Here is a 70,903-nt window from a genome sequence, read left to right on the forward strand (position 1 = left end):
CATTCCAGTACTCTTGGGCTTCCCTGGTGGCTCGGCCGGTAAAGAATCCACCTGCAATGCGGAAGACTTGGGTTTGATCCCTGGGTTGGGAAGATCCCCTGGAAAAGGGAAGATCCCCTAGAGAAGGGAATGGCTACCCACTCCAGTATTCTGGCCTGGAGAATACTGGCCTATACCTTACAGCAAAGAGTCAGACACAACTGAGTGACTTTCACTTTCATGACGACTGAGAAGGTGATGGTCAAAGGAAGTAAAGGGGTGAGCCACGTGCATGTCTGAGGGGAAAGGCATCCAAGCAGAGGGAGCGGGCAGTGCAAAGGTCCTGAGGCAGGACCATGTCTAGCAATCTGAGGAATAGGGAGCTAAAGCAGAGTGAGTAGAGGGGAGAGTGATAGGAGGGTGGAATCACACAGGGCCATGTCAGCCGCAGTATGCACCTTGGCCTTGATTCTGAGGAGAAACGGGAACTGACTTCGTTGTCACAGCATCTCTCTGGTTGCTGGGCTGCGCACAGACTGTGGGGGGGCCAAGGACTGAAGCATAACTCAGCCACCCACTCCCTGCTCCCACCAGGGCGGCCCCCAGGCAGCGGGCCCTCCATGGTTCTGGAGCAGCTTCCCAGGACCTTGTCATAGAGAGGCGCCTCAGATCCCCTGCTGCCCGACCCCCTGCCTGCCCACAGGGCTCGGGTTTCCCCTTGTCAGCTGTACCCACCAGAGCCTGGGAAAGTCAGCTTTCCAGAAAGATTTCATCATTTTCCATTCGGAAAAGCTTGCTGCTCCCTCTGATCCCTCCCTTGTTCCTGGGGCTGAGTACAAGGGCTGAGACACTCAGGAGCTCAGAGGGGGCCTTCCAGCCCGCCCCACGGCCACCTGGGACCAGACTACCCCATCTCCCAGCTGGCAGGGCTTCCATCTGGGGCATCCTTCCCCCTGTCTCCCACTGGACTCTGCCAGTCATAGCCCTCTTGCCCTGGCACCTCCCCAGCCTGCTAAGTGGGGGTGGGGGCACTGGACAGAGGTACGGGCGAGGGCTGTGGAGGAGGGGAGATGAGTCGGGTGTCCCTCTCCAGGGCTCCCTCACAGAGGCTGAGCCACTGTCTGAAACCAAGCACCTGCCTTCGCCTCTAAGGCAAGTGGGCCTCAGCGTCTCTGGAGCCCAGAGTCTTCTCCTCCATAATGTTCCTCATTCCCATTGCTATTGTAGGGCCCCTCAACACAGAATTTGTCAGTGTTTGCAGATCCTGTCAGCATTTTCAGGACCTGTCGTGGTTTGCAGAGCCTGTCAGTGTTTGCAGAGCCTTCTTGGTCGTGGAGCCTGTTGCTATTTACTGAGATTGTTTCCTTTGTTCCTCCAGGCAGCCCCCACCCATTGCACAATGATGGCTTGTAAAGTTCCTTTTTTCTTCCTCCCCTGACGTGTCTCACATCCCTCCCTGTGGTCTCCCCAAGGATCCACAGGGCATTTCCCCAAAGGCTGCAAGGCTCAGACCTTCAGAAATTTCACAGCCAATCCACACACTCCCCAGTGGGGCCATATAAGCTGAGGGAAGGGTGGGTGGGGCTGGAAGTGAATGGAGGGGCTACCCACTTCCGAGCTGAAGTCCTGAAACAAGCATCAGTTTGAAGGCAAGCAGATCTGGCCCTCTGTCACTTCCTAAGAATGGGCTTTGGATATCCTCTCAAGATTCTGAGTCTCAGTTTTCTCATCCATAAAATGGGGCTGGGGACTTCCCAGGTGGTCCAGTGGGAATTCGCCTTCCAATGCAGGGCACGTGGGTTCAATCCGTAGTCAGGGAACTAAGATCCCACATGCCACCGGCCAGCTGAGCCCACACAGCAGCTACTGAGCCCAGGTGCCAAAACCTAAGACCCCACACAGCCAAAAATAAAGAAATATTTAAAAAATAAGATGGTGCTGAGTTAGACCATGTGGTGATATGAGATTCACCTGGTATAACGGGTGGGCGAAGTGTGTGAATGACAAGCGTCTGTGTGTACTGGGTGTGGGGCTTTACTCTTCCGCAGAACATCTCCAAGGGCTCAAGAGGCCCCGGGCATTCCTGTCATCAGCTCTGAGTGGTGAAATAAGCCCACAAGGGTCTAAAGTGGGAGCTGACCTCACCCAGGCCCTGTCTGTCAGGAACTTGGAGAGGGTCAACGTGGGAGCCCTTGGTCACTAGCCCTCCTCCTCCCCCAGCCTCAATGTTGCTTCGATAGTGAGTCGCACCTAAAGCCCCAGGTGTCCCCGAGGTAGGGGCTATGCACTCCCGTAGACTACGGCTCCCTGAGGCAGGGCTGCGTCCCCCCTCAGGAGCCTATCCCCTCTCAAACCCAGGACGGGAGTCTAAGCATCGGCCTCGCCTGCTGTACTCGCGCACCGCTGAGTGACCACCCAAGGGGACAGGGTGACGGGTCCTGACAGACAGAGGCACAGGGCAGGGCGGGGCCCTCCTGAGAAAGAATATGCAGATGAAGGGTCACTTCTCAGGGCACCCCTGGTGGCTCAGCAGTAAAGAATCCACCTGCCAGTGCAGGAGACACGGGGTCAACCCCTGACCTGGGAAGATCCCACAGGCCGCGGAGCATCTGAACCCAAGCACCACAATAGAGCCTGGGAGCCGCAACTGCTGAAGCCCGTGGGCCCTGGAGCCCTTGCTCTGCAGCGAGAGAGGCCACAGCAGTGAGAATCCCACGCACCGCAACTAGAGGGTAGCCCCCACTCACCACAAGTAGAGAGAAGCCTGCGCAGCCATGAAGACCCAGCACAGCCACAATAAATAAATAATTTTTTTTTAAAGGGGGTCACTTCTCTGAGCCCTTGGCTCAGGTCAGACTAGAGCTGTGATCAGCTTGGAGCCATCAGCCAGCTGACTCTATTTAAAGTGCCTGCTGTATGCAGGGCCCACGGGCAGGTGTTTTGGAAGAGACCAAGAGGATCAACCTGCAGTGTCCTGGCCCCTGGGAGACAGGCTGGGGCCCTGGGCGGGGAGCTGAGTGCTGGGTGGCAGTGCAGACACAGGGATCTGGGGAGAAGGGAGAAAGGACACTGCCGTCAGGCAGCCTCCTTAAGGAGACCCTCCTGGGACCAAGCTTTGAGGCCAGGGTGAAGAAGGCAGACCAATGGCCTTGGCTTTGGCCCACAGAGAACCCCTGAAGGCCCTCTCCTCATCCCACCCACCTCCTTTCCATCCCCACTGCTCTCCCCGACCCCTGCCCTCAACCTCGCTGGCAGTCTTGGTCCCTGCTTTCCCAGGAGCCTGTCCTCCCCCATCCCTTGAGCCCCCAAGGCTGAGCCCTTTCTCTCATCCTCCTTCGGCTCCAGCTCCTGCTCGGTCGTAGCTGGGCCAGGGGAAGCAGAGGAAGGAGCTCCCTCAAGAGCCTGCCAAGGAGACTTCCCTCGTGATCCAGTGGCTAAGACTCCATGCTCCCAGTCTAGGTGGCCCGGGTTCAATCCCTGCTCGGGGAGCTAGATACTGTACGCCACCACTGAGAGCCCACATGTGGCAGTGAAGATCCGGCATGCCATAGCTAAGACCTGGCGATGCCAATAACAAACAGAAAAAGAGCCTGCTGAGGGCCGCTTGGGATCCACCTACTGGCTCCTGAGCCCCCCACCCTGAAGCCAGCGTAGGCTGGGAATGTCTCACAAGAGGGGTAGTCGGGGTGCTCTAGAGAAGGAAGGAGCCCATGGGAGGCCTCTCCTAGATCCCCTGCCTCCACCTGGAGGAGCTATGCCCACAACCGGAAGAGGAAGCAGATTCTAGGGCTCACCAGGTAGTGGGCTCCACCCAGGCCATTCCACTTTCATTCCCTGCTAGCAAGTTGAGGCTAACTCATTCCTCTGCCTGGCTCGGGTTCCTGAGCAATGGGGCGCTGAGGGTCCTCAGAGGTGGCGTTGCTCTGGGCCCCTGGAGGTAACGATGACGACATCAGCATTGACCCAGCCTCAGGGACCTCATTCTGAGGAGGGAGACACAGCCCTGCCATCTGGAATACTCTACTCCAATGGGGGAAATAGAGCCCCTGTCCTCCGGCAGCCCCCAGACTGAGCAGAGAGACATGGCCCCTGTCCCCCTTCAGGGCGGTCTGACTGGGCCTTGAACACCTCCATCTGCATCCAGGGAGTGAAGGCCAAGAGGTCACCATCTCCTGCCTTAGGTCAGAGTCCTCCCCACCCACCCTCATGATGAAGGATAGGACCGGCATGGAGCAGGAAGGGAACTTAGAGACCTGTGTCCCCCCTGGTCACTGGCAGGCAGACCCCTTCATTGTCGCCTGTGGGGCCCAGTCTCTCCCAGAATTCCTGCTAAGAAGATTCCTCACCATATGCAGGAGAGGAGCCCGGGGGTGGCTTTGCCCTGTTCCACCAATTGCTTCCCTCACCACAGAGGCTGATATGCTCAGAGAGGCCCTAGGGGTGAGGGAGCAGGGGAGGCCGATAAGCCGACCTTCCTCCAGACCCTGTTTTGGCTGGAAGGCCGCTGGGCTGTTTGGTCTGTGGGCGCAGGATGGACAAGGGACCCTGTGTGGGAGGGGCTTCCAGGCCTGAGGCCCCAGTGGGTTGGGACGGCCCATCCCCCGGCAGGAGGGTGAGTGTGCCAGAGCCCCGGCTGAGGTTCACAGTTTCTCTTGGCTCCTCAGGACACCCACTTCACTCTGCAGTCCCCGCTCCAGGAGACACAGACAGAGGTCCCCTGAGCCTCCCCAAAGCTTCCACCAACGTCCCTCAGGCCCCTGTTATTCTCCTGTCTAGAAACCTTGCCCCCAGCAACAGGGAAAAGAGAAGGAAGGACCTGTGTCCCCAGTGAAACTATTGGGTAGAGCCTGGCCAAGCTCTGCCTAGACCCTGTCCCCCCACTGCTCAGCGGTGCTGCAGTTGAGTGATGAGATCCAGGGAAGGCCACATTCAATCTGGGGGAGCTGAACTTGACCTGCGTGCTAGATAATTATAGGAAATTGTCTGTTTTTTTCAGTATGAGAATGGCTTGCAGGTTCATATAGAAAATTGGGTTAATTTTTGAGAGATATGGGCTTCCCTGATAGCTCAGTTGAAAAAGAATCCTCCTGCAATGCAGGAGACCCCAGTTCAATTGCTGGGTCACGAAGATCCACTGGAGAAGGGATAGGCTACCCATTCCAGTATTCTTGGGCTTCCCTGGTGGCTCAGCTGGTAAAGAATCTGCCTGCAATTCAGGAGACCTGGGTTCGATCCCTGGGTTGGGATGATCCCCTGGAGAAGGGAAAGGCTACCCACTCCAGTATTCTGGCCTGGAGAATTCCATGAATAGTATATAGTCCATGGGGTCACAAAGAATCAGACAGGACTGAGCGACTTTCACTTCACTTCATTTGAGAGATGTATTCTAAAGTGATTAGAGGGGACATGTCATAATGTCAGTGATTTACTTTTAAATATTTCAGTTCCAAAAAAAGATGAAACAAATCTGGCAAAATGTCCACTGTTCTGTCTTGGTAATGGATACTTTTAGGGTCATTGTACTATTCTCTCTACTTGTTTAAATGTTTAAAGTTTCCCGCAATAAAATGTCCCCCCCCCACCACCAAAATTTTTTTTTTTTAAAAGAAACATTGTACCAACCTGAACTTGAATACCAACACTACTACTTCCTTGCTGTGTGACCTTTGGCAAATCGCCCAACCTCTCTGGGGCTCATCTCCTCTATAGTTAAATAGTATAACTATTGAGCTTCCCTTGTGGTTCAGCTAGTAACGAAGCTGCCTACAATGCAGGAGACCTGGGTTCCGTTCCTGGGTTGGGAAGATCCCCTGGAGAAGGGAAAGGCTACCCACTCCAGTATTCTGGCCTGAAGAATTCCATCCACTATATATAGTCCATAGGGTCACAAAGAGTCAGACACGACTGAGCAACTTTCACTACAACCTCTACATACTCCTCTTAGCAGGGTGTGGTGAGGATTAAACATAATAGCTAATGGGGAGCAGTGCCTGGGACATAGTAAGTGCTCAGTTAAAAATGGGTATTTGCAAAAAAAAAAAAAAAAGTTGTTTGCGGGACTTTCCTGGTGGCCCAGTGCTTAAAACTTCATCTTCCAGTTCAAGAGACTCAGGTTCAATCCCTGGTTAGGGAGCTAAGATCCAACATGCTTCCTGTTCAGAACATAAAACACACACAAGCCATATTATAACAAATTCAATAAAGGCTTCAAAAAAATACTCGACATTAAAAAAAAAAAAAGTCTTTTAAAAATATGGTTGTTTGCAAAATGAAAGAAGGGGAGGCTAATGAGAGGAGTCATTTTCTCAAATTCTGAACTTCAGTTTTTCAGCCCTCAATAAGCAGTAGTTAGTGATATTACTTGAGTCAATAACTGCCCCCCAGCCCACAAACCAGGCCAGGTTAGTGTTGGATGCTGGGGAGAAGAGAAGGCAGGGAGTTACTCTTAACAGGACCAGTAGACCCTGGTTCCATACAAGAAGCCCCTTCCCCATTTGGTACCCAGCTCAGGAACAGAACAACCTCCCACCCTTTGGCCATGCCCAGTCACTCAACATCGAGATCAGTCAGGGTTGGGAGGTCGACCCCCTCAATATCCTCCATGGAGAAGCAGGGCGGGGAGTGAGAGCCCCGTTCCGAGGACAAGGGCAGTGGGACATGCAACGGGTAACGGGAGAAGGCCAGCACTTTCCTATTTTGGGAGGCAGGAGGCAGCAGGTGGCTGGCTGGTGCTGAGACATGTGAACCCTCCTGTCAGCAGGCCATGTGGCCAGCAGCAGGGCAGCCTGGCACTGCTGGGCATAGCCTGGGCCCGGAGTGAGCCCCCCAGCCAGGAGTACTTGTGGCCACAGAGGGAGGGAGGTCTGGTTTCACCATCACAAGGGCATTCTCCCTAATTCAGCTCGGGAGAAAAGGCTGCCTAGAACCCTCCCACCCTCAAGTCCCCCAGGGAAGCAGACTCCAGGGTCTGGATATTCTGAGGTGCTCCCAGTCTGAGTGCTGTGCTTAGTTGCTCAGTCATGTCTGACTCTTTGCAAACTCATTGACTGCAGCCTGCCAGGTTCCTCTGTCCATGGGGATTCTCCAGGCAAGAATACTGAAGTAGGTTGCCATGCCCTCCTCCAGGGGATCTTCCCAACCCAGGAATCGAACTCAGGTCTCCTGCATTGCAGGCAGATTCTTTACCATCTGAGACACCAGAGAAGCCCAAGAATATTGGAGGGGGTAGCCTATCCCTTCTCCAGGGGATTTTCCTTACCCAGGAATCCATCCAGGGTCTCCTGCATTGCAGCTGAGCTACCAGGGAAGCTCAATGCAGCTGAGCTTTACCAGCTGAGCTACCAGGGAAGCCTCCCAGTCTGAATGGGGAAATGCAGTCTTTGCACTCCAGGAGCTCCTAGTCTGATGAGAGACATGGCCTCTGCCCTGGGGAAGCCCCCAGTCTGAGGGAGGAGATGGAGCCCCAGCAGGGGAGGGTTCCAACTGAGGGGGAAGGCTAGCCACCGTGGGGAGTGGGGGTGGAGTGCTCCACCAGGCTTGCAAGCAGCCCACGATGCCACAGTTTCCTTCGGCAGCCTGGTTATTTCGGGGTGGGCAGGAGGAGCAGGCAACTCTCCAGATTAAAATAGCCTTCGCTGGGTGTCATTCCTGAGACGTGCACAGCTCCCAGCTGAATGTTTGTCACATGGCTCTATTCCTCCTGCCCCTCCCAGGCGGGCTGGGCAGGGCTGGGATGGTAGTCCTACCCAGGGAGGGGGGCGGTGCGGGGAGCAGAGTTGAGCCTTGTTTCCTAATTGGGGCAGTGTGGGAATGCAGCTCTGGCCACCGAACGCTGCCTGTCACTTGCCCAACTCCTCCTTCCTAAAGGGGCCGCCAGCCCCCTCCCTCAGGAAGCCTTCCCACACTGACTCCGGCTGTATGAAGCCCTCTGGCTCCACCTGCCTCCCCAGTGCTGTGGCCAGTCAGTCATTTCCCATGGTCAGGGGCTTCCCTTATCACTGGGGATCCCTGGAATCAGGACTGGGGGTCCTGAGGCCAGGCTGTGTCCCCCCTGAGACCCGGGCTCTGTGAGAGTAGGGCTCTGTCTCCTCACCACCTGTTTCTGGTCCAGTGGGAAGAAAGTTGACCCAGGACTCAAGAGCTCTGGATTCCATGTGACTCTTGAGGGCATCTCTTTGCCCTTAAGGCCAGTGGCCGGCCACACATGGCTCTTAAAAGCAGAGATGCTCTGGTCACCAATCCAGGTTGCAACCCCAGCCTGGGCTGTTCCAGGCTGTTCATCACCTCCGGTCACTTACTTAGCCCTCTGACCCTCTGCAGGGTCAGGAGGGCAACAGTAGCTCCAGCCCCTGGGCAGGTGTTAAGGCTCAAATGAGATAACGCACCCAAGAGAACTGGCATGGTTCGTGGCAAAGGGTGGGGAAAAGGTGAACCAAAGAAAAGTGTAGCGGTCCAATTCTCAGGCTGGGTGTGGGTTGGGCAGAGCTCTAGGCTCCATGACCCTGGAGTCCGGGGCCAAGAATGGCCCTGGAAGACCACAGAGTGACCTAGGTCACCAGCCGGGCCAGGGCTGTGCTAGGATTCTGATCTGCAGTTCGAGGAAAAGGACATGACCTGACTCCGTGAAAGCTCTCTCTCGCCCTTCCCCCTCTTGAACTCTCCCTCTGGCCGCCCAATTCCAGCTGTCTCTGGTCCTTGTCGCTTGCTGCGCCCCTGACTTTCCCAGCCCCCCTCCCTCCTCATCCAGTTATCCTGTACGTGTGACGTGTCTGGTGTGGCGTGACCCCTCTGAGCTGGGCAGGGGGCTGGGGTTGGGCCCACACAACATAAATATGTCCTGGGAGTTTACATTGTGGGGGCCGGGAATACACACCAGTTGGCCGGCTGCTGCCCCTGTTTATTCCCTGGGGGTTCATGGCCAGGGCCAGGGCAATCCTCAGGTGGCTGCAGCTGTGTGGATGTCAGTGTGCCAGGGACCCCAGAAAACCCCAGGCCACCCTTGCCTGCCGTGTCCCAGCTGCCCCTCCCCACCCCCATGGACCACGCCATGATGCGTGTGGGCGTCCAAGCACTGAGTAGCCTTCCTGGACCTGTGGTTAGGGGCCTCTTGGCCCTCTGTCCCTTTGGCCCCCACCCTGCTCCAGGAACCCAGATCAGACCACAGTGTGTTGTTTCAGGTTGGGCCAAGCTGGGCCTCGCTCAAGTCAACCACTGTTAAGGTTTCCCCTGGAACTCTCCCGGGCTGTTTGGCTTTTCTGAACACTTGACGTCATCACTCGGCATCTTCTCCGACCTGCTCAGTGAAACAGGCTCTGCCAGGGTTGTCCATTGTCTACACGGGAAGGTTGAGGTCCCAGGGTATACAGGCCCTGAGTTCCATCCAGAGCAGTCTGTGGTGCTTGTATGCAAGGTAGACAGAGATGGGGACTTGCTGGGTGGTCCAGTGGCTAAGACCCCACAGTCCCAGTACAGGGGACCTGGGTTCGATCCCTGCTCAGGGAACTAGCTCCTGCAAGACACAACAAAGATCAAAGATCCTGCATGCCACAACTAAGACCCAGTGCAGCCAAATAAATATTTAAAAAAAAAATAAATAAAAATGATGGCCTCACAGTGGCCCTGCATGGTGATCCACTCCACCTGTGAGAAAAACTGAAGCCTGAGGCGAATAACTGACCACCTGCCATGGCTGGTGAAGTCAGGAGACAAAACCAACTCTGCCGGGCTTCCTGCATGGTCCTTCCCAACCCACTGCCCACACTTTACCCAGCGAGCTCAGGAACCTTCTGGTAGCAGGTGGGGGGACAGTTCTCAGAAAGGTGCAACTCTTCCTTCCCTCCCAAGATGTTCTTATTGGAAAGTCAGAAAGTATCCAGTAATATAGTTATTTTCACTGACAGCACAAAGTCCTGTGTTAAGCATTGGCAGGAAGAAGGACCAACAACAGCAGCAATAACTAGTGTTTATTGAAAACTTGCTGTGTGCCTGCTTCTCTGCTCTAAGTGCTGTATATACAGCATCTCAGAGACCCCTCACCACGGCTCTATGAGACATGGTATTATTACTTTTTTTTTTTTTTTTTTTTTTTGGCCACACTGTATGGCATATGGGATCTTAGCTCCCTAGCCAGGGATCAAACCCGCCCTTCCTGCTTTGGGAGCGTGGAGTCTTAACCACTGGACTGTCAGGGAAGTCTCGGAGACATGGTATTATTAAATGCAATTTACAGCTAGGAAGACAAAGAAACATAACTTGTCCCAGGTCCCACAGCTAGAAAGCGTCAGAGCCAGGAGTGAGACCCAGAGCTCTGTGTAGGTTATCTGAGTGGAGGCTGACTTCAGAAACCAGCTTAAGAAGTGCGGGTGTGAGAACGCAGACACACACACACATCAATTAGGAGGGGACAGGTGAGGCTGAGCCATGATGTACAGAAGTCATCGGAGTAATGCAGGACAGATTAAGGAACAGTTCCTGGCAGAGGTGGGTTCTGTGTCAAAGCTTGAAGGAAGTGAGAGATATAGGCTATTCCCAATGTGTGGGACCCTGGGCAGAACTAATCTCTAACATAGTATTGAAGAGTTGTTCCTGGAACGATGGGGTGGTGATAGCACGGTGGTGGAGATGGAGGTATTGGCGAGGAGAGCGGTGTGATGGGCGGCTGAAAATGACAGTGATATTTAAAATTAATTTATTTGGGGCTGTGATGGGTCTTAGGCGCTGCGCACGGGCTTTCTCTAGTTGCAGCGAGTGAGGACTACTCTCTAGCTGTGGTGCACAGGCTTCTCCTCACAGTGGCTTCTCTTGTTGTGGAGTGTGGGCTCTAGAATGCGTGGGCTTCAGCAGTTGAGGCTTTGGGGCTCTAGAGCGCACAGGGGCTGAGTAGTTACGGCACATGGACTCAGCTGCTCTGTGGCACGTGGGATCTTCCTGGGCCAGGATTGAATCCGTGTCTCCTGCACTGTTAGCTGGGTTCTTAGCCACTGGACCACCAGGGAAGCCCAGTGGAAGTGATTTTATAATAGAGGAAGTGATAGTGGGCAGGAGATGGAGGTGGTGGCGATGGAGGTGGGGATGGAAGTAGTGACTCAGCTGCTCTGTGGCACGTGGGATCTTCCTGGGCCAGGATTGAATCCGTGTCTCCTGCACTGTTAGCTGGGTTCTTAGCCACTGGACCACCAGGGAAGCCCAGTGGAAGTGATTTTATAATAGAGGAAGTGATAGTGGGCAGGAGATGGAGGTGGTGGCAATGGAGGTGGGGATGGAAGTAGTGATAGCAGCAAGGACATAAATCCACTTCCTTTACATGCCTGTACATCCCCCCACACACACAGCCCTCTCCACTCTCCACCAGCCCTCACACATTCCTTAGCCTCACAGTGACCTTTGGGAGGGCATTTTTGTCTTCATTTTAGAAATGATGATGATGAGCCACAGACAAGTCACACTCTGCTTGCCCAAGGTCACAAGGCCAGGAAGCTGGCGCCGGGCTCTCTGCCTTCAGGGCTCCTCCCCGCTCAGAATGGGGTACTAGAGCAGCACTGTGATGCCCTGAGTGGGTGGCAAGGCAGGGGCCCTCCTGCGCTCCCCACATAGAGGTCTTGCGGGCCTCGGTTTGGGGGAGCAGGGAGGAGCAGGACTGGGTGCAGAGGAAGCCATTCTAATCCCGGGCCCATCACCCACATGCTGTGACCTCCTCTGGTGGCAGCCAAGGCAGATGTCAGCTGCCAGGTGACAGAGGGCCGGCGAGGCAGAGCCAGGGGAGCCTGGCAAGAGCCCCACACACACCAAAAGGATGAAGTCAGGGCTGGGAAATAATCCTGGAGTCAGAGGAAGGCTTGCTTTGGGGTGGCATTCCTGGAAAGTTCTGTTCCAATTGGCTTGAGGCTGGGTCTCTGCACAGGCCTTCCCAGTCAGGAGCGAGTTTATTAATAATCCCTGCCCTGCCCTCTGCCCTCTGCCCTCTCCCTGGGCGGAAGTCAGAGCTTCTTGGGGCTTCTGGCCTCTTACTCCAGGAGTGGTGAGGCCCACTGTGGGTGCAGGCAGACCTAGGCTTTAGTCCTAGGCTTAGGGTACAAATGCCCTGCTCCCCCAGGCTGCATTCCCCACATCCCCACAGCCCCAGGGCTCCTCTGCTTCAGCCACAGACTCTCAGGGCTTCGGAGAAACGGTGAACAGGGGTGGGTGGTGCACACTTGAGCACACGGGACTGTAGGCACGCACGGGTGCCTACGTGCCTGGTTGGGTATGCAGACGTAAGCACCTGATTGGAGTTAGAAGAGTGGTAATGGGATCCCGGGGGTGCACACGTGCAAGGCTACATGTGGCTGGCCTGAAAGCGTATAAACCGTGTCTCACTGAGGAGGTTCTGTGTGTGCTCTTGTGTGCCCTGGGTGATGGGTGTGGGCGGCAGGGGCAGACGACTGAGTGTGAGGGTTGCTAAGGGCCTTGCGAACAGGCCGCCTCCCCCTAAGTGGATCCCGCCTACAGCTCATTAGCACTTAAGACCTAAATTTACTGCCTCCACTTCCCCACCCACTGGCAGTGACCTCATTAGGCTCCTGCCCCTTTCCCAGGTCAATGGGATGGAAGGGAGGGATGACTCCTTAATCTGCAACGCAGGATCTCTTGGGGAGGAGGGGAAGTCCTAGGGGCAGAGTAGAGGGGAAACCAGGTACAGACCTTAATATAGTCACAGGGCAAGCCAGGAGGATGTCGGCTCCTATTACACCTGCCTCCTCCTCACCATCATATGACCCAGCTCCTGCTGGCAAGGCGTGGGCGGGTGAGAAGCGCAGGTCCTGGGTGGTGCTGGAGGCCGCCCTGCATGCTGCCCTCCTGCACATCCTTAAATGACGCCCCTCTCCCAACTGGTCCTCCTGGCAAGGAGCAGGGTCCGGCTGGCCATTCTGCCTGGCTCTGACCCGGCTCAGCTGGGTGGTCCTGACTCCTCCCAGTGAGCCATGCCAGAAAGTGGGGGAGGGATGGGGAACTCTAGCGCTGACTCTGGGACAGTTGCCAAAGGAACAGGCTCTTCTGATCCATGCCCTCCCTTACTTCCTCCTTCACCCTCCTGATCCATGATCCCCAACTCTGGCACCCCTAAGGGCAGAGCTCTGAGCTGAGAGGTAAGAGCCAGGGTGAGGAGCAGCAGAAGGGCCGGGGCAGCAGCCCCTTCCCGCCACATCAGGAGAGCAGTGTGTGTGCTGTGAGTCAGGTTCAAAGCTAGATCCTCCCCTAAACCCCTCCTTCGTAGAGACCCCCGAGCCCACACAGATGGTGACACAGTTGCACCCCCAGGGAGCCCGAGTCTGACAGAGCTATCATGCCAAATCCCCACCGTTGAGCTTCCTGTGTGACCCTGGGAGAGTGCTCAACATCTCAGAGCTTCAGTTTTCTTGTCTGTGAAATGACAACAGTGGCACCCGCCCCAAAGATACTTTGTATGTGCCTGGCAGAGAGCAAAAGCTACATGAAAAGATAGCTCTTCTTCTTCAATGTGGGATTTTTGTAGAAGAAATCACAACATTTGGTCTTTAATCTGAGAAACAGATTGCAGTGGGATCTCTGCACACCCATTTCCACCCAGACATGGGTCAGCTACGGAGGGTCTGGGCTGTTGAGACACCCCAGAGCCTCCCCAGGCTCAAGGTTTATAGTCAAATATCCTGGTAAGTCAGCCACACAAGGGACCCCAGGCCCAAGGACAGCAGTGCAACAGGGGGACAAGGCAGGTTCTGCAGCCACCCGCCCCAGAAGATGCTATCCGATGCAGTGATGCTGGTCATTGACTTCCCGGAAACCCAGTTTAAAAAAAAAAATTATTTATTTGGCTGCACTGGGTCTTAGTTCCAGTATGCGAGGTCTTCAGTCTTCGTGTGGCATGTGGGTTCTTTAGCTGCGGTAGAAGGGATATTTTTCTTTTAGTTGCAGCCTGCAAACTCTTAGTTGCAGCATGTGGGATCTAGTTCCCTGACCTGACCTGACCTGGCCCCCTGCATTGGGAGTGTGGAGTCTTAGCCACTGGACCACCAGGGAAGTCCCAATCCAGTTTTTTTTTAATTTAGTTTTTTTTTAATTGAGGTGTAAGATTCATGCCTCAAATTAACAAATCTGAAGGGTATTGCTTGGTGAACATGTGCATGTGTGTGTATGCCCATGTCATTACCACCGAGACCTAGCACATAGCATTTCAGCCCCCCAGGAGGCTCCCTCAAGCCCCTCCCAGTCAGCACCGTCCTCCCAAGACAGAGGTGACCGCTCTGACTTGTTTCACCACAGATCAGCTTTGCCTGTTCTTGAACCTCATGCAGAAGGACTCCTGGGGCATTCGCTCTTTGTGTCTGGCCCAATTTATTGGACATGAGGTCTGTGGGGGTCACCCATGTTGTTTCAGCAACACGAGTTCTTTCTTTTTCATGGCTGAGTAGCCTCCCACTGACTAGCTATGCCGCGACTGATTGATCTGTTCTGTGGATGGACGTTTGGTTGTTTCCGATTTTTAATTCATAACATTAAAGCAGCCACAGCCTCCTTAGACATGTCTTTTGGGGCGCATAACCATGGCTGCCCATTCTTGAGAGCATATTTTAAAGGGAATGCCTTGTTAAGAACTCCAGGGAGGGAAGGAGGGAGGAAACATAATTGATCTCTTGCCTGGCGCCATGAACGTTTTTGCATCCACTGGACCAGTCACAGGGGAAGGAGAACAGAGACAGAGTAGCCTCCAAGAGGGATTCCACTCGCCTCGTCCCTGCGTCCAGAGCCACCGTGACTGTGTGAATGTATGATTGTGTTCATCTCCTAGGGCAGCCATAACAAACTACCACAGACTTGGTGGCTTAAAACAACACAGATTTATTCTCTCATAATTAAGAAGGCCGGGGGATTCCCTGGTGGCCCAGTGGTTAGGACTTGACACTCTCACTGCCAAGGGCCTGGGTTTAATCCTTCGTTGAGGAACGAAGATCCCCCCAACCTGCTCAGTGCAGCCAAAATAAAAAAATAAAAGAGGTCACAGTCCCAAATCACTGCGCTGGCGGGGCTGGTTGCTTCTGGAGACTCTAGGAAGAGCCTGTTCAGTGTCTCTCTCCCGGCTTCTGGTGGGTGTAGGCAGTCTTTGGTGTTCCTCGGCTTGGAGCCGCATCACTCCAATCTCTGCCTCCATCATCATGTGACCTTCTTCCCTGTGGGTCTCCTTATTTCTGTGTCTACAAATCTCTCCTAAGAGGACACCAGTCATTGGATTAGGGGCCTTATCCAGTCAAATCTCATCTTGATTACATCTACAAAGGCATTGTTTCCAACTAAAGTCACCTTTGAAGGGACTGGGGACTAAGATGTCAACATATCTTTTAGGAGGACAATTCAACCCACAATGGTGATTATGACTCTGCAAGTTTGTGTGTGGTGTACATGAGTTTGTGTGTGAAATTGCGTGTCAGTGTGGGTGTGCATAAGTGTAAGGGAAGAGTGAGAGTATGTATGTGTGAATGCTTGTGGAAACGTGTGTCTGGTTGTCCTTATGTGGCTGTGGACACATGTACAAGAGCATGTATGTATGTGTGCCCTGTGTCCATGGCTTGGACAACCTTCTGGAAGGGCTGAGAAACGTGGCAAGGTAGCAAGGCGGCCCCATGAGTCAAGAGGGCGGAAGACTGTGAGAAGCAAAGACAAGGGTGTTTGCTGAGCTGGGTACAGCCCGGGAGGTCGAGGCGGTGGCTCCAGGCAGCAGCGTGGTTCCCAGGTCCTCTTCCAGGAACGTTCCTAGAAGGCCCCTCCACCCAAGCTCCCATCCCCAGCACCCCATTTGCCTGGATGGGGGTGGTGCGGGCTGACTCATCCCCTCCCTGGGCTGGAAGCCAGCACTCAGCTACCTGTTGGGCCAGTCAAGTAGGGGCGGGGCAGTCAGTCAGCCCCTCCCAGGCCCTGCCCTCAGGCCAGTCCGGAGCAGCGACCCATCAGGCCCAACACACAACCAGGGCTGGACCCCAGGAAGTGAAGAAAGCCAGCGGTGAGCACATGGTCAGGTAAGGCCCCGGATGAAAGCTGCTTCTCTCCCCAGGGCAGCTCTGGTAGGCAAAACCACCACCCAGAGACAGGACATTGGGAGGGTCTCCTCAACAGTTATGTGGGCTGGGGATCTTCTCTGAGCCAGTCACCTCCTTTAAACTTCCCTACCAAGTTTAAAGAGGGCCCTCATTATCCCCATCTTACAGATACAATTGCTGAGGCCCCAGGGAGTTAGACGATCTGCCTAAGATGCCACACATTTGTTTATATTTGTTGGAACTTTCTTATTCTCTCTGGAAATCCATCCCCAGCCCCCACCTCCAAACTCAGAACACAGCTGCTCCCACTTGCCCACTACATTCCCTTCCCACCCTTCCCCAAAAAGAACCCTGGCCCATGGGGTAGGATCCGTGGAGGGAGAGGGGCTGGTGGTGGTCTCTCATCCTACCTTCCTGGGCTCCTCTGTAGGGTCCTGGTTTTCATTTTGGTGTGATGGTGAGCTTGTTGTCTGTGAGGATGTCGGCTGGTTTGTGTGCACACAGGAGAAGGGGGTGTGTGGCGTACCTCCGGGTAGGTTTCCCTGCCTGGGACACCCGGGGGCATGGCTGCAGGCTGCATCTGTGAGTGTGCCCTGGTGCAGGTGTGTGAGCCGCTGTGGGGGTTCAGAAGAGCCTGCCCCCCACGTGTGTGGGTGTCCACAGGGTGCCGCCCCACCGCTTCCCGCTTACCAGGTCACCGCCACCATCCTCGGCAGAGCCCCCGGCCCAGGGGAGAGCCTGGTGAAAACCGCCTGTGACTGGGGACAGGCACACCTGAGTCTCAGGCCCAGACCCGCTCACTCAGGAACTCAGGACTGCGGTGCCCTTGAGCAGGCATCACCCCACCCAGACAGCAGCCATGTTCTCACCCAATGGGATGGGGCGACTCGGGGTGGGGTGGGGGCGGGGGGAGACCGCAGCATGGCTTCTCCCACCCCCAGGAACGGGGGGAGCTCCAGGCTCCCCAGATGAAAGGCTCAGTACCCCAGCGCTCGGTAGACTGTGGTGAGGGGCGGGGGTGCGGGGGGGAGAAGGTCGTGCCAGGACTTGGCACAGACTACAAAGTGTGGGGGCACCCCCCAGCACTCCCGCTGCCGGCTGGCAGGGGGAGGGGCTGTGACGTTCGGTGGCCTCATGCAGCCTCATGCAGCCAGGAGGAAGTAGCTAATTGCTGACCTGATGACTGGGCGGCCTGAGGAGTGGGGTGATGATGCCACTCACAGCAGCAGGCTCCCGGGATCAAGGAGGGGGCCCTGCTGGGACGGAGCAGGCCAGGCTGTGCTCTGCAGAGGCTGAGGTGGCTGCGGCCAAAGGAGCAGGGGGTGGGGGTGGTTGAGGCTGTGACCGTGGGAAACGGCTTCTCCCGGGCTTCCCTGAGCTTCAAGGGAAAAGAGTTCAGAGGCCCCGGGGGGACAAGGGGATTTGGAAAGGGGCGACAGTGGGGGTGGAGGGGGAGGAGAGGGTGGCAGAGGCATCATCTTGTGTCCCCTCCACCTACGGTCCCCCCACCTTCCCATCTGGCCCCACCCCCACCTTTGTCCCCTCCCTGGCCCCTGTGGCCCAGGTTGGTGAAGACGGAGATAGAGGTCTCTTTTCACCACAAGACCGCCAGGCACAAGCATCCTACATAGCCATACCTACCGTGCTGAAGGCCAGAGCATCCAGGAGGTGTGGTGAGCCGTCAGCTGTCCCCAAGGACAGGAAGAGAGGGTGCTGCTACAGAGGACAGCACAGGCAAAGGCTGGGTGGTGGGGTTTGTGGGGCTGATGGACAACAGAAGCTTGGCAGCAGTGGTTATGGGGAGAGAGGAGGGGTGCAGTGCCATTCTGCACTGAGGGCCACCCTGCCCCTTCCTGGCAGAAAACTGTGGGTAACCAGACTCGGATATTCTCCCACACGCTGGGCACAGCTTCTGCTGAGGCAGGGGGGTCAGGATCAGTTCGAGAGCCACACAGAATGAAGACCCACCCTCCAAGTCCCCAGGTCCTTCAGCTCTAGAGAACCTGCAACCCTGAATGCCAAGAAACAGGACCCATCCAGCTGCAGTTCAGTCCTCTGGGCCCCCAGCGCCCCCTGTAGGCAGGACGCTATACCAGTAGGGGGAGGGGCCTCCACGTGCTGGGAAGAGAAGAGATGAGACCTGCTCTCCAGGAGGCACGAAGACCCCGCCTCAGGAACCTGCAGTGGGATAAAGGCACAAACGTTGACCTCAAAGCTCCAATCTGAAATTCAGCCTCTGTCCTCAGGAAGCTTCTACTGTGATGGAAATATGCACTCTACCATCAGAACTCCATCAGAAAGGTGAAACACAGCATCTGGCTTCAGAAAACGTACCATCCCAAGGTAGAGAGACACACAGCCCCACTGCATTTTTAGGAAGCCCCCAATCTATTGCAGACGCAGACTAGACATTTCGGTGATTCTAGGACTGCTAGAAAAACAAATACAAGACGTAAAAAAAAATCCACTTAAATCTGAATTTCAGATAAACAATGACTGTTTAGTATAAGTATATCCCATATAATACATGGGGTATACTTATACAAAGTATTCATTGTTTATTTGCAATTCAAACATAACTGAACGTCTTGTACTGTTATTTGCCAAAGCTGACAACCCCAGATGCCCCTAGTCCGAGGGCAGGAGGACACCCCCCCCCCACACACACACACACACAGACATGGAAATGGAAGTAAACATCTGAGCGTGCTTCCTGCTCCTGGAGCAGTGAAGGAGGTGAGTCCTGGGGCGCCGGCTCGAAGCAGTTTAAAATTCCTTCCAGGCCAGATCCCTAATCCCTCGGTGCACAATAGCAGCCTTCTCCCCCGCCGCCCGCGCCCACGCCCTCCCCCGCGGGGCCGTGGCAGTGCCACCACGGGCCTCTTTAAGCCCCTTTGAAGCCGCCTGAGCCCCGCGCCGCGGGAGGCCCCGCCGCTATGCCAGCTATGCCAGCTATGTCCCCGGCCGCCGCCGGCCACCACCGCTCCGCCATTAATACTGGCTAATCTGGCTAATAAATAAACTCCCCTCCCAGCCTCAGCCCCCTGCTCGCTCCCCTCTGGCTCCCCTAGAATTGACTTCAGGGCTCTGCTGGAACACACGTCCTCAACTCCCTTCTCCCACTCCCTTCCTGATGTTTCTGACTTTTTTTTTCTTCTCACTGGCCCGACTCTGGCCGAATTCAGGGGGCCTCTGCCTCGCACGATGCATCAGTATCTCCTTCAGTCCACCTGCGCGCAGGGAGCCTGCCACATGGCTGGGTGCAGGGGACCGGACTCGAAGCTGGGGAAAGAGCCGCAGGACCTAGGAGCGCCCCCTGGAGGGGGGACGAGGCTCTGGTCACGCCCCTCGCTGCCCCGCCCCAGGCCCCGCCCACTGTGTCCTCGGAAGTGGGGAAGCTCCGCCAGCAGCCCCGGGACAGGTGGCTCCTCGCCCGGGGAAAGTGCCGGCGCCTCCCCGGGCAAGAGTCCCTTCTCTGCAGCCTCTGCCGTCCCCTGCGTCCCCACCCGGGCTTCCGCGAGTCTGACTCAGAGCCGAGCCCGCATCGCTTCACCTCCGCCAACACACCCGCAGCGCGCGGAAAAATTACAGTATTTCAGGGGCGCTGCTAATGCGCTCTGATTACCCACCGCCGCTCTCTTCCGCGGCTCTCAGTGGCATTGGGCCAACGCGCCATAATTAGGCCGTCCCTCCCCGGTCCTGGAACACCGCCGTCACCTGTCCCCTGTCCCTCGCCCCCTGTCCCCAAGAGTGCTCGCCTCGGCCCCTCCCATAGCCTCCTGCCGCCCTGCGGGACTGCACCCTTGGTCCCAGGAGAGACCTAGGAGACCCCACCTAGGATGGGGAATGGGGAGCTGCAGGACTTGGAAACCTGACCCCAGGCCTGAAGGGGCCCCTCCCCTTCTGTAAGGCTATAGTGTTTGAGATCTCTGCTGGAAGGGACTGGGAGAGTGGGGAATGGGGCAGGACTTTCTCCATTGAGGTCCATTGGAAAGTTAACTGTTTGGGGCAGGGGTGGGTAGGGCACCTGGGCAATAATATCCCATTTTGCACATGAGGCTCAGAGAAGTAAGGCTCTTAGGGAAGGCCACCCAGCCAGAACTTTCAGATCAGCTCATTTAAAGAGTCGGACAGGCTCCTTCTCCTAACAGGGGAATTGCATTTCTGCGAAGAAAGGTGATATCCCCATTACAGACTGGGAGTATTGGCAGACGACCAGCTGTGGCCAGTTGGTCGCAAGTGAACTGGTGAAGAGTGGCTCAAGTCTCTCATCCCAGGAAGGGTGGGAGGAGGCCCTGAAGACACAGAATCCAAGCCTGGTGGCCAGGACTTGAGGGGAGCAACTTGTCTGTCAGCCTCTTCATCCAAACTAGGCTCAAACCTCTCTTCTATCAGGAATTCTTTCCTGATGCCCAGGGGTTGCCAACTCATGGCCTTGGGCCAAGTTTAACCTTTAGTGAGATTTTGTTTGGCCTTCAGTGTGTATGTGGTTTTTATATTGAACGTAAGATCCTATGACAGTGCAGGCTGCCCTCCTCATTGGCAAAGACAAGTGTGGCCAGACTAAGTCCCCAAAGGCATTTGAGATCTTGGCTTAGATCAGCCCACCCGGCCTGAGCCTTCACATCTTCCCTCATCTTCTAGGATCTCAGTCGGCGCTGCTGCCCCTTCGTGGTTCTTGCATGTTTCTCCTTAAGCATGCCGAGTTGAGTGTCCCTCCAGCCCCCTCTTTAGGCTCCCCACAGGTGGTGGCTGCCTATATTTCTGAGAACCCCTCTGGCAGCCCGGTTTTTCATCTTGCATGTCAATCTCTGCCCTGGGTAGGCACCACATCTTTTCCAGCAGGGGTGACATGGTATTTTTCTGCCATCAGACTGCAGGCTCCTTGAGGGCAGGATATTGACTCAGACTGGGATTTCACTGAGGGCTAAATGAATGGGTGCGGGAGTAGCACCCTCTGTCATAGGGAGCTCCCTGAGGGCAGGGCCATGGCTCCCCTCAGTCTAGAGCTCTTTGAAGGCATTGGATTCTCCCCTCAGATGAGGCTTTTGCACCCCACCCAACCCCTCTGGCTCTCAGCTGCTCCCAGGCATTCCTTCCAGGACACCGTTTGTCATGCTTTGATGAATGAAACCTACTAAGAATAACTCAGTCCTTGTAGTCTCTAAAGGACAGGGGTGTTGGGGGCGGCGGGGGAGCCGAGGCTGGTGATTGTGAGGGGCTAGAGGAGGAGGATGAACACAACTCTTCATTCCATAGCGTTTTCCCAGGTGCCCATCGTCCACTAGGAAGAGACTCCGGGCGGTGGGGGGGCGGGGGGTGCTGCAAGCCCCCCTACGGTGCCATTCCTGCTGTTGCCAGTAGGGGGAGGTTCCACAGGACTCCTGAGATGGAAATGCCAGCCCCCTTCTTCACAGCCTTCCCAGCCCTGAAGTCATCACCTCAGTGCCACCCAGCCCCCTCTATGCCTGCCACCGGCTTCCTCTGCCTGGAAGTCAGGTGCTTGGGGCGAGGGGCGGCTTCCACTGGGACAGGCACTGTGGGGGGGTGCCTTCATCTTCCTGAGGAGGACTGTCAGAGTGATCACGGGGATGGGGGGGTAGGGGATGGAGAAGCAGTCTCAGAATGACAGAAGGGCATTTGGTGTTGTTGTTGTTGTTGTTTTTTTAATAAGAAGTGATTTATTAGTGGTGTTTTAATTTAGGGATGAGGCATGACTGACCCAGAAGATGAACCCCTGTCCCCGACCCCATTCCACTCTTCCTTCCTCACCAGCCCCTTTCCACTCCCAGACCTCAAGCCTCAAGTTCAGAACTGAGCGACCTTTCCAGGGCAACTGTTCTCCCAGGCACTTCACAAGGGGCCCGAGGGGTGGGGAGCCTGTGACCTTAACGCACTTCTTTGGACGAGGCCTTCCTGGCACCCGGCCCCCACCTGCCACCTCCTGAGAGGGACATTTCGGCCTGGTCTTGGCAAAAACACCAGCCTCTGAGCCAGGCAGCCTGGTATGGTACCAGCCCTGCCACTGACTCCACTGTGACCTTGAGAAGTCCTTTGCTCCCTGGGCCTCAGTTTCCCCATACCTGAAATGAGTTTGCTCTAGGTTTCATGGTTTGCGAACCTTTCTTTTTAAAAAATAATGGATCCTATTACTTAAATAGTAACTTATGTGGCGTCTCCACTGGTGACATTGAAAAAGTTTGGAGTTTTATGGTCAAAATAGGAGTGGGGGTCCAGAGCCCCAGGGTTCAATCCATCACACACATGTGCACACGCACATGCACACACACACACACACACGTGTGCATGTAGAATGGCTCCAGGGCACTCCACAGAGCACACTTCACAAACCTCTGAACCCTGAAATCCCCTGAGCAAACATTCTGGGGCCCTGCCACATCTGGGAGCTCCAGAACTGGGGATGAGGCTGGGACTGGGGGCCGCCCTGGTGTGGGGAGCAGGGCTGAGAGGTCACAAGGTGGGGGTCGGGGTGGGGGCAGAGCCAGTAGGGGGAGTCCTTGTGACACAAGGTAACACCACTGAGGCTGGGCAAGGGCCTAGGTCCAAAGCTGGGTCCATGCAAACCCTCTGAGCCAGAGTCTTGGTAGGGACTGAGTGCCCTCCCCAAGCAGGAGGGGCAGCAGGCATAGGAGGAGGGGGAAGCCTCTGGCAGCCTTTCTCTGGAATCCCTCTCGCCAGCCCCAGGATGAGGGCCAGAGTGACAGAGTGGGGGCTGAGCCCCAGTGGGGTAGCATTCCCCACTACAGGAGACACAGGGAGCCTCCCAGCACCCCCAAAGCTGGAAGTGTGAGGATTTGGTGACCAGCAAGAATGCAGTGGGGAGCAGACCTGTCAGACTCTGGAGACAGGAGAATGAGAAGATGAGCAGATACCACACAGGGAAGAAAATGGCGTGATAAGAGGCAGGACTGGGTCTGGGGCCCTGGCTTAGAGCAGTGGGGAGGGTCCCTGCAAAGTGGGGAACAGCAGAAGCAGCCCTGTCCCTCCTAGCTGGCAGATGGACTGTGCTCAGGAGTCACCAGGTAAAGTAGGTACTGCCCACTGATACCCCAAGCAGTCCTGGAGTGTCCATGTTCCTGATTTCCCCCAGAGAGCATGTGGGGGGAACATAGATGTCTCCCCAAGTCCACCTCCCTGGGATTTATGATGGGGGATGGGGCAGAGCCACCTCCGAGCTACCTCCCCATCCTCTATCCCAACTAACACACACACACACACACACATGCACACACTGACATTTGTCCCCTAGAGACTTCACAGCCTGAGCCCTGGAAACTCCAGGATCGCCGCTATGTGCCAGGCATGGCTCTGGACACTGTGGGTTCCAGGAACAGAAGAGTCAGCCTAGGTCTTTGCCCTCGTGGTGCACATGTTTTAGGGAGTGAGTGACAACTCAACAAGTCACAAAGGAATCAAGTTCAGGTCGCGAGGAGACAACCATGGGAGCAGAGAGTGCTGGGTGGCTGGGGCTGTTTAGAGTCATCAAAGGATGTCTCCGTGAGGAGGTGACATTCCAGTAGAGACCTGAGCTGCAAGAAGCCAGCTGTGCTTTGGGGCCAAAGGCCTTGAAAACGTATGATGTTTTTAAACAGAAAAGAAGATGTACCCATAAACGTTCAAGGGCAGGGACATGAAGAGCATCTGTAAAATGTCCTGCACAGTGACAGGAAATTCACATTCATCATCTACTTCCCTCTTCAGCACGCTGGTGTCAAATAGTATTATTTTCATTTTACAGATAAAAAATATGAAGCCCACAGAGATCATTCATTTAAAAAGATGTACTGAGTTTTAGTCTCTAAAAACCGTATGATAAATTCCACGTGGGGTGTGCCGTCTTAGGTTCTACAGTCTGAGGGCAAAGAGGAAGATCTGGGAGGGCTTCCTGTAGGAGGAGTCCGTGTCTATGCTGAGTCTGAACAGATGAGGAAGGGATGACAGGGGAAGTGAGGAGGTGAGGAGGGAGCCAGGGGGTGGCTCCAGTGCCAAAGATGCTGTAGGCAGAGTAAAAGACAGAGGAGGGGGTCCTGCCCGGCTGCCTGGTCAGCAATGTGAGGGGGTGGGGTGGTGAATAAGGAGCCCGCATGCAGGGAGGGGGGCCGGGGGGCAAATGGGCCACGGGTTGTGGCTGTTGGGCAAGGCTGGTCGGGTGGGGCCTCTTCCAAGGCTCTGGTGACCTGGCCCCCGTGAATGACGATGTTACTAATGGCAAAGAGTGGTGCCAGCCAGTGACAAGAACAACTCACAGGCTCACACACTCCTCACACATAGACAGGCAAGTGCCTGCCACACACACACACACACGTGCAGCTGGTCTGTACTGACAAGGGTCTGCAGAAGCACAGATACGTGCGCACACGTGCACGTGGAAGAAAGTGCGCTTTTGTTCCTTCCAGCAGCGCCACACGTGTGGTGCTGAATGATACGGTGAGGCCCGGAGAGAGGCGTCTTGGGAGCAGCTCCCCCCGACTCCTCACCTCCCAGCTTTTCCAAGGAGGCCACCGTCCAGAACCCGCTTTGGGCCACTTTCCCAGAGGATGACCCCTTGACAGGAGTCTAACCTGAGGTCGAGGGCCCCTCCAACAGCTTCCTCCTCAGAGTGGAGTTTGTGGTTGGGAAGGAGGAACCTGACCCCTGGCCAATGACCTGGTCTGCAGAGCCTAGGGATGGGCAGAGGGCAGCACCTTGACTCTGAGTCCCCTGCCTTGGCAAGCTCAGAAGCCTGAGACATGTGCCCAGCCCGTGCCTAGATACACCTCCCACCCCTGTGGGCTTCCTAAGAGTAGGGACCATGTGTTATCTGCCACTAGCCCACCCCTGCCACACAGAGGGCACCCAGCGCCAGGGCCATGGCTGGCAAAGCTGGGATGGGAAGGGGTGCTCTGCTCAGGGAGACAGATGGAGCACCTCCTAGAAGGGTGCAGTAGCAGCTAGACAGGAATTGGGAAGAGCACGCAGCCACCTGGGACCCCCAAGGCTGGGACCAGGTTGGACGGGTCTTTCATCTATGCGCAGCGTCTGCCCTGTCTCTGGCAGCCCTGTCGTGGCTGATGACCCATCAGTGACTCACTGCCAGCTGTGGGCACGAAACGGAGAAAGTGACCCCCAGCTGAGCTCATGCACTCACAATTAGCCCTCTACACCCCCTCACCACGGCAGCCTCCCGGCCTCCACGCACGCACATCCCAGGCTGCCCTTTCCCAACCACAGAGTGCCTCCTGCTGCTTATTTTAGCCTGATGAAACCTCTTAAAATGTCAGAGCTGGAACTGAGCTCCAGATCATGCAGTTCAACCCCTTCATTCAACCAGGGAGGAAATGGGGATTCAGGGAGAGTGAGGGACAAGTTTCAGGTCACAGAGCTAATTGGTGGTATGACCAGAAATTGACTGCAGGCTTTGGGGGAGTCCCAATCCGGCCATTCTAAACTTTGGGCGGGTGGGGTGGGAGTGCAGTCTGCTTCAGGCAGCCTATTGCCAGTCTTCTGGAGCCTCTGGAATCAGCATGCCTGGATTTGAGCCCCAGTTTGCCAGTTATCAAGTTACCCACTCTCTCCATACCTCTGTTTTCCCATCTGTAAAATGGATCTAACAATGGTACCTACTCCCAGGTTAATGTGAAGATTGATTCAGTTAATATCTCTGAATTGCTGAGTGCAGTGTCAAGCAAAGAATGAGTACTCAGAAAATATTAGCTAACTTGTCTGAGTGCCTAGTGGAGTCACTAAGAATTGGTCCTTACTGTGGAAAGTCCAAAATCTTGGTTTTATCAGTTGGCCCAAGGGTGAGCAGATGTCAGGAGGCCGGCTGTGTCGAAAGACTTGCAGCAAACTGATGGATGTGTTACCGTGGGGACAGGGGCTGCTGTCAGAAGGACCGTGGTGGCCACAGTGGCTGCCTCCCACTCTGGCAGCCACCCCCTGAGATCTAAAGATTGCAAACCTCACGATCAGGGGCAGCTGGAGATTCTCAGGACTGTTCAAGCTGGGTGAGCCCGAAGGAATGCCCTTTTGAACTCAGGAATGGGCCTCTGTTCCTCTGCAAAATAGTTAGAGGCTATGATGGTTGTGTGCATGAGATCCAGGGGCTGTGGTACCTTTCCAGCTCTCCCCCTCCCTCACCCTCTTAAGGCCAGCCGCCTCTGTTCAGACCAGTCTTGCCTGGTCCCAGTTGGATAAATATTGACACATTCTTCTCCTTCCACGTTCTTCCTTTATCAGTCACCAAAGCCCTGACACCTCACACCGGATGAACTATGATCCCAGAACACGTATGAGGTTGGGGTGGTCTCATTCCAGCCCCAGAAATACTTGTTGAATGGATAACTCGGTGAATCAATGAATGGAGCCATTCCCAGAACCTCCTGAAAACTCACCCTGAGCTCTCAACATTGGGCAACTCTCCCTGGAGCCCCAGCCATGCGCTCCATCTGGGGAAAGGCTTTCCTGCAGCTGTCTCAGCCATCCTTGCCACCTCTCATCTCCCACTAACATGGCAACCTTTCTCTGCCTCCACCCTGTCCCCACTACCCAGTCTAGACAATTCAGTGTGTCTGCAGCCTCTCCCAGTAGGAGTGCTGCTGTTACAGCCATAGTCACTGCCCACATGGTGAGTGGTCGGTCTCTAGCCCTCTCTTGCTCCCCATGTCATAGCTGTCCCCATTCACCCCACCCAGCTTCCTATGATGGCCTGTGTAAGAACACTCACTTTTTCACTTGCTGTTCCAGGTCCACTGATAGCCCATGATGCCAGCCAAGCCCGAACCGAGTCCTGGCCCTGCCAGCCCCATAGAGTCCTGTGGGTGACCCATTCTTTATTGGGAGCATCACCTACTGTCTGGACGCCAGCCCATCAGGGAAGATTGAAACCCCTCAGATCGGGAGTCCAACCCGAGCCGGCAAGGAGTTTGTGCCCCTTTGAAGGCTAGAATGCTGGACCCCAGTTCTGTCTTCAGGTGCCAGGACATGGCCTGAGCATCATCTCCAGTCTGGCTCCAGCTTTTTCCCCATCATTGACCCACTGCCCAGACCTCTGCATGGTTCCTGGCTACCGAGATCTCTTCATAGCAACCAAAGAGTATCTGAGCTTAGAAGATCCTAAGGAATCGCCCAGTCTGGTGGAGATGCTCTAGAGTATTCAAAAACATAATAGCCTTTTTCACTGGAACAATGATTAGGGGTGTTTCAGCATTGAGTGCTGTGGGATAGAGATGCTAAATGTCCCACAGTGCACAAGGCAATCTGCACAGTGACAGATCCCTTCCTTCATTGGATAAACACTGGTTCTAGCTGAAAGTGCTTAACTGTGTAGTTGTAGTAACTAAGAGCCACGGAGGATAAGGGACTGGCCCAGGATTACATGCGCATTTGTCTTTTAGGCAATCCCACGAGGGGAACCCAGGCATTCTCCCTCTTGAGAATATCAGTGTCATCTGTTCAGTATTCCACCAGCAGTCACCAAGTTTGAGGCACTATGGGAGAGTAAAAGACTAAAGTGAGACCCATGCAAAGGCTTCACAGAGGTGTCATTTAAGCAGAGGCTTAGAAGTTGGCTCATGGACTGGTGGCTCAGAGAGTAAAGAATCTGCCTGCAATGCAGGAGACCTGGGTTCGATCCCTGGATCAGAAAGATCCCCTGGAGAAAGGGAATGGCTACCCAATCCAGTATCCTTGCCTGGAGAATTAATTCCATGGACAGAGGAGCCTGGTGAACTTCAATCCATCTGATCACAAAGAGTCAGACATGACTGAGGGACTAACACTTCCACTTCCGTAGACCTGTGACTTCTGAAAGTTGGAGAGAGCATAATAGGAAATGATGGGATACGAGGACTGATGCCCAGGAGTGAAGGTCGATGAGAAATAAGCACAGACTTTGGGGAGAAAGCAGTGGAGGATGGGAAGGAGTTGGAAGGTGAATTGAGGCTAGAGCACAGAGGACTTTGCATGTCAATTAAGGGTTAGGATTTTCTGCTACAGGCAATAGGAAGCCACTGAAGATATCGGAGTAGAAGGCGGGCAGTGGTGAGCTCTCTGCTTCATAGCAAGTTTCCTGAGGCTGCCTATGGAGAAGCAATGGGAGGGAAATTATACGGCCAGGAAACTGCGGTCTGAACATTCCTCAAGAAAGACACACATGATGTCGTGGATGAGAACAAGATCAAGGGGATGGGGTGAGAAGACGGAGACCACCTCAGAGCCAAGCCACATTGCAGGGATTGGCCATGTCCTCAGCATTTAAACCAGGGATACTATCTGAGTTTGGGTTCCCTTGGAAGTAGACCCTAGGAAAAGGACTTGAGAGAATTCCCGGTGGTCCTGTGGTTGGGAGTCCGTGCTTCCACTACAAGGGGCACGGGTTTGATCTCTGGTCAGTGAACCAAGATCCCACATGCCACTCAGAGAAGAAAAAAAAAAAAGAGGAAGATGACAAAGGATTTGAAAATCATTTGTTTGGGAGATGATCTCAAAGATAAACAGTAGGGGAATGGAGAAATCAGGCAGGAAAAGGAGGATAGCAAAAAAAAAAAAGTGTTACATCAAGCCAATTACCCCTGTGGGCAACTAAAGATCAGTCTTGCTGGAAATCTCTGAGAGACAGTAGAGAACACACACTTCTGAGTTAATCCTTAAAGGGCAAAGGAGCTGGGAGAATTTATCCACTGACTCACACCATTCATTGTTTGAGGGGTTGCTCCTGGGAGCATTAACTCTCTGGCACTTTTGGAATGCTCCACATGCAGGAGCAGGCTTTACAGCCAGAAAAAGTCCTCAGGTATAGTCTCAGGTGCTTGCAGTTGGAAGCTACCAGGTAGCTGTGTAGGAAAACGGTGAGTACCTGTAAGATGGGGCAAGGCATTGATTGTATCTTGCAACACACATTCTTTACATACAAGGTGACATGAGTTAGCCAAGACAGCTCCCTGTCTAAAAGTGACTCCATAAGTGAACTAGGTAGAATATTTCTTTCATTTTCTTTTTGGCTACATCATGCGGCAGGCATGTGGGATCTTAGTTTCTCCACCAAGAATCGAACCCACACACACCTCCCTGCATTAAAAGTTCAGAGTCTTAACCACTGGACCACCAAGCAAGTCCTAGGTAGGATATTTCTGAGCGAGGACATTGACTGCTGAAATGCTTCGGTTCTGTGACCCCCGGAAGGCAGAGAAGGAATCTGAAGTATAATAACTGGTTCTATCAATTTTTACTTTATGTTTTGATGCCAAGTTATCAAGTGCATACAAATGTAGAGTTATTACATCTTCCTAGTCGCAAAAGAGTTGGATGTGACTTAGTGACTAAACAGCAACAGTGAATTCAGCTTTATATCATATGCTGCTGCTGCTGCTGCTAAGTCGCTTCAGTCGTGTCCGACTCTGTGTGACCCCATAGACGGCAGCCCACCAGGCGCCCCCCATCCCTGGGATTCTCCAGGTAAGAACACTGGAGTGGGTTGCCATTTCCTTCTCCAATGCATGAAAGTGAAAAGTGAAAGTGAAGTCGCTCAGTCATGTCCGACTCTTTGCGACCCCATGGACTGCAGCTCACCAGGCACTCCCGTTCCTGGGATTTTCCAGGCAAGAGTACTGGAGTGGGGTGCCATCACCTTCTCCATATATCATATGAAGTAACTCTATACCTAGTAATGCTTTAAAATCTAGTCTTATTTTGATGTAGTTACACTAGCCTTTTGCTTTTGTTAGTGTTATATGTTATACCTTTTCTCATCCTTTCTCTTTGTATTTCAGGTAACTCTATGTAAGCAGTATATAGTTGAATTTTGTTCTTATCCAAAATAAGTCTGAATCTTTGCCTTTGAATAGGAAAATTTTACATGTAATAAAATTATCTTTAGGTTTAAAATCTGCTATTTTTTCCTTTTTTTAAATCTTACCGTCTATACATTCCATCTATTCTGTTTCCTCTCCCCTTTCTTTGCATCTGTTATTTCATCCAGTTACCTTCCTCCATTATTTTGTAAAGTTATTTACTCTTTTACAATGTCTTAGTAGTTACCCAGAGATTACAGCATGCATTCTTAACAAATCCTAATATTAACTGATTCTTTTACTCTCTTCCCTTAAAATATAGGCAAAGACCTTGGGGCTTTAACTCCCCACAAACACTATCATATTATTTTTCTATACAACCAGTATTATTTGATATTTACTCACATATTTGCCATTTTCATTGGTCTTAATTCTTTTCTGCACCTCTGACCTCCCATTTGGGATTATTTTTTTCTGCCTGAAAATATTCTATTAATGTGGGCCCACTGGTGACTAATTCTTGTGATTTTTATTAGACTGAAATGTATTTATTTCTTCTTTACTTGAATTTTTTTTCTGGGTATTGAAAAATAAGTTGGTGGTTATTTTCTGTCAGCCCTCTAAAGAATCCGACTGTCTTTTGGCCTCCGCTCTTTTCCATTAAGAAATCAGTTGTATATCCAATCTGTTATCCCTTTGAATGTAATCTCTGCTTTTCTGTTTTTTTTTTAAATTATTTTTTATTGAAGGATAATTGCTTTACAGAATTTTGTTGCTTTCTGTCAAACCTCAACATGAATCAGCCATAGGTATACCTATATCCCCTCCCTTTTGAACCTCCCTCCCATCTCCCTCCCCACCCCCTTCTCCTAGGTTCATACAGAGCCCCTGTTTGAGTTTCCTGAGCCATACAGCAAATTCTCATTGGCTATCTATTTTACATATGGTAATGTAAGTTTCCATGTTACTCTTTCCATACAGCTCACCCTCTCCTCCCCTCTCTCCATGTTCATAAGTCTATTCTCTATGTCTGTTTCTCCACTGTTGCCCTGTAAATTCTTCGGTACCATTTTTCTAGATTCTGTATGTATGTGTTGGAATACAGTATTTGTCTTTCTCTTTCTGACTCACTTCACTCTGTATAATAGGCTCTAGGTTCATCCACCTCATTAGAACTGACTCACTCCTTTTTATGGTTGAGTAATATTCCATTGTGTGTATGCACCACAACTTCTTAATCCATTCATCTGTCGATGGATATCTAGGTTGCTTCCATGTTCTAACTATTGTAAATAGTGCTGCGATGAACAATGGGATACATGTGTCTCTTTCAATTTTGGTTTCCTCAGGGTATATGCCTAGGAGTGAGATTGCTAGGTAGTAAAAATACGGAACGCTTCATGAATTTGCATGTCATCCTTGTACAGAAACCATGCTAATCTTCCCTGTATTGTTCCAATTTTAGTATGTGCTGCCGAAGCGAGCACTGCTTTTTTCTGTTTTTAAGATTTTTTCCTTATCTTTAATTTTCAGCTTTTAGTTTTATCTAATAGTAAAAATGTACTTTCACTTTATTCATATAGGCATAGGTGTATATCCCTTCTGCTTATCCCGATTTAGGCTCTCAGAGTGTACTGAATAAATGGATCAGTGTCTTTTATCAGCTTTTGGAAGCTCTCAGCCATTATCCCTTCATATCTTGCTTCTATCCCAGTCGCTTGAGCTTTTCACTGTTTCTTCTAGTCTAATAGACTGTCTATATTTCTATCCTTTTACCTTCCCAACCTTCATTCTGGATATTTTTTTCTCATCTAACTTCTAAGTTTCTTTATCAGCTGTGTCTAGTATGCTGTTAAACCTATCCTTTGAATTCTTAGTATCAGTTTTAGAATTTCCATTTTGAAAAAAAAATAGTTTCAATTCTCTGCTAAAATTCTTTTTTTTCCCAGTTTTATTGAGATATAATTGACATGCAGCACTTTGTATGTTTAAAGTGTAAAGCATAATGATTTGACTTACATAAATCATGAAATGATCATCTCAAGTTTTCTGAACATCCATCATCTCATATGAATGCAAAATTAATAGAAAAAATTTTTTTCTTGTGATATGAATCCCCAGCATTTACTCTTTTAACAATTTTCATGTATAACACATAGCAGTGTTAATTATATACATTTATCAAGTTATACATTATATCCTTAATACGTCTTTGTTTTATAACTAAAAGTTTGTACCTTTTGACTGCCTACCTCCAAATCCACCTACCCCCACCCTGCCTCTGCTAACCACAAATCTGATCTCTTTTTCTATAATTGTTTGCTTTTGAAGTATAATTGACCTACAGCACTAAGTTAGCTCCTGTTACACAACATAGCGATTTGGTATTTCTATACATTTCAAAATGATCACCATGATAAGTTTAGTTATGACACATCATCATACAAAAATATTACATAGATATTGGCTATATTCCCCACACTGTGCATTTACCCATAATTCATTTATTTTGCAACTGGACGTTTGTACTTCTTAATCCCCCCGAGCTGTTTATTTCCCTTCCTGTCCCCTCACCTCTGGCCTTTTTGTTCTCTGTATCTATAACTATTCCAGTTTGTTTTATTTGTTCATTTGTTAAACTTTTTAGATTCCACTAAAGACTCGTGAGAGTCCCTTGGACTGCAAGGAGATGCAACCAGTCCATTCTGAAGGAGATCAGCCCTGGGATTTCTTTGGAAGGAATGATGCTGAAGCTGAAACTCCAGTACTTTGGTCACCTCATGTGAAGAGTTGACTCACTGGAAAAGACTCTGATGCTGGGAGGGATTAGGGGCAGGAGGAGAAGGGGATGACAGAGGATGAGATGACTGGATGGCATCACGGACTCGATAGACATGAGTCTGAGTGAACTCCGGGAGTTGGTGATGGACAGGGAGGCCTAGCGTGCTGCGATTCATGGAGTCGCAAAGAGTTGGACATGACTGAGCGACTGAACTGAACGGAACTGAGTGAAATCACGCAGTATTTGCCTTTGTCTGACTTATTTCACTTAGCATAATGCATTCTAGGTCCATCCATGGTGTCACAAATGGCCAGATTTTATTCTTTTTATGGCTGAGTAATATTCCATTTTATATATCTCTCTCACATTTTCTTTACCCATTCATCTCCTAACAGGCCCTTGAGTTGCTTCCATATCTTGGCTATTGTAAATAATGTTGCAATGATCGTTAAGGGTGCATATATCTTTCTAATCAGTCTTTTGTTTTCTTCAGATAAATATCCATGAGTGGAATTGCTGGATAATATAGTAGTCCTATTTTTAATTTTTTGAAATGTCTCCATACTGTTTTCCACAATGGCTACACCAATTTATATTCCCACCAAGTTTGCCAAGCATTCCCTTTTCTCCGCATCCTTGCCAATCTGCCAAATTCTTAATTATGTCTTATCTCCTCGATCATGCTAAGCATTTTTTTTCCATACCATGAGGCTTGCATGATCTGAAGTCCTCTACAAAGTTTTTTAACTCAGGCCCCAGCAGTGAAAGCGCCAAGACCTAACCACTGGACCACCAGGGAATTCCCTACATTTTTTATTTTAAATCTGCATGCATAACTCCAACATCTAGAGAGGTTGTTATATATGTTTTTCTTATATACTATATATTTGTATTGTTTCATCGTGTGTCTCATTTTTGGTTTTTGGGTTTTGAGAGGAGTCTTTTTTGTTTGTTTTTGTGAGATTTTGTTTTGTGTGTTTATGCCCTGGACACTGTCTTTGCGAAATCATTTGTAGAAATTATCTAACCCCAGGATGATAACTTCTTCCAAAGAGGATTTACAAGAGCCTGAAGGCACTGCCAGTCCTGGATCACCTTAATCCAATCTTATGAACTAGGATAAGTCTGAGCTGAGCTGCATTTAGGGTCCCCATTCAAAGCAAGGGGGGGGTCCCCAAACACTTCTCTTGATAGGCCTATCTCTTACCACCCAGGATGCACTCAAAAGCACTGATCAACCTTGCAGCATCTTAGCTGTTTCCTTCCTTCCCAAAGGAAAAGCATTTCTGAAACCAGGAATAACCCCCTCATCTCCACATCTCAGCCCAGTGATTCTCTAGGGCCTTATTGATCTTACTGGCACTTAGATGCTTTAAACAGTCTCTTGTTGTCTTGTGTTTTCATATATATATACCCATGTGTATATATATATGGTGGTGGTTTAGTTGCTAAGTCGTGTCCGACTCTTGCAACCCCATGGACTGTAGCCCGCCAAGCTCCTCTGTCCATGGGATTTTCCAGGCAAGAATACTGGAGTGGATTGCCATTTCCTTCTCCAGGCGATCTTCCTGACCCAGGAATCGAACCCAGGTCTCCTGCATTGCAGGCAGATTCTTTATTACATTTATATATATTTCTTACTTCTCTAATTACCTTCAGCTGTAAGGTTAATCTACATTTCCTAGTCTCCTGTTTTGCACCATGATGTATAGGACACTTCTGAGACATTTGCAACAGCATTAAAAAGGTGTTTGGTTTTTTTTTTAAGCCAACAGTTTGCACAACATAGATTAGCATGTTATGGATTGTCACAGCAGAGTTTATGTTTCTGAGTTTAAAAAAAAAAGATCTGGGATTTATATAATGCATTGACTTTAATACCAAAGAGGGTTGGCTAATCAGGATTATAAACATTCAAAGGGCAAAGTTAAATGTTGAGTTTATGTTTTGAACAAAGTCTAAATGTTTTGAAAATAAAATTAAATTCCCTGTTCATTTTAAAAGAACCATGACCTGGGTAAATTGACAGGACTGGTGGGTGGATGGAAATTTATAGGAAAGATGAGGGTGATAGGAAGGGGAGTGGGCAGGTAGACCAGGGGAGAACACAGTGAGTTTGGCACTGGACACCTTCCTTTACTGGGTTGGAGGGAATCCAGCAGAGAAAACTCTACAGTGGCCAGAAGTGGGGTTCTAACCAGGCGATCTTGTAGAACAGAGACATGGACTTGGGAGCTGTCTGTGCACAGATTGGACTCACACCAGGCAGCACCGGAGGAACATGAGCAAAGCCAGGAGATGCCACCAGAGCACGTCCTTGGGGACAGAGGGAGGCAGAACACGCGCCAGGCGGTGGGGAGGAGGGAGAGGCAGGCCCAGCCATCCCGGGAAGAGGCTCTCTCAAAGCCTTGAGGATTGTAGGGTCAATTTCCTCCAAGACATTGAGGCTGAGGCTTGGAGGAGGACTCTGCTCATTCCGAGAGCAATTTCCGTCAAGAGTGTCGGGAACCCGGAGGCTGCTAAGAAGGGGTTGGGGAGTGAGTGGGAGGCCAGGAAGAAGCAGCGATGTGTGCAAACTTCTTTTTTAGAATGTGTGGGGCTCTGCAGGAAGGAATTGAGGTGGTGATTTAAGGGAAGAGCCAGTGACAACTACTGGGGGAAGTTTGTGGGCAGAAGGGAAGGAGCCAGGGCAAACAGAGGGACCAGAGGACCCCGGAGATGGAGCAGCACGGAGGGAGTCAGCGCCCGCCCCACGGGCACCTGAGCTTCACCAATAGCCCTAATGATGCCCATCTTCCCGATGAGGAAAGTGAGACTCAGAGAGGCTTTACTTCCCAAGTGACCCCTAGAGGAACATGAGACAGGGATGGGACCCAGATGCGTCAGGTCACAAAGCTCACCCTTCAGCCCCCTCCCGTCCCACCCCTGCCATGATTTCAGGGTTCCCGGGATCGTGACCACCCCCACCACCACCACACAGCCACCGTCATCACACCCACCATGGCCTCCACCACGGTGACCACCGCCGCCCCTGTCCACCCCACCACAATAATTACATTCACCAATATGAGATTTCCTGTGCCGGACATATGCAGTTTCTGTCTTTGGGGTCTCCTATTCTGAGAACACACGTGAACAACAAAATAAACTAGCAGAGACACTCAGCAGCCAAACTTTTTGATCATATGGCTGGTCAGGAGCTCTGCTGTCTGTACTCAGATGGCTGGCATTCCTGGTTTCTTCTTGGGGGAAGAGGTACATCAGAAACTGGCTTTTCCATTTGCTCCACTGGCCTCCCCATCACTCATCCTCACTCCACCCCAAACCTTCTACTCATTGTCTCCGAGCTGGGAAAATTAAACAGATTTTTCTGAAGGAAAATCCTTAGGGAAGGGAATGTGTACAGAGGGATTAGGACTGGGCCGAGGCCCAGTCATTCTCGGTCCTCCTCTGAGACTCTTGGCTTCCTGTGGAGACATGCTCCCACTCTCTAGGGCCCCCTCCCCTCCCCCAACTCACCACACCCCTCCCTGGTACAACCAGGGATGGGAAGCCCAGGGCTGCAGCCTGGCCGCACCACCCCCATGTGCCCATGGGCCCCAGACCCTCCTCAGCCCTGCCACACAGTCCCGGTCCCCGAAACCCCAAGCCTGAGGCTAAGAAAGATGGAAGTCTGGGATGTAAAGAGAGATGGGGCGGGCAGGAGTAGGGCCTGAGGATGCTCAGAGAAGTTTCCATGCAGAGCATCTCGTTCTGAGCTACTCTGCCATTTCCCCTTCCTTACTAATCCCAGGATTAGAGAAAGTGGAATCTGGGAATTCAGGAGCCAGAGGCCGGAAATGGGGCATGGGGAGGTGAAGGGGACCAGGCAGCTTGAACCTGCTGTGCGGTCTGGTCAGGCCATAGACCTCCCCCAGCTTCACTTCCTCACTTGTCAAATGAGGATCATCAAGTCCAACCGTGACTGGAAAGGATGTGTATAAGATGTGGTACTGGTAAGTAGAGGCTAGTTGACTGTTACCGTTGTTGTTATGAGCACAAGTGCAAGGAGGGGTGGGGAAGGACAGGCGTGTCCCGAGCCCTGGAAGGCTGCACGGTTCAGTGAGGAGCATGGCGTTGACATCAGATGGGATCACAGCCCTGGCATCAGATAGCAACAAGGCACTGGTGTCAGGCCTGGCTGGACCTCCTCCCTGCTGAGGGAGCCTGGCAATGACTCCCTCTTCCCAGGCCTCCACTTCCGCGTTGACGCACAAGATGCCTCACAGACCTCCTTCGGGACTGAGTGACAGCTAACACCAGTGCAGGTATAGAGCAGTGTCTGTCACGCCTGCCACATTTCTGTTGATATTTTGCCTCTGTCGGAAACTAGTGAGTCCCCTTCCCTCCCCCAACTCACCAGGGGTGAGGACCCCTGCTTCCATCCTCTGCTCTCCTCCAAGGGACAGTCAAGGGAGGCCCACCATCCTTCTCTTGTCTGACCTTTTTTAAATTTTTGGCTGTGCCGGGTCTTTATTTTTATGTGTGGGCTTTCTCTAGTTGCGGTGAGTGGGGGCTACTCCTTGTTGTGGTCCAGCACAGGCTTCGTTTTCTGGTGTCTTCTCTTGTGGGATTCGGGCTGTAGGACACACGGGCTCAGCAATTGCAGCTCTCAGGCTTAGTTGCTTCAAGCATGTGGAATCTTCCTTCCCCAGGGATCAAACCCATGTCCCCTGCATTGGCAGGTGGATTCCTACCCACTGCACCACCAAAGAAGTTTGTCTCCTCTGATTTTTGCCACACTCCTTTTCTCCAAAACCATACTGACCTTGCTTCAGTCACTTCCCTAGCTTCAGTGCCTACTATAGCTCTCCATTACTGCCCACATGTAAACCATCCTTCTCGGGATGCCCCTATGTTCCGCTTTCTGGCCCTGTCTTCTCTCCCCCATCTCACCAGATGCCCCTTGCTCTGAGCTGCCTTGACCCTGGCTGACCCCCTGCACCCCAACTGTCTGCCCAGCACTCATCTTCTGCCACCTCCCTTCTCCCTCCGGCCGCAACTTCCGAGCTCAGCCCTGGCTCATCCATCTCTGAGCATCAGTGGGTATAAGAAGTCACAGACAAACCAAATTTCAAGCAGCAACCAAGAGGAAGCCTATCAATAATAGGCCCTAACATCGTTACCAGGCGGATCGGCTTTGGGGAGAAGCAGGTAATCGAATCTCCCTCCGGTCTCCATCTGTCTCCATCACCCCAGCTTCATCCTCTAGGTGCCTGCCCCGCATCCGGCAGCCCAAGCCAATGAGTCTCGGGTAATAATGCAATTCCATTCAAGAGAGCTTGGGTTCTTTGGGGACAAGGGGAAGGTTTCCGGAAGGATGGGAAAGAGGAGACAAGAGTCAGAGGGGACAAATACGGGAAGAGCACCCACTGCAAGACTGATCCGGGGGAGGCGGTGTGGAAAAGAGCCTGTCGTCTTTGATATTCTCGCTCCTCTTGTATTTTTATCCACGTTGCCTTCCTTTCAAGCTTTTGGAACGGCGGCATGCGGGAGGGTTCTGAGCACGTAGAAGGTGCTTAGACACATAACTCCCACTCAGCAGGGCAAAAGGGCCCAGACTCTGGCCCCAAGCTGCCTGGGATGGTGCCCCACCTCATCCCTGGGCAGGGATATGAAGAGAAAGGCCTATTTGACTTCTCTGTGTCTGGGTCAGCCCCTCTGTGAGATGCAGATGGTAGTAGTGATGCCCAACTCACAGCTGGCTGTGAGGACTAAGTGAATGAAAGCCTAGGAGTGGGGCCTGAGCTCTGCGACTGTTCCCATCAGGGGAACTCTCACATGGAGTGGGAATGGCTGCTCCTCAGGGGCCACCCAAACCCTGCCTGTTTGCAGCAAAATGGGGTAGGGGTGATAGCTTTATGGCTGGCGGTGGCTGGCAGCAGCTGAAATCCCCTTTCAGCATCATAACTGAGCCTGACTCCCCACAGCATCTTGGGGGCAGCGCACTGGGGCTGCAGGCAGCATGGTCCCGGTGTACACAGCCAGCCCAACCCCAGAGCTTCTCATTCCCCTGATGTGGGGTGAGGCCCAGGTGAGGCTGACAAACAGCCAGAAGTGGGGACCGCAGCCTCTGACCTGGGAGACCGCCTGAATGCGGTTACTGGGCCAGGCAGAGAAGCAGAGGGAGAGGTCAGAGGGCCTGGAAACACTGAGGCCCTCACAGGGAGCAGTGGGTAGCAGCGAATCTCTGGTTGCCAGTCCCCCATTCTTTTATTCCAGAAAACCTTATGTCGGCTTGCTCGGTGCTGGGGCTGGCATGAGTCCCTGGGACTCCAAGAAGGAAAGACAGGATCCCTGTCCTCCAGGCCACAAGTTCTGGTGGGGTGAGCAGCGGCAGTCAAGCATAGTAAGAACAGCTACCGCTGGGGCGCACCCTGAGAGAGCTGGAGTCAAGGAGAAGGGGGCCATATAGAGGTAGTTTTAACAAAATTGGAACTCTACTGACCATGCTCAAAATTTATATTTTTTAGCGATAACTTCTCGCTTTAATAAATAGCCATCCACAACACGACTGCACTAGGTTACATCCTACAGCATAATACGATGTGTCATAATTGTTTAGCCATTTCTCTACTGTAGGATTTTTAATTTTTCTCTCGTTTCCACTGTTATACATTGGGCTGTGGTGAATGAATATTCTCTTATACAAATAGCTGTTCATTTCTTTGACTGTCACTTTTCCTAGAAGTAAAATTGCTCAGCCCAAAGCGAGATGCGTTTTTTTCAAATATTGCTCCTTAGGCATGATCTCCTGTTGTAGGACATCCTGGTGATGAGCCCAGGGGAGGAGGGCCCCACCTCAGCAGGACCCTCTAGGGAATGTCCAGCTGGGATTTCTTATAGCTTATGTTTATCCATCACAGGAGTATCAACCCCTGTTGCTTTCCAGGGAATGCTACAAATTCTTACAGCCTTGGAACTTTTTGAGCCTCATGTAAAATGGGACTAAAGGCCAAGCTGCTCAACCCTAAAGAACAGCATCCACTCTAGAATGTTTACGTCAGTGTGTTGGTTAAGACTGCATTAGGCGGCAAGTATCAGAAACCTTATTTCAGAGGCTTAACCAAAAAGGGCCTATTTTCCTCACACAATGAGAAGCACAGTGATAACAGCAACTTGAGACTGATGTTCCTCATCCACACTGCCCTCCATGACCTAGGCGTCTCTACCTTTCCTTCCCTCCAGTTTGAGCACATGTCTTTCCTCCTCATGTTTATAAGATGACTGCTGGACCTCCAGCCATCGCATCCATATTCCAGTCAGGAAAAGGGGGAAGAGTGAAGGGCAAGGAATGCTGCCTGCTAAAAATCCCTACCTTCTTTTATTCAGGAAAACCATACAGTTATCTCCACTTCCACCTCATTGGCAAGAACTATGTTACAAGGCCCACAGTTATTGTGAAGAAACAGGAGTGGAGCTTTTGCTGGGTACATTGCCCTGGAGAGAATTGGACTTGTATAAGTAAGGAGGGCAGGGAGGAGGGCTGCCACCTTGCCCACCCAGCATGACAAACTGCCCAGATGCCTGAATGCCTCTCTCTAGAACCAGCAGCCTGGAGGCAGTGAGTTTCCCAAACAGAAGTGACAACTTGGCCAAAACTCATGGAGGGACTCAAACAACAGAAAGGAATCAAGAGACTCCCCAGATCTCTCTAGCCTCAGGGCTTTAAGGGAGAGTCCCACACCCTTAATTATTACCTAAGTTTTATTTGATGCAGAAAGTATCTTAAACCTGGCTTCCTGGGTAGCTCAGTGGTAAAGAATCTGCCTGCCAATGCAGGAGACACAGGTTCGATTCCTGGGTTGGGGAGATCCCCTGGAGAAGGAAATGACAACACTCTCCAGTACTGTTGCCTGGAAAATCTCATGGATATAGAAGACTGGCAAGCTATAGTCCTTGGGGCCAAGCAAAAGAATAGGACACAACTTAGCAACTAAACAACAACAGCAGGGTTCAGAACAGTGCCTGGTATATGGTGAAAGGGAAAGTGAAGTTGCTCAGTCGTGTCCAACTCTTTGTGACTCTGTGGACTATAGCCCACCAGGCTCCCCCATCCCTGGGATTCTCCAGGCAAGAATACTGGAGTGGGTTACCATTTCCTTCTCCAGGGGATCTTCCTGACCCAGGGATCGAACCCAGGTCTCCGGCATTGGAGGCAGGCACTTTAACCTCTGAGCCACCAGGGGTATGGTAATGCTACATAAATCCTTGTTGAATAAATAAATAAACTCGTAAACATGAAAAAAAAGAAAATATTGTGAACCAAAAGTCCTAAATTCAAACCTCACTCCTCCCCTTACCATGTAATCTTGAGCTGCTGCCGCTGCTGCTAAGTCACATCAGTCGTGTCCGACTCTGTGCGACCCCATAGATGGCAGCCCACCAGGCTCCCCCATCCCTGGGATTCTCCAGGCAAGAACACTGGAGTGGGTTGCCATTTCCTTCTTCAATGCATGAAAGTGAAAAGTGAAAGTGAAGTCGCTCAGTTATGTCCAACTCTTAGTGATCCCATAGACTGCAGCCCACCAGGCTCCTCCGTGCATGGGAGTTTCCAGGCAAGAGTACTGGAGTGTGTCGCCAATGCCTTCTCCAGTAACCTTGAGCAAATTCCTAAATTTTCTGAGCCTTAGATTTGCCTACTATAAAGCAGCAATAAACAAACATAATTATTTAATGATGAACAGGTGCCAGGTACTATGACAATTATTCACTTTACTTACTTAGTTTTGACAACAACCTTATGAGATGGTTATTGTAATTGCAGATGAGAAACTATAGCCCCAAAGGGGTCACAGTGAGGTGGTGTTCTTTACCCCTGCACCATCCCTCCTTGTCAGAGTCTTTGAGGTGAAGTGAGATCTACATTGTAAACCATAATGTGCTTCCCAAAGAGTCCACTGAAAGAAAAACACCAACTCCACTTACTTATTCAACAAATATTTATCCAGTGCCTTCTATTCTCGGGACTTTTATAGGATGCATCAGTGAACCAAAGAGATGAAATTTCCCATTCTCAAAGAGCCTGAATTTTAATGGAAGGAGACAGACAATAAAATAAATGAGCTTTGTATTTATATATATTTGCCAGATGGTGATGATAAGAGCTCTGGAGAAAAATGAGGCAGAAACAGGGGGGTGTCAGGGTGACTAGGGTTTGTCACTTTCCAAAGGTATCACGAGGAGACATTTGACCGAAAACCTGAGGAGGTGAGGAAACCTGTCATGTGAACTCCTGGGGAAGGCTCTTCCCTGGAATCTTTGAGAAACAAGAAGGCTCAAGTGGCTGGAGTAGATTAAGGAAGCAGAGTGGGGGACTTCCCCAGTGGTCCAGGGAATCCTCCTATCAATGCAGGGGACACAGATTTGATCCCCAGTCCTGGATCGAACTTAGTTGCCTTGGGGCAACTAAGCCTGTGCTCCGCAATTAGAGTGTAGCCCCTTCTCACCACAACTGGAGAAAACCCACATACAACAATGATGATCCAGTGCAGCCAAAAATAATTTCTTTAAAAAAGGAAATTTTTTTTAATAAATTCTATGCTAAAAAAAAAAAAAAAGAAGCAGCAGCAGAGTGGGGAGAGGAGGTCCAAGCAGCAATGGGGAGGCATCCGTCGAGGTTTTGTGGGTCACATATAAGAATGTTGAAGGAGATGGGAGCCTCTGAAAGGTTCTCAGCAGTGGAGCAATGTGATCTGGTTTGTGTGTTAACAGGATCACACTGGCTGCTCTTGAGGATAGATTGAGTGGAAGGGAAGCAGAGAGTTCAGTTAGGAGGGGCTCTTGCGATGACCCAGCTGAGAGGATGGCGGCTTGGACTAGGTGGTAATGGTGGAGCTGCTGAGTACTGGTTGGAAGATGAAGGCATTTTGAAGTTAGAGCCAACAGATTTGCTCACAGATTGGACAAAGGGTATGAGGGGAAAAAAAAAAAAAAGAGGTTTCAAGGAGGACTATAGATTTTTTTTGTCTAAACAATTTTTTATTTTAAACAAACTTTTATTTTAGGTAGATAAATGTTCTGGTTATTTATTGCTATGTAACATTTGTCTCCAAGCCTAACACAACAATTTTGAAATCTAACGTTAAAACTATAGCTTAACTTTATTGTCTAAAACAATTCCATTTTATTATATCTTACAATTTTGAGGGTCAGGGATTGAGACTGGGCTCAACAGGGCAGTTCTGCTCCACATGGAGTGCCCTATGGGGCTCCTTGGTTGATAGTTGGTCTGGTCTCGGATATCCAGGACAGCTCCATTCACCTCTTGTGCCAGGTGAGAGCTTTTAGAAGGCTGGACAATGCTGGGATCCTCTCCATGGCATCCTTCAAGTGAGGCGGCTGAACTTCTTCTCTGGTGGTCCAGAACTCCGAGAGATGGAAGCTGTCAGTCCCCTGGTCTGAGCAACTTAAGGAAGGAGCTGTCCTTGGAGCTGGGATGAGGAGACTGCGGGGAAAGCCGGTCTGTGAGGCAGGGACAGGAGTTTAGATTTTGATGTTCCCATCATCCAGGCAGAGATGCCAAGAAGCTAGTTTGAATACACAGGTTTGGAGTTTAAGAAAATAGTTTGGGCTTAAGACAGAAACAAAGGCATCATCAACATACAAATACCATGAGAGTAAGTTAATTTGCCAAGGGAATATGTATATGTGTTAATCACTCAATCCTGTCCAACTCTTCGTGACCCCATGGACTATATATAGCCCAGCAGGTTCCTCTGTCCATGGGATTCTCCGGGCAAGAATACTCGAATGGGTAGCCATTACTTTCTCCAGGGGATCTTCCCAACCGAGGGATCAAACCCAGGTCTCCTGCATTGCAGGCAGATTCTTTACTGTCTGAGCCACCAGGGAAGCCCTGCCAAGGGAACAGGTATAGATAAAAAAGAGAAGAGGGAAAAGGACTGAGTCCCAGGGCTCTCCACTGGCTGGAGGTCAGAAGGATGAGAAGAAAGCAGCCAAGGAGACCAAGAATGCATAGCTGGAGAGGTGGGAGGAGAAAGGAAAGAAAATACAGATGACTTATCCGCATATGGGCATAAAGCCTTTCCAAAAGCTACTGCTGTTTAACTAAATACTGCACTTCAATAATATATTCTCTGTAAATACTCTTGGAAGGGCAGGATGCTTCATGGCTTAGTGATGTTCTTGATAGTGTGGGTTCTGAGGGTGAAAGACAGGAAGCACTCTAAATGTTTGACACCAGAGGACTGGTTGCCTAAATTATGGCACATTCATAGGACAGGGTAGCATGCCCCTACAGTCCATGAGGTCGCAAAGAGTCAGACTCTACTGAGAGACTAACAGGGAAACCTAGATTTTAAAAAATATGCTCAAAATACTGAATGACCTGTGGACAGGTTTATCTTTGTGATCTATTACAAAGTGAAAACTAGCAGGTTATAAATTGCTAGGGTCAACAAGATCCCTGTAATCGGTCCACTAGGAACGTGGCAACCATTCTAGGCATTTCAAGCAGAAAGGGATTTAGTACTGAGAATGAGGTGTTTACAAAGCCGTAGAAGGGCTGGCTGTACGGTTCACGGCAAGCCTTTAGGTGCTAGGAAGTTGCTGAAACCGCAGGACACCTGAGCCTTGAGCCCCAACACAGAGAAAATGCCTGAAGGCTGCTCCAGAATCTTCTATCTGCCGAAGCATACACACCTACCCTCAGCTGCTGAGAGAACAATGCTATGATTTATGCGTCTCTCCCTCTTGCCAGATCTCAGTACAAGTGCCTCTCCTAGGCTGGCGGGGATTCTGAGAACTGTAGCTCCCTGGCTTCCAGCCCCTGCTGGGCAGAGGAAAGCATAGACCGGGGGAAGGAAATGATACTGAGTTGCCAGCAAACAGTACTGCACGCTTTTACAAATATTTCTTTGCAAAGATAATATGCCTGGAGAAAAGATGGAAAGCATAAACATAGTAGTGGGCCAAGTAACGTCAAACCCTCCCCTCAAGATGTCTCTGCTCTCATGCCTGGAATTTGTAAGGGTATTATTAATATGTTCCCTGGCAAAAGAGACTTTTTGATTAAGGTTTCAGACCTTAAAATAAGGAGGCTTTCCTAGATTGTCCGGGTGGACCCAGTCTAATCACATAAACCCTTAAAAGCGGAGAACATTCTCTGGCTGAAAGTAGAAGAAAGATGGGGCAAAAGAGGAAGACAGGAGAATGATAGGAGGGAAGTCAGAGAAAGTCCGATGAGTAAAGTCCAATGGCTACTTCGTGCCATTGCTGCTTCTGAAATGTAGGGGCCTCACGCAATGACCAGAGAGAGGTCTCTACAGGCTAGGGACTCCCAACTGACAGCCAGCAAGGAAACAGTCCCACACTGCAAGGAACTAGATTCTGCCAAATTTTGAATGAGCTGGAAGCAGATGCATTCCCCGAGCCTCCAGAAAGGAAAACATCCCTGCCGACACCTTGATGTCCGTCTCCTGAGACCCTAAACCAAGAAACTAGTCAAGCACACTGAAACTTCTGATCGACAGAAACTAACATGATAAATGGGTATTGCTTAAAGCTGCCAAGTTTGTGGTTGTTTGCTATGGCTGCAGAGAAATGAATACCAGCCTCAAGATACTGCATCTGGTTTTCTCTGGGTAATTGGACAGCGGTCATTTATTTTTTTCTTTCTTTTCTTCCTTGTCTTTCATTTTCTGATTTTTCCCTCTCTGCTATAAGAAACATGTATCCCCTTTTGGGGCAAGAGTGCACTAAATTGCTTCAGTTGTGTCCGACTTTTTGCGACTCCATGGACTGTAGCCCACCAGGCTTCTCTGTCCAAGGAATTCTCCAGGCAAGAATACTGGAGTGGGTTGCCATTCCTTTCTCCAGGGCATCTTCCCGATTCAGGGATTGAATGCAGGTTTCTTGCATTGCAGACAGATTCTTTACCATCTGAGCCACCAGGGAAGCCCGTCTACACAAAGAAGAAGGCTTTTCCGAGGAAACTGTTATTCCAAAAAGCAGCCAAGTGGCGCACCATCTTGGCTCGTCTCACACAGCACATCTGGGATGTGTTTACTAGCAGCTCACCCCCTCTCCCGCCGGGGGGCCTGGGCCTGATGCAGAAAATGAGAAGAACTGGAAATGAGTAAGACTCATGCCAAGTCACTCACCAGGGCTCACCAGGGGCACCTACTTTTCCACAGGAAGCCACGTCATTTAAGAATCCATCATGATTTTGCAAGATGATTCTAGGAAAAGCCCTTTGGGTTGTGGCTGGTAGGGACCAACTCAAATGCCCTAAGGGTTCCTCATTCTGAATGCACCCCTCCTTGTTCCACAACTCCAGGTCCAAACTCAGGGGCCCATCTGGCCTCTTTCTATCCAAACCCCTCCCTCAAGTGCCCACCCAGAGTCCTAACGCCCCCAGGGTAGGGTCTGCCTTGATCTTGCCATCCCTAGAGGAGCTGGATTTCCTCCATGCCCCAGTCGGATGGGCTTCCCTGGCGGCTCAGATGGTAAGGAATCTTCCTGCAGTGCAGGAGCCCGGAGTTCGATCCCTGGGTCGGGAAGATCCCCTGAAGAAGGGAATGGCAACCCGCTCTAGTATTCTTGCCTGGGAAATCCCACAGACAGAGGAGCCTGGTGGGCTACACACAGTCCATGGGATCGCAGAGTCGGACACGACTGAGCAACTAACACTCACTCACTCTAGCCTGATGGCAGGAGCCTCTGTTGGCTGACCGTTTCCCCTCACACTCTTTTCCCAGCTTGCTCTGGCTGGGAAATGGAGTTCATCCCAGTTGCCCCTACTATGTGCCAAAAGTAGCAGAGACTCAAGAATTCTTTAATACAGCATCATCAGCATCCAGAGGTCATTGCATTCAGTCCCCTGCCTCCGGGGAATGACTCCATTCAGTCCAGCCTGCCTCCTGTGAGTGACTGATCACTCTCTTCCTCATTTTTCCTGAAACTTGGTTTACCCCCCACACCTGTGTCTATGCTCTTGATCTCTCATGAGGAAAGAGTGGGATGTGTCTATATTCACTCAATCATATGAACACAGCCACAAAACCACCTCCCTTCCTCTTAAATGACTGGATCAATTAAGAGCTGAAGGGGGAGGGGGTTGTGGGTCTGGAAGAGGCAGAGATTCTGAGTCAAGGGCTTGTTCCTTCTTGTAAAGAGAGGAAGGCCAGTGCAGAGAAGACATCTAAAAAGCCCTCTCGTCTCTTTCTGGAGACCTGGCTTCAGCCCATCATGTACACAGGTGCCCTCGGCCACTTTGATGCCCCTGCACCCAACATGGACCACACTGGAAAGTCCCTTCCTCCCTCCCCTAACCCTGGGCACCACAGAGTTCACCCAAAGGTGATGATGAAGTCAGCCAGGTTCCTAATAATGGGTCATAGCCAGAGGACCCCACAACTGCATCAGCAAATGGAGGGAAGGTGGAGCAAGGCCTTGTTTTTAGACAAAAGAACAGCCCTCAGCTTCCGTGGTGATCCAGTGGTGAAGAATCCACCTTGCAATGCAGGAGACACTGGTTCGATCCCTGGTCGGGAAACAAGATCCCACATGCTGTGAGGCAACTAAGCCTGAGCATTGCAAGAGTCCAGGCCCTGCAATAAAAGACGCCACATGATGCAGTGAAGAGTCTGCAGACCCAACACAGCCAAATTAAATAAATAGATAAATGTAAAAAAAATAAAAATAAAAAAAAAACCAGCCCTCAGAACCCTGCAGGAGATGGGAGGAGTGCTTACTGCTCTCAGAAGCACTGAGTGAAGTCCGAATGTTGAGAAGTAACTAAACCAGGCTGGATGTCTTCCTGGTTCTCCTGGCAGCTCCCGGGGGCTCCTCTAGCCTGCCTCAACTCCCCTAGTGTGGGTGTGCCCGCCTGTGGAGATTCCATCAGCCTGAGAAACACCTGAGGGTCAGACCCATGTCTCCTCAAAAGACTGGGACTTGAAACTACTCTGAAGGCGACAGAGGGGTAGAAAACTTTCAGGGACAAGCAGAAGGGCCCCTGATTTCCTTCTAAGACCCTCTGCCCCCTGCTCCTTAGCTCTCACTAGTCTTCCTCCTTTCACTGGCCCTCCCCACCCACTGGGTGCGCACTAAGTTGCTTCAGTTGTGTCCAACTCTTTCAACCCCATGGATGGTAGCCCACCAGGCTCCTCTGTCCATGGGATTCTCCAGGCAAGAATACTGGAGCGGGTTGCCATTTCCTCCTCCAGGGGATCTTCCTGACCCAGGGATTGAACCCACATCTCTTATGTCTCCTGCATTGACAGGCAGGGTCTTTACCACTAGTGCCCCCTGGGAGGCCCCACTCCTTCAGTTCAGTTCAGTTCAGTCGCTCAGTCGTGTCCGACTGTTTGCGACCCCATGAATCGCAGCATGCCAGGCCTCCCTGTTCATCACCAACTCCTGGAGTTCACTCAGACTCACGTCCATCGAGTCCGTGATCCCATCCAGCCATCTCATCCTCGGTCGTCCCCTTCTCCTCCTGCCCACAATCCCTCCCAGCATCAGAGTCTTTTCCAATGAGTCAACTCTTCGCATGAGGTGGCCAAAGTACTGGAGCTTCAGCTTTAGCATCATTCCTTCCAAAGAAATCCCAGGGCTGATCTTCACAATGGACTGGTTGGATCTCCTTGCAGTCCAAGGGACTCTCAAGAGTCTTCTCCAACACCACAGTTCAAAAGCATCAATTCTTCGGTGCTCAGCCTTCTTCACAGTCCAACTCTCACATCCATACATGACCAAAGGAAAAACCATAGCCTTGACTAGACGGACCTTAGTCGGCAAAGTAATGTCTCTGCTTTTGAATATGCTATCTCGGTTGCTCATAACTTTTCTTCCAAGGAGTAAGCGTCTTTTAATTTCATGGCTGCAGTCACCATCTGCAGTGATTCTGGAGCCCCAAAAAATAAAGTCTGACACTGTTTCCACTGTTTCCCCATCTATTTCCCATGAAGTGATGGGACCAGATGCCATGATCTTCGTTTTCTGAATGTTGAGCTTTAGGCCAACTTTTTCACTCTCCTCTTTCACTTTCATCAAGAGGCTTTTTAGCTCCTCTTCACTTTCTCCTTACTCAGCTCTATTTCCTTTCTCAGTCTTGGAGGGGTTTCTTGTGGATCTGAGTTCCCTTGTGGACTGGAGGCTGAGAGCCCACATCCTGAACTTTAGCTTCTCCCCTGATCTCGCACCTCCACTCTATCTCTACACCTCTGCTTCCAAAGGGGAATAATCAACCAAGGAAGAAGCTCTGAGCTAAGGATAGGTATATTTGTTCAGTCAGGTCAGTTTAGTCACTCAGCCATGTCTTTGCAACCCCAAGCACACCAGTCTTCCCTGTCTGTCACCAACTCCCGGAGCTTGCTCAAACTCATCCATTGAGTCAGTGATGCCATTCAACCATCTCATCCTCTGTTGCCCCTTCTCCTGCTGCCTTCAGTCTTTCCAAGCATCAGGGTCTTTTCCAATGATACACCAAAGTATTGGAGTTTCAGCTTCAGCATCAGTCCTTCCAATGAATATTCAGGACTGATTTCCTTTAGGACGGACTGGTTGGATCTCCTTGCAGTCCAAGGAACTCTCAAGCGTCTTCTCCAACACCACAGTTCAAAAGGACTGGGTTAATAAAAAAGCAGAATACATGAAGACTAAATGTGGTTCCTTTCAGAAAAGCAAGGAGGCCAAATACTGGGAAACTCAACATAACCCACAATCTTAATATGTAAACAACATATTTTATGGGAAGAGTCTAGAAGTAGCTCCATATGAGAGACAGATGTCAGCTGTCCCCATCAAATACCACTACGAGTATTTAGCATAAATTTGGAGTTACTTGACAATGCAATTAGATAAGAAAATAAAATAAGTGTAAATATTGTAAGGAGAAAGCATAATTATTATCATTGGATGATATTCTATACATGGACATTCTAAGAGGATCAGCTAAAAGGCTTCTGGTAATGATCAAAGGATTTAGTAAAGTGACTAGCTTAAAAACAAGATTTCCAGGACTTCACCGGTGGTCCAGTGGTTGGGACTTTGCCTTCCAAAGCGGGGGATGCAGTTTCGATCCCTGGTCAGGAAGCTAAGATCCCACATGCCTCGCAGCCAAAAAAATGAAACGTAAAACAGAAGCTACATTGTCACAAATTCAATAAAGACTTTAAAAATGCTCCACATTAAAAATTATCTTTAAAAAATTTTTTTAATAACAAGATTTCCTAAACACAAGAATTAAGGTCCCATGCACAAAGTCAATAAAATCATAACATGAAGTGTAGGAAAAATGTGCAGGGATACATGGAAAGAGCTATACAATCCAAATGAGGGACTTTATCATGGACTTGAATAAATGGAGACAGAAAGCCTTTGTTCTTGGATAAAAAATCAGTAACAGTGAAAGCGTGTCAAAGTTCCCATAATGAATCCATTAATTCAATAGATTTTTTTAAAAATAAAATGTGACAAAGTGACTATAAATTCATCTGGAAAAATAAACAGAAAAGAATAGCCAGAAAATTCCTGAAAGAAAAGAAGCAAACCAGCAAGGGGAGGGGGGGTGGCCCTATAAAATACTTTAAAAAATATTATACAACTGTAACAATTAAAATAGTATGGGACTGGTACAGGCAGACAGATCAGTAGTAAAGAATGCTGAATAAACTGATCCAAATCAACATAAGAATTTAATTCACCATACTGAGACACTAGGACAAAAAGAAATAAATCTATATTCCCTACCTCACTCCTGACTCTGAAACAAATTTTAACAGGATCAAAGATTAAAAAAGAAAATTTTTTTAAAGAAAACATTTGAAAGCTAAAGCCATAAAAATGCCAGAAGAAAATGTGTGTAAATGTTTTTATGATCCTGGGGTAGCAAAGGATTTCCTAGTCACAGAACGAAACAGAAGTCACAACAGAGAAGATTCGTAAACAGATCTATGAAGAAATTAAAAGAAGAAAACTCCATACACAAATCAAAGGATGAAATAAGAGAATACCACCCACAAGATGTATGACAAGATGCTCATTTTCCTGATTTAAAAAAAGACATCCTTTATAAAGCAATAAGGAAAAGACAATAATCCAATGGGAGAATACAGGTAAAGAAGATACATAGGTCATTCACAAAAAACACGCTGGCTGATAAAAATATACGAATGTTCCATTTCACTAACAATTTTCAATGCAAATGGAAACAAGACATAATTTCTCACATATCAGATTGGCAACAATTAAGAAGAAGATTTTTTCTTTTTTTCTTTTTTTTGGCTGCACCAGGCCTTAGTCGTGGTACACAGGTTCTTAGTTGCAGCATGTAAGATCTGTTACCCTGACCAAGGGTCAAACCACCAGCCCCCTGCATCTGGAACACAGAGTCTTAGCCATTGGACCACCAGGAACGTCCCTAAGAAGAGTCATACCACACAAGGTTATGGTTACAAGGCTGTCTCACGATGGAGGGGAAATTAGTACATTGTGGAGAACAATTAGGTATTATCTATGAAATTTTAAATGTTCATACTCTTTGACCTATAAGTTCAACTTCTTGGATTTTATCCTGTAAAAGCATTTTGCATGTGCCCAAAGATAAATGGACAAAGATGTTCATTGCAGCATTGTTTATAATTTTTGCAAAGGAGCAGTTCGGGGAACAACCCAGAGTTTCATTTATAGGGTCTTAGTTAGAGTGAAATTCTATGCAGCTATTAAAAAGAATAAGGAGGCTTTCTATATGTACTATTGTCGAAGGATAGGGCATGGCGACCCACTTCTGTATTCTTGCCTGGAGAATCCCATGAACAGAGGAGCTTGGCAGGCTAAAGTCCATAGGGTTGCAAGGAGTCAACTATAACTGAAGTGACTTAGCAATGCACGCATATTATAAGTAAGTTTAACAACTCATTTTTTTTTCACTTATTATTATCTTAGATAATAAGTGAAAGAAAAAAAAAAAGATCTCCTCCAGGAGATCTTCCTGACCCAGGGATCAAACCCGCATCTCTGCATACGTCTCCTGCATTGGCAGGCATGTTCTTTACCACTAACACCACCTGGGAATTCCTACCTGTAATATGGCCTAACATTTGTGAAATAAAATTTAATATAATATACTTTAATTGGACTTCCTTAGGGGTCCAGTGGTTAAGAATCTGCCTGCCAATTCAGGGGAATTGACAGGTTCAGTCCCTGGTCTGGTAAGATCCCATGTGCTGCAGGGCAACTTAAGCCCATGCACCACAACTGCTGAAGGCCACATGCCTACAGCCCATGAGCCACAACAAGAGCAGACTCTGCAGTGAGAAGCTCACTCACCGTGACCAGAAACCAGCCTCTGCTCTCTGCAGCTAGAGGAAGCCCGCATGCAGCCCAAAGACCCAGTGAAGCCCCGAAATAATGAATAAATAATTTTTTAAAGTATGCTTTAATTATGCCTTGGCCCAGTCACACTCCTCCTTCAGAGGTTCCTAAGGAAGTTCAATGCATAAGAACAGAGGTAAAAGGAAGCAAAATATCATGTATTATTAGCTGGGGCCCTGACCTCAAACCCGAACTCCAGTTACTAGAACAAAGGCCCTTCTGACTCGCTCCCAGCAGAGGACACAGTGGTTCACAAGGCCTGTGCTCCCACTGCCTTTGTCCCCGTCACTCCACCTGGATGTGACCCTGACACCTCTGACCCCGAGGACAGCCTCGTGTCTGTACAGATGGATCTGCTTTGCTCAGAAGAGCCCCACCCACTAGCAGCCCCAGCATCTCTCCCTTCTGGGTGTGAGGGCAGGGAAGACAGACCAGGGGTAGTCAGGGGAAGGGATTGACCCGACTTCTAGGGTCAGAGGTGATGAGCCCTGCCGGATGCAGGGGGTGGACCAGTGCCAGGAATCGCAACAGCTGGTAGCTTGGTTTGTGGGTAAGTGGGCAGCCAGCCTGCTGTGGTAAGGAGGCAAAGGCTTTGTGGGAAACATGGTTGGCGGAAATAGCCAGCATGGCGTGCACCATGGCCTCTGGGGAGGGGACCCTCGCCCTCGGCCAACACCCCCAGGCCCTGTCCCCGGGCACCACAGACCACCTGTCTGCCTTGCAGGCCTTGAGTCACTTCCTTTTTCGTGTTTTCCTTTCTCCCCAGGTAGGCTCCTGACTCAGAGCCCTCCTTCTCTTCTTCCTGTCCCTCTATGACTCACCGGCAAGGACAAGACCCACCTGAGGGCCAGGAGAAAGGGAACCCTGACTTGGGAGAAGTGGCTTTACCTTGCCTTACCTCTGTCCCTCCAGTAACTTGGTCTCCCCATCCCTGACACAGAGCTGGCCTCAGCTCTAGGGGAAGCCCAGCTCAGAGGTCATCTCAGTCTGCCCTCTGCATCTAATCCAATAGGAACCAGAATCCTCATCAACTCCTTGCTTCAGAAAGGTTAGAGCACTTCCTGTCTCCAGTTTCAACAAATTTAGTCTTCTTTCCCAGGCCATGTACGCTGGCCCTGCTCTCTCCTCTCCCGCATTGCAGCAAAATCCCTCCAGGGCAAAACCATATCTCATTCCTTTAAAAAATGTTTTCTAATTGAATCAGTTTCAAGCTAAGTCTCCAGAGCAGCAGCCACAGGCCCAGCTGGTTGAGAAACACAGAAATGGAGTCTATCCATCATTAGGGAGACTTTCTCTACCCCAGTGACAGACACTATGGCTTGTCTATTCAGTCTCTGTCCCCAGACCCCTTTTCTCCTTCAAAACCAAGCCCACCTCCTGCAGCCCGGTGCCTCGCTAGACAGGGAAGCCTCATTCTCCCTACCAAGAGTTAACCAAGGAATGTGCGTGTGCCTTAACCTTTGCCTATGAGAGTCAATGGTAAATTTTGCTACTGGCACTTCAGAGAAAAGTTTACTTGATCTAAAAAATACACCCAGAGAAACTTCCGCCTTGTAATACCAGGGACACAGGTTCAATCCCTGATCTGGGAACTAAGGTCCCACATGCCACAGAGCAACTAAGCCCGCACATGGCAACTACTGAGCCCACACACTTTGGAGCCTGCAAGCCACAACTACAAATTCTATGCACTGCAACGAAAGATCTCACATAATGCAATAAAAATACTAAGATTCAATGCAGTCAAATAAATATTAATTTTATTAAAAATATACCCACAGAAGAAGATGGTCCTTCTTCAATCTCCAGACATATCATATCTGGATGTGATGTCTGGATCTTCAGCACCCATCTTGCAACCATGAGGAGAACTATAGTACTTAAGGAGCAAGCCAACATCTGAGGGCAGAGCAGAAAAACAGAAAGAACCAGGGTGCTTGATGAAGTGGTAGGTCCACTCATTTAACCACCCTGGACCCACCCTACCTCAGAACATTTTTTTCTTATGAAATGAAAACTTCCTGCATTATCTAAACCGTTTTGAGCTGGGTTTTCTGTGACTTCCAGTCAAAAGTTTTTATGATACAGCTTGGTGTTTGGGAAGTCTGGCTGAAGAAAGCAAATGAGTCCTTGTAAGGAAGGAGGATGTGTGGCCTGAGGAGAAAGGAGATCACATTTTCCAAACCTCTGGCTCATCTTCTGCCCCAGGACATGAACTGGGGGCTGAGAAGAAATGTGGGCCAAGTGTGGTTAGAGATGAGATAAATGGAGGGTGAAGTGAGGGGACCTCCGGGAGTCAGCAGCTCAGATGTGGTGAGGGAGAGGAACTAAGATGTTCATTACAGCATCTTTTCTAATTGCTTAGAATTCTTTTAAAAAAAAAGAAGAAAAAAAGCTGGAAAAAACTCAGCAGTTAATTTATACAGAATTGTTTAAATAAGTTACAGCACATGTCTAGACTAGGAGCAACCTATTAACAGAGCCCTGGAAGAGGAGGTGATGGCTCAACAGGGACCCTGGATGGGGTCATGTGGTTCTCCCCACCCAGGACCTCCAGAAGAACCAAGTCTCCAAGCCCAGCAGGGGCTTGGGTTCAGGGTTCAGTTGCTATCATACATTCCTTTATATTTTGCAATCCAATCCCTGATCCCCCAGAACAGCTCTGATCCCCTAGGACAACAACTCCCTCCTTGAGCACCAGGACCCCTGTTCTGCCTCTGGGGGCTGACCTGGACCCCATGCAGCACTGGGGGCCTGATTCAAGGGGGCCCAGGAGGAAGGGAGCACCTGGGATATGTGAGAAAGGAAGGAGGACAGTCCACAAAAAAGAAACAGGCAAGTGGAAGGACCAAGGTTTCCAGAGCCCAGAGGCGGCCGGAGGAAGAAAGGAAAGAAATAGGCTCTAGAGGGAGGGAGAGAGGGGTTTGGGTCGGGACGATGGCACTAGAGAGCAGATTCGGTCTATACAGCACTGTGGGGAGGGGCACCTGGCCACAGACCCCATCAGACATCTCACCTCCCAAACCAGGGCAAGCCCACGCGCACGTGCATGTTTGTGTATGTGTGTGTTTGTGTATGTGTGTGTGTGCGCGCGTGCAGATGCCTGAAATAAACGTTTCATAAAACCACACTTCAGCTACTACAGGTAAGAGGCTGTATTTCCTACTCTGTTCTATTTTGTGTTTTGAAAATGCTGGTCACGACCTGGGGAATTAATTTCCCACCCCACTAGCAGGTCATGACCTGCAGCCTGAACACCCTGCCCCAGGGCAGTAACACTCCAGGAGTCACCTACCCACCGGCCTCGGCTGCCCAGGACAGGGCAGTGCAGACCCTGCCCAAGGCACTCAGACTCTTAGTAGCTATTTGACAGGGTGATTTTATGTCTGTTGTATCCAACAATAAAATGTTGGGGCTTGTCCTTTGGATGTCTTATTTTCTTTTTCTAGCAATTCTTCAGTACTGTATTTTATAATTTTATTGGTCTCTGACAAATCGGAATTTAAAAGTAAACAACTGATTCTTCCCCTAGGCAGTCTGAGAAGCACTGCTTCAGAGGAGAAAGGCCCTGCCCAGCAGCTCACAGTCTAAGACGGAAGATTTCTCTGGGGAGTGGCCTGGAGGCGCTTCCCTCTACCCAGTCCGCACACAGAGGCCCCGTTATCGGCCTGCCCATCAAGGCTGGTCCAGAAGGGCGCCTGCCTGCCTCTGGTTCCTCCCTGGGCTCCCACAATGCCCAGCGCAGACTCCTGCTACATTAGTTCATGCTTCTGTTTGGTCGGGACCCACGTACACGGCATTCAGGCCCAATGCTTTGCACATAGTACGCATCCCAGAGGAAGAGAGAAGGGAGGAAAATTTTATAATTTTCCTTTCCCCATGGAAAGGGAGACAAGGTGGGAAGAGGAGGTGTGGACTCTGTATGGTCACAAGGATGAGAAGTCTGGATCCAGGCTCCTCCCAAAGCCAGAGAAACACCTTGGATGGAGATGCTGGGGAAATCCCAAACAAGTTGGGCTGGGGAAGGCAGTAAGGGAGCAGAGTGGAGGCCCCATTGGAGCAGAGAAGTAGCAGGCTGCTCTGAACCAAGCCTCCCCAGGCACCTCAGGCCAGCCCTGAGGAAGGGAGACTAAGGTATGGTCTGGGGAACTGGGCAGGGACCCAAAGCTGAAGAGAGTTTGCCCCCAAGGCAGAGCCATGGGCTGAGACCTCTGACGATGGAGCTGGGAGGTCTTCATGCGGAGGACAAAGGCAGTGGACTGACCCAGGCAAGCACGCAGGGGGGTCATTTCATCCATCCTCCTGCCTCCATCCCAAACTCTGGTAGCAGCACCTGGACCCTCCATTCCAACATGCCCAGGAGCTAAAATATTCCAGATCCTTAGTATGGCCATGGGGGTGGGGATGCAGGGAAGAATTGCCCCTACCCTATCCTGGAAGCCTCACTTTGAGAGTGTCTTGATTTGGGGGTGTTGCTGTGTGACCTCAGGCAAGTTGGTAATTTCTCAGAGCCTCAGTTTTCTCATCTGTCAAAAGGGAAAAATCATGTCTACCTGAAAGGACTGCTGTGTGAATGAAGTCAATAATGCATGGAAAGTGCCTGCCAGCTGAGGGGTGGTTAGTGCTGGCAACTTCTCCTTGCCCCGGGCTGTTCTTTGGAACAGCACTCGGCCAGGAGACTTGGATATCAATCACACAGTGTGTCCACTGTGGGCCCAGCCATCTGGTGCTGCCTAGAAGGAATAGGTTGGAGGTAAAGTGGGCAATCCAAGAAGGCTTCCCAAAGGAGGCAAGCTGCAGGCAGGAATAAAAGCCTGAGAAACAGAGCAAAGAGAGTGAGCTTCCCACACAGGAGACCTGACCTCTTCAAAGACTTTGGGGAAAAAAAAACAGACTAGGGTGGGAATGGAGGGCCCACCAGCCCAAACAGCTCCTAGAATAGGGCAAGGTGTGTAGGGTGGGCAGCTGGCAGGTAGGAGCGTGGGTGCCATGCCTGAGGCTCAGTGTGCCTGTCCCTGCCCTGGAGTGGCTCCTGCCCCTGCCTCCTGAGAGGGGACAACAGATAAACAGTGGAAGGAGCCCCACCTAGTCAGGTGGGCAGTCTTAGCCTTGGAGAGCGAGGCTGCCAGCTTGCCACCAGGAACTGGCAGCAAAGCTGCCAGGGGCCGGGGAGAGGCCTGGGGAGAGGCCCGGGAGGGGAACAATGTGCTTTGTGTGCACTGGTCATGCTGGGGCGGGCTCTTGTGATTTTCCTAGAATGAGTGTGGGACCAGGGAGGGGTAAGTTGGGAGTACCTCTGCCTAGGAAGCCTGGCTCTGCCCACCACGCTGCCCACCACCCAGAGGGACAGCAGCCCCAGCCCTCACCCCCTCCACCCTCAGCCACAGCCTCCACAGCCTGCTGTACCTTGACTCAACCAGAAGCCTCTTCACGTGCACACACACCCACACACACACACAAGGGTCACCCGGTGCCCAATGGGAGGAAATGTTTCTGAGAAGAAGGGATTCTCCTTGTACCAGTCAGCACAGAGAGGCCAAGAGAGAAACAGGGGGGCCTGACAGGAGAGCAGGGGGCACTAAGAGAGACAGAAGGACAAGAGGAAGAAACTAGGGACTGAGACAGAAAATGGGTAGGGGCAGGAGGAGAGAGGGCACCACCCCCACCCCTCCCCAGGGGCTCAGTGCTGAAGAATCGCCTACAGTGCAGGAGCCACAGAAGGTGCGGGTTTAATCCCTGGGTCGGGAAGATCCCCTGGAGAAGGAAATGGCAACCCACTCCAGGATTCTTGCCTGGAGAATCCCATGGACAGAGGAGCTTGGCAGGCTAAGGTCCATGAGGTCACAAAGTCGGACATGACTGAAGTGACTTAGCACGCATGCACACACACCGGGGAAGAGAACAGCAGAGACTGGGGCGTGAGAGGAAGGACCTCAGAACAGGGGCAGGACATGGCCCCGCGGGGACCCTGGAGCTCCTGTGGGGGAAGGAGTGTCTTCCTCCATCAGCCGCGCAGGACAGGGTCCCATTTCCTCTCCCACAGCGCCCTCGGTCACAGCACCCCCTATCACCAGGAAATTTTCCACCTCTTCCCCTCAAGACGCAGACTGGAGGGTCCACAACACTGGCCTACCTCTGTCTCTGCAGACTTCACGTGAGGACGCGAGCCCATCAGCACCGCCAGCACCCAGCACTGGGCCAGGGCAGCTTCATGTTTCCCCTAAAAGGCATCACCTTACATTTGGAGAAAACTGCCCCCATCCCCACTCTGCTTTCCCGGTCCTCCACACCATCCCGAACCCTCTGGAAATCTCTTCCCGTCATTTTGTTTGTCTCTCCTCCAAGAGAGTAATTTCCTCTGCACACTCAGAGCACGTCATCTCCTGTGAGATGCCCAGAAATAAGCTCTGGGCACACCCAGCCCAGCTCCGAGGCCCCGGAGAGCTGCGGACTGGCCAAGAAGATGCTGGTCACCCTCCTCTTTTGTTTGTTGCCCCAACCCATCCCCTCTCCAAGACAAAACAGTGTTCCCAATCTCACCAAGAGTTTGAAGGGGAAACCTTTGCTGAACAGGCTTCAAGTCCAATTACTATGCGTTGTTCCTTCCCTTGACTGGATGGTCAAGGTTTCCCTCTTAAAGAAGCAACCATATCGCTTTTATTCTCAGGGCTTCAGTGCCCGGCCCTTCACTATGAACTCCTCCAGTGGACCTGGTATGGAAGCCAGGCTGCTGACCCTAGATCTTGCCCTCTGATCTCTTCTGACTTTGGTAAAGAAGACGGTGACCGTGCATTGCACCCCTTGCCAGATGACCTGCACACTGCTGGGCACAAGTGTGCCTGGGGCCCCTTGATTCCACCTTCTCCTCCAGCATGTCCCCCAGCACAGCCAGGGGACCGTCAGAAAGAAGGACCATGGGGACAGAGGCTGTGACCTTGTGGGAGGGAGAGGAGCAGAGACAAAAAGAGACCAGGAAGGAGGGAAGCAGAGACTGGACCAAGGAAAGACAGAAAGAACGAGAGAAAAGGGGGAGGGGCAACGGAGAAAGAGACAGAGATAGGAAAAAGGATAAAGAACCAAGGTAAGGAAGCGATGGGAACACAGCAATGTTCCCTCCAGTGTGATCTAAGACAGAGCTCCACGCCCTCCAATGTGATCTAAGACTTTGGTCAGTCTTAGAGATCAAGGTGGAAGCTTGGCCCCGAGGGCAGAGGATGAACCTTTTTCCAAGAATTAACCCCATGCCCTGATAGCTCAGTTGGTAAAGAATCCGCCTGCAATGCAGGAGACCCAGTTCGATTCCTGGGTCAGGAAGATCTGCTGGAGAAGGGATAAGCTACCCACTCCAGTATTCTTGGGATTCCCCTGAGGCTCAGCTGGTAAAGAGTCCGCCTGCAATGCGGGAGACCTGGGTTTGATCCCTGGGTTGGGACAATCCCCTGAAGAAGGGAAAGACTACCCCTTCCAGAATTCTGGCCTGCAGAATTCCATGGACTTTATAGTCAGTCCATGGGATCACAAAGAGTCAGACACAACTGAGGAACTTTGACTTTCACTTTCAACCCCATGCCTTGGACTGGCCCCTGTGGCCCAAGACAGAACCTGGGGCAAGCAAGGGATGGGGAGGGGCCTCTACCAGGCCAGAGGGGGATGGGAAAAGAGACTGTCACGCCCCAACGTGGTGCATCTTCACCAAGGACAAGCAAGAATGCAGCAGGAGAGACTGTGATTAGACGAGAGGGCTCCAGGGCGCACTGCCCGCAGGACATGCAGTGAGAGGAGTCTGTGAGGAGGGCGCTGACGGTTACCCTGGAAGCCCAGCCTTCTCCCTCCTCCCTCCACCCCCAGCAATGAGTCAGGGATTCCGCAGAAGTTTGAATTCCTGTCTTCCTTTGGGCAACGGATACACTCTCCTGGGTTTTCTCTCCTGCCACTGCAGCAGTGAAATCTCCAGTCCTTCTCTATACCTCTTTCTCCATAGCTCCAGGGCAGGCCCTGCTTCCTCCCTGCCCATGCCAGCCCTGGCTTTGCATGTGCTGGGAACACTCTTCCCAGAACCAGCTTCTTCTCATCCCCTGGAAGCCAGTTTAGACAGCACAGGTATGACTGGGCCATTCACAAGTGCCCAGTACCTAGCAGGGCCCCTCTGAGGGACTGACTGAATGAACCAGTGCAGAAGGCCCTGTGAGAGGCACTATCCTCAGGGAGCTCAGAGTCTGTTGGTAGAGATTCAGGCCTGAGGGAGCCCCCAGTGGGCAGAGCTGCAGGATGCAAAGGAAAGAAAGCACTGTGTGGGTCCCACAGCAGGGTTCCCTCTGAACCTCAGAGCAGGGTGAGCTTTCACTGATGGCAGGGCCTAGCATGGCCTGCTCTTATGGTGGGCTCAGCAAACACTTGTAGGAGGGAGAGAGGGCTCTCACAGCCCTCGGTTTCTCTTGGAGGACTGTTCACTCATCTTGGAGCTCCCTGGTGACCAAGACCACCTGGATCTCCTTCAGCCCCGCCACCCCAGGGCCAGGCGCAAAAGAGCAGAGAGAGGGTCCCTGCGGCCACGTTAGAGCTCTGACTTGAGCTGGACAACTCTGAGCACAAGGAGGTCAGGTGTGGGAACTTCCTGGTGGTCTAGTATTTAAAACTCCATGCTCCCAATGCAGGGGGCCTGGGTTCGATTCCTGCTGGTGAACTAGGTCCCATGTTCCACAACTAAGACCCATTACAGCCAGATAAATAACTATTTTCTAAAAAAAAGAAGTCAAGCTTCAGGCAGGCCCCCAGCCCAGGGACAAAGCCTCCTTAGCTTCTGCTTCGGCTCCAGCCCCCAAGTGAGCAAATCAGAAGGGGCTGGGGGCAAGAGGCCACGACAGGGCCAGGCAGAGGCGGCGGGCAGTGTGGGGCTCCAGCCTGCAGCTCACAGCAGCCCAAGAGTCCATGTGGCCCTCAAAGAGGAGTGCCGGGGACCCATGACAGAGGTTTGTCCCCCTGGTGGGATCTGAATCCTGGGAGGTGGGAGAGGCTGGAGGAGGGCCCTGGGAGGACAGAGCATCCCTCTGCCAGCCCTGCCAAGGGGACAGCGGTGCCCGCACCACGGCCCCCAGCCCAGCACAAGGGTCTGGAAGTGGATCAAGTTCATAGTCTCAGGAAGGTGGGTGAGTTTTCATGAGTGAATCCTTTTCATCCTCAAACCAAAACCTATGTCTCCAGCCCAGCAAGCAAAGCTGCCACTTCCTCCCTCCAGAAGAGCCAAGACCTCGAAGGTGCTGGGAGCGACCTGTTGCACCTCTAGAAGAGCAGCCAGAGACATTCAGGGTGACAGAGAGTCTCTCCCGAGCCCCTTTTGAACTCCATGTTCTGCTGTGACATCCCTGCCCCAGGAGCTGAAGTGTACGTGTGTGCATGCTAAGTCACTTCAGTCGTGTCCGACTCTTTGTGACCTCATGGACTGTAACCCGCCAGGCTCTTCTGCCCATGGGATTCTCCAGGCAAGAATACTGGAGTGGATCGCCATGCCATTTCCTTCCCCAGGGGATCTTCCTGACCCAGGGGTTGAACCTACGTCTCTTATGTCTCCTGCATTGGCAGGCAGGTTCTTTGGGCTTCCCTGATGGCTCAGACCATAAAGAATCTACCTTCATTGCGACAGACCCAGGTTCGATCTCTGAGTGAGGAAGATCCCCTGGGGAAGGAAATGGTAACCCACACTCCAGTATTCTTGCCTGGGAAACACCATAGACAGAGGAATCTGGCGGACTACAGTTCATGGAGTTGCAAAGAGTTGGACACAACTGAGCAACTAACACACACACAGCGTCACCTGGGAAGCCCGAGGTACCATCGTCAGGGAGAAATGACACAGAGGAAAGGAGTGGAGGCCAGAGTCTTCTCGGGTACATCGGGGGTAGGAGTGAATTGCCAGGACAGGAGTAAGTGCTGAGACACAAAGCTAGAGGTAAGCAGGTCAGTGACCCACCCATCCACCTGATCCTTAGCTGGCCATCATTTAGGAAAGCAATGTATTTAGTTAACCAGCACTTATATAGTAAAAGAGAAAGCACACATCCCTTACAAATACTAACTCATTGAATCCCTAGAACAAACCTATCAATACAGCACTATGATCACCCCAGTTACAGATGGAGAAACTGAGGCTCAGAGAGGGTAAGTGACTTGCCCAGCATCACACAGCTGGAAAGTGACTGAACAGGGATTCATATCCAGGCATCATTCCCGGCCAGCTGATCCCTGCCGCTGCCAGGTTCGAGGCCTGGCAGGGGCAGGGAAAGTGGAAGGTAGGAGGCAGAGTCGAGGGTGATGCTCCTTCTCCAGGATGAGCAGGTCTTTTCAGGGACTGTGTCGGAGGCCTCGCCCACAGAAGGCGAGAGCGAGAGCAGAGCAGCTGATGTAACTGCTCCCCCTTGTGGGGGGGGTGTGGTGGGGGTGGAGCTGGCCCAGGTCCAGGGGGTGTGCCTGCAATGACAAGGGCCTGGACCAATGGAAGGGCCCCCCGCCTCCCCCAGCTGGCCCAGGAAGAAAGGAACCCCTCCCGGGCCTTTCTATTATCTTGAGGAGAAAGGGAGGCGGGAAGAAAAATTGGCCGGGAAAGTGGACTGAACTTGCAACTTGGTTTAACAACCAAATCCCAGTTCTTCCATGGGCCAGAGCTCCCTCCTGCTGTCTCCTCCAGGGAAATCCAGGCCAGGCCTGGGCCTGGGAACAGGAAAGCCTGACCCCGCAATGCCCCCAGGGTCCAGAGCTCCAGAAGAGGGGTCCACGTTCCTTAGAACCTGCAGTGGTCCCTTTCTGGCCTGGTAGAGAGAACAGTGGGGTCCTTCCCCAGCCCTAGAGAAGAACGAGGCTTCCAGAAATGGGGGCTGCATTTTCTACACTGAATATGAGGCTCTGGGGGTTGGAAAAATAAAGGGCAGTAGTGGGCCAGGGGGGTAAATCATTTGAATGAGGGCTGTCCTAGGAAATGCCAGGCATGCGTCCCAGGATGAGAGGTCGGGCCGGACCACAAGGGCGAGGGGAAGGGCGGGGCGAGGGAGTGGGCTCAGCATCTGGCTCCTCACCACTTGCCCACCACACATACACACTCACACACTCACACACACATACTTATATATACTCACCCACAGAGATAGTCAGATACTTATGTACACACTCCCACACTCAGACACACATACACTCACACACTTACATACACACACCCACATGTATATACACTCAGGCACTGTGGCACACTCATCCAGGCATACACACACATACACACTCATGCTTTGGGTGGTTGGGACCCAGCTGGGTAGGAAAGAGCCCTCTGGGAGGATGGTTTGGCTGGGAGCTGCCAAGGGGTGGGTGAGCAGGTGCCCGGGGCTGAGTGAGGAGCCCAGGACTGGGCTGGTGCTGGGGGCCACTGTGCAGCTCCCAGGCCAGAACTGAGAGCGAAGCGGGCACAGCTCCTCCCCCTCCCAGGCTAGCCTCTGGCCAGGCCGGCCTCCATTCCCAGCATTGTCTTGGGCACCCCGGGCAGGGTTCCCAGGCTCAGCTGAACTGGGGGCCTGGCCAAATAGCCCTCCTCTCCCCTCCCATTCCCTTTTCTCTTGAGAGGAAGGGCTGTGTGGGGAAGTGGGGGAGACGGAGGCTTCCTGAACCACTGGTCTCCCATCCCCTAGCCCACACAGGCGGCCTGCAGATGAGCTCAGGTATGACCCCAAAGGCCCAGACTCTACAAGGTTCCCATCCATCCCAGGGCAGCAGACTTGGAAGTCCAGCCAACCCTACCTGCCCCCTTGTCCATGATATTCGTCTCCACCCGCATCTCGGGTCCCATCTGACTTCACAGGCTGGGCTTAGAATCCTACCCAACGCTGCCCTCCCCAAGCAAAGGGAACCACATGCATTTAAGTCCTAGAGACCAAAGGATTCACCTGGAGGGAGGGGAGGAGATGCAGGTATTAATGAGTTAACCTGAAGGGGCTCTTCCCTGCCCCTCTAGGAGGCTTCCCCACCCCTTCCAAGAAGCGTTCACCCAAGTGATAAAGCCTTCACTTTGTCTCTCCCTGATGGTTCTGGAGAGCAGGGCCACCATCACGGTAGATGCACCTGAGCCCCGGGAAGAGACCCAATGAGCCAGAAATCCCGCCACCACCCAGGACCTCCGTGGCCTCCCTTAATGAAACTTGAGCAACAGTCCCCACTGGGCCCCGTGGAGTCACAGCAAGAAGACCACCATCCTGCCTGCACAGGGCTGGTGTGCAGGAGGCTCCCTTCCCTGTCTTAGAGCTGAATCTGGTACAGGACAGCCCTCAGGCACCCTCCAACCAGATCTCCACCTGAGCCAAAGCCATTTTTCCAAAACACAAATTAGATTCCACCCAGCCCTTGCTGAAAGCCTTTCAGAGGTTTCCCAGTGCCCTCCAGATGACTCCTTCACGTAGCTCAACATGTGGGGTCTGGCCCCTGCCACTAGCGGCCCTCCCTCCACTGCCCCCTCAGGCCAGGATCTTCACCTGCTGAAAGGACCACCCGCCCCCAGCCCCGGCCCTGGCTCCGGAGCCAGGGTGCGACCCTTTCCTCCAGCTCACTCATCACTCTACCCGTCTCTCCACCCTCCCCAGGTCTGGAGCTGAAGCCCTCCTCTCTGCTCTTGTAGCCCTGCAGCCCTCCTCCCCTGCAACGGATCAGTGCTGGGCTGTGCTGTTTGCTCCCCAGGCTGCCCGGCTAAACCAGGAGCTCCAAGAGGAGAGGGGCATAGTCTGTGCTACTCACCACCAAGTCCTCAACTCAGAGCATAGCCCTCGGCACAGAGGAGGTACTGCATACATGCAAATGACTGAAAGAATCAGTGAATGAATGAATGAAAAGTCTTTAGGGCCTTTAACCTACCAGCCTTCAGGGCAGTGATGATGCACGCCTCTTCTGTTCTCCCCCCTCAAACCCAGCCCCCCACCCTCTGGGAGGGATCTCCTGCCTAGCCCCCTCCTCTACCCCAAGCCCCACACCCTTCGAGGCTCAGCTCCCAGCAGGAGCCCCACTCCAGGAAGTCCCCTGACTGCCTCCTCTCCTGCTCCAAGACCTCACCTGCTCTGAACTCCGAACTCTGTAAAGCCCTCTGCTTGGAGTGCTCTCGCATTTCCAACATGCCCTTTTCAGGAGGTTCACTATCACCCCCAGGGCTGCTGGGTTCTCCTGGAGAGGCAGGCCCTGGCAGACAGTACCAACAGGTGGCACGTGGGCTACGCTGAGAGGCAGGCCCTGGGCTGTGTCCCCTACAAAGGTGGGTGAGCCTGGCCAGAGCTGGGGACAGGGAGCAGGGCTCAGGGGGTCAGGGGCTTGACCTTTTCCTTCATCACTCCCAAACCCTACTCCAGGACCTAGAAAACAAACATCAGAGAAGGAAGCTCCCACACTCGGAGGGTATCAGCCACTTGGGGGTATCAGCCAAGCAGGTGGGATTCCAAAAGAGGAAAGAGCTAAGATTGGGGCATCAGAAACCAGACTCCCAGGCCTGGGGCAGAAACCCAGAGGAGCCAGAGAGGAGAGAGACAGGAGAGGAAATGCAAATGGAGGCTTTTCCCCCTGCTCCTTGGCTGTTGCTCAGCTCGAGGGGCTTCCAGGAAGACCAAGGGCATATTGTAAGGGCAGAGCCTGGTATGCACTCACCCCATGCCCCCAGCACTCTGCCTGCCCTCCCATGCCCCCATTCAAGTCACCAGTGTTCTCAGGAGGAGGTGAGATGCTCACCTCCCACAGGCTAGGTGGGTGGAAGCGGGCTGGAAGGGCTGCAGGCCCAGCGCTGGTCCGGCCAGGGAGTGGCATGAGGGATCCTTGCACCAACACCTTCACCTGTTACACACACACACTTACAGACCTGCCAAGCCCTGAAGACAAGGCAGAGGCCACCCGACAAGAGAGGACTAGAGGATGGGGCTCAAGAAGGCGGTTTGGTTCCCATGCACAGGCACCCACGGGATGGGGACTTAGACTCCCCATGGTTCTGCCATCACCCCCTGGATAACTTTGGCTGAGCTTCCTCTTTCTACGTTCATTTGTTTATTTATTTTAATGCGGGCCATTTTTAAAGCTTTTATTGAATTTGTTACTATATTGCTTCTGTTCTTTCAATAATATTTATTGTTTTTATTTATTTGACTGTGCCAGGCCTCAGTTGCAGCATGTGGGACCTAGTTCCCTGACCCAAGGATCGAACCCGGGTACCCTGCATTGAGAGCACAGAGTCTTAACCGCCGGACCACCAGGCAAGTCCCCTATTGCTTTTGTTTTATGTTTTGGGTTTTTTGACTGCAAGGTAAATGGGATCCTAGCTTCCCTACCAGGGATGGACTCCTCATCCCCTACACTGAAAGGTGAAGTTGTAACCCCTGGACCATCAGTCCCTCCTTTGTCTTTAAAGTTGAGGTGATCATCTCTGCTCAAACCCCCTCTCAGGGCAGCCATGATGATCAGACAAGGCGGACACACGAAGATGCTCAGTGGACTTCACAATCCACTGAAGGGTTCTCATTAACATTCTTAACAGTCTCATTGTTATCATCACCTGGAGAAGCTGACCCTACTGTATGGTTTAAGTACAGCAATTTCATCTCCCTGCAGGATGCCCTCCCTCAACAACCCTCTGTGACTCCTCATTGCCTAGAGGAGAAAAGCCACATTCTATGGTCTGGTCATTCATCTGGCTTAAGCCAACTTTCTATTATAAGTGAGTCCCTCTGGTCCTTTCAGAGTTCCACCGGCGCAGTTTTTTGCTTTCCCATCTCCATACTTTGTGATGTCATTCCTCCCTCCTGGAATGCCCTTCCCTGTTGCTCCCTATCATATGTAGTGCCACCTTTTTTTTTTTTTTTTTGGCTGCACTGGGTCTTCGTTGTGGCACAAGGGATCTTTAGTTGCAGCATGTGGGATCTAGTTCTCTGACCAGGGATCAAACCCAGGGCCCCTGCATTGGGAGCTTGGAGTCTTAGCCATCAGACACCAAGGAAGTCCCTAGCTCCATCCTTCTAGACCAAACTGTGACACCAACTCTCTCATGAAGACTCTTCTCCTCAGCGAAGCCGGAAGTGATCTTTCTCCCTCCCTAGAAGGGCTCTGGTTTACACCAAATGCCACAGACAGTTCCTGGCGCAGAGCTGGTGCTCATGACATGACAACTGTAATGACTGCACCCTGAGTGGTAAACACTAAATTCACTCATTTACTCCTCACCGCAGCTCATGGGTGTGGTACTGTCAGCACCCCCATTTTACAGAGGGAGAAATCAAGGCGTAAGGTGCTAAGTGCCTCGCCCAAGTGAGCATCAGACCAGGGTTTAAACCTGGCAGATCGACGTCAGGGCCCAGGCCTCTCAGCACCATGAGGGCAGAGCCACATCTGCCCGCTCGTCTCTGTCACCCGCCTCTCCGACCCAGGACCTGGCTCAGAGCAGGTACTTAGTAAAAGTGTGATGGCTGCCAAGCTCAAGCCTCCTGGACATGCTCACCTCCCCGTGCTGGGGGCCCCTCTAGTGTGAGGTCCACAGGCTGACTCAGAGGAGTTTCAGGGATTGTGGCCCAAAAGTCCCATTGGTCTATAGGTTGACTCTGTCCTTGGGGGTCACAGAGCTGGACCAGGATTAAAAGAGATGGGCTGTAGCCCTTCACCCAGTATCATGAGACTGACCGGTGGCATGTTTGCTGATCACTCTGGCCTCTGGTGGAGGTCATGATGAATCCCCCCACTGCGGTACTGACAGGGTGTGGGGAGGTCGCAGAGCAGGGTAAGGAGGGAAGCAGGCAAAAACAGCGAAGTCCAAGTGTAACGGACTCTAGGGACCACTGAGCCCCACTGTTCACACCCATTTAACAGATGAGGACATCGAGGCTCAGGAGTCAGAATGAGGCCGGAAAGTGAGGAGCGTGGCAAAAGCTGGCAAAGGCATCAGCCTTCCTGGGCCTTTCCTCCTCAGCCTGTGTGTGGCCTGGCCCCCTCCCTCCCCGTGAAGAGCACGATGATTAATGCCCGGCAGTCCAATCACCAAGAGGCCTGACCTTTCCGGTGATCCCAACAGGGGCAGCAGTGCCCGCAGTCCACTCTGCCGGTCCCTGTGCCCGGCCAGCGGCTGCCCCAACAAAAACCCTGAGAGAGTCACTGGGATAAGGCCAGCTGCTAATTGTGGAAAATAAATCAGGGAAATCTAAACCCCACAGCTGAAGAGGGGCCAGCTGCACGTAGCCTTGTCTCCTTCTGTGCTCTTGCTCACCAGCTCTAATTGTTAATTGGAAGCTGTGAGTTACATAAGTTCCGTGGATACCAAAGAAGGAGTTGAACAAGCTCTTGAACCCGTGGGCTGAGTGGTCTTCAAGATGAGAAGGGGGTCTGTCTCAGAAGAGCAGGAGGCCCGTGGGGGACAGCTGACCTTGAGGGTGTGACCGAGACAAAACTGCCCACTGCGACAGCCCTCTGGGCCTGCAGGCTCATCACTGCTGGGTTGGTATAGCACGCAGACGGGCGCTCCAGTTGCTAGCTCTTCACAAAGTCACACAGAAAGTCACAGGGTGGAGGTCGTGACGAATCCCCTCACTGTGGTACTGACAGGGTGCCATTACATTGGTTTCTCGGTTTAATACCAAGACAGAACTTCCCTCTCCCATCTCTGACCCTGAACTAAAGGAGGGTAGGGCTGTGTCCCCTCAGACTGGGGCTCCCTGAGGCGGGGCTGTGAGCTGGGGCTGAGCTGCATCTTCCCCGTGTGACTAAGGTCTCCCTGCAAACAGAGACTCTGTTGTTTCTTTCTCTTTCTCTTTCTTGTTCTTTCTCTAAGGGCTCCTGAGGCAAGGGCAGGGTCTCTTCCCTACTCCCACCAACCTGGGTTGAAGAACCAGAGACCTGGAGCCACCTGTCATGGTGGGACAATCTCAGGACACGCCCTGGTGATGGGGTGGGGAAGGGTTAAGAAAGTTCCCAGGGCCACCTTTCTCATGGGCTGCCCTCCCCCTCCTGCCGGCTGCCAGGGCTTGCCTTGGCCTCTGATGGGTTCCAGCTGACTGCTGGGCCTCCTCCATCCTGCCCCTCAGGCTGCTGTGTCCTGTAATGACCCCACCATGGGTACCCTTAGCTACCCAGGCCGCCGGGAGGACTGGCATCAAGATGGAGCGGCATGGTGGGAGGGAGGAGCCCCCTGCCTCGAGGAGAAAGGATAGTGCAGGAGGGCTGCAGGAGGGGGCTGGGGGGGTGTGTGACTCCCTCTGTTGCCCGGAGACCCAGAGCAGGGTGATGGGGACCGCCCTGCCCACATAGGCCAGTTCTGCTGCTGCTAGCTCCCCAGGAGGAGAGGCCACCACAGTGCCTACAGCCTGGGCAGCACGCCCATGACCCCCCAGCCCCGCCTCATCCATGAGTCATTCCCGGGAGCCTGTGTGAGCAGAGGCAGTCACCCTTCGCCACGGCCAGAGGACAGCGGGGAACACCCTGCGGGACTGGCCAGGCGCAGGTGTCCAGCGCAGGAATGGAAGCCTGGTCTAGATGAGGCTGAGTCTTGGATCTTGAAGAAACCCAGTTCCCATCTCCTGCCCCACCCATGTTCCTTTCTGCCCTTCTCACTCATACCTTTGTCTCTTGCCCAGACCGCCTCTCAGCATCTTTGAGCCTTTGGGGGCTCATCTCAAATGTCACCTCTCCTAGGAAGACACCTCATGCTCCTGGGTCTGTTCTTTGTACACCCTTGAGGCACCACACGCATCCTTTTATCTGCTGTCCATGTCTCTTCTTTGTCTAGACAAGTTACCATGAAGGATTCCGTGCCTGTCCATATTCCCAGCACCCAGCAGAGTGTCTGGCACATAGTAGGTGCTCACAGAAGTGTTTCCAAAGATGGATCCAGCCAGGAGTTAAATAAATCACCTAAACCCTAACAACCAGTATCTGCTGGTCCCTGCTGCTTCCAAAGTCCCACCAACCATCCCCAGGCTGATCTATGAGAGTTCTCACCAGGTGCAATGACCTGGCGCCAAAACTGACCCTGCCCTGTATCACCCGTAAATGGTACATTGATGTGCCTAAGCGCTTTAGGTGCCCAAGCTAAACAGTGGTCTGTGGTAAAGAGGAGAGAAGGTATCTCCCCCTCCCGTTCCCCTAGAAGAGAATCTCCAAACAGCCCTGCTTGTGCCTAGCACCTCACAGAAGTTTAGGATTCCATGTGCAGTGGAAATGGTGAACAGGCTCTCAATGTCCACTCCACCTTCTGAGACAGAAAGAGTTGAAAACAACAGCAACAACAACAGTGGGGGGAAAAACTACATTTCTCAGTGCTTCCTGTTGTTAGGATTCAGGATATAATCGTGACTCAGACAATCAGTCTCACTTGCGTGAAATTTGCAAGTCTGTGTTTCTGCAGCTCCTGATGCATTCTGGGATTCAGGGGCGGGGTGCAATTTGTGTTGTTGGTGGTGCTGTTTTGCTTCTGTGCTGGCAGAGGGGGTCAAGAGCTCTAGTAGCTCCAGGGCATCCATCTCCTGTGTGGATCACAGCAGGTGCAGTGTGAAGCCGGCAACAGCAGCTGTTTCCGGACCATGGTACTGTCTGTGGTTCTGGATTTGGTGCTCTCATGATTACCAAAGAGGCAACAGCTCCCTTGGTGGCCCAGCTCTGCCATGTGGCTTTGAGAATTGCTCCTGAAGGCTCAACTCGGAATCTATGGCTTTGCCCTCCCAATAGTTCTATAGCTGTTTTGTTAACCCCTTCCATTTTGAGTTCACCAGAGTGGATTCTGTTCTCTGCAATGGAATCCTGATGGATAACGCTTTGTATTCTGCTGCCAGCTCTCACTCCTGCTTTGTCTCTCAGACCCAGATATGCGTCCACCAGAGAGCTGGACCAGAGCATATCCAGTGACGATCACCCACTCAGCTTAGAACTGCCCTTACTTGCCTTTCAACAGT

At 51.6% G+C, this 70,903-nt stretch overlaps 3 long non-coding RNA genes and 1 other non-coding gene across 4 annotated transcripts; 1 reads left to right on the forward strand and 3 right to left on the reverse strand.

Annotated features, from left to right (window-relative positions):
* Window positions 1–14,816: 14,816 nt before the first annotated feature.
* On the reverse strand, window positions 14,817–17,506 carry LOC114109620 (uncharacterized). Its single transcript, XR_003586231.2, has 2 exons — window positions 16,436–17,506; window positions 14,817–15,198 (listed from the first exon to the last, which is right to left on the reverse strand). It is a non-coding gene; the product is annotated as an uncharacterized LOC114109620 (long non-coding RNA).
* Window positions 15,968–34,603, forward strand: LOC121817413 (uncharacterized). The gene is made up of 2 exons (XR_009597727.1): window positions 15,968–16,004; window positions 26,772–34,603. It is a non-coding gene; the product is annotated as an uncharacterized LOC121817413 (long non-coding RNA).
* Window positions 31,198–31,300, reverse strand: LOC114109795 (U6 spliceosomal RNA). The gene has a single exon (XR_003586370.2). It is a non-coding gene; the product is annotated as a U6 spliceosomal RNA (small nuclear RNA).
* A 7,992-nt stretch (window positions 34,604–42,595) lies between the features above and the next one.
* Window positions 42,596–58,379, reverse strand: LOC132658301 (uncharacterized). Its single transcript, XR_009597728.1, has 2 exons — window positions 58,111–58,379; window positions 42,596–43,100 (listed from the first exon to the last, which is right to left on the reverse strand). It is a non-coding gene; the product is annotated as an uncharacterized LOC132658301 (long non-coding RNA).
* Window positions 58,380–70,903: the final 12,524 nt, after the last annotated feature.

The sequence above is a fragment of the Ovis aries genome, chromosome 20 (assembly GCF_016772045.2).
Source record: "Ovis aries strain OAR_USU_Benz2616 breed Rambouillet chromosome 20, ARS-UI_Ramb_v3.0, whole genome shotgun sequence".
Taxonomy (NCBI): Eukaryota; Metazoa; Chordata; class Mammalia; order Artiodactyla; family Bovidae; genus Ovis; species Ovis aries.